A 69,668-nucleotide genomic window follows, 5' to 3' on the forward strand; every position below is an offset into this window, starting at 1 on the left:
TCTGCCCACTTATCGTTTTGGACATCCACGTTAACTTGTGGGGAAGGGACCTCATGAGTCAGGTCAAGACGACCTTAGTCTGGGATGGATAGCCCACACAACAGATCACCGAGACCACCATTCGAAGTGACGGCTGCTGCCCAGAAGAAGAACAGATGGCGGCCAGTCACATTGAGGTCTCCACCTCCCAACCCTGACTATGTTCCCCATTTCAGCCCCCGAGCGCCTGCTCGGGAGCCCCTTTTCTCTCCTTTCTCCTTTCTCTAGGTTTTCAACCAGCAAAGGCGGGAGGGCCAATTGGCTGACTGGCCCTCCCCCCTGGATTAAAATCCTGGGCCCATCCTGGTACCACAGCACTGCCAGGACAGGCCCCAGGTTAAAAAGGGGCTGCCGCCATCTGCACCTACTCACAACCTGTTTGGGTTGTGGTTGCCCGGTGCATGGCAACTTATTCAGCGCACTGCCAACTTTCTTAGTACCACATGCAAGGCCAGGCTTAGCCGAAACCGCCCTTAAAGGTGAGGTGGTTTTGGTAACCTCCCCAAGATACTCAGATGCGATCCGAAACTCCGAACACCATGTTTGCCTTAACCCTTGTGATCACGGTAAGTACATCCACCCCAAGATGGAGCTTTTCCCAGGCTCTTGCCCCAAAGACCAACCCCCAGGTGCGTGATTGTCCTGCTTTTCCGACGCATCCCCTTCTCTGAGCGCACCCCCAAAGTCCCTTTGTCCTGCAAATTAAGTATGCATACCCACAATTCCTTGATGGTCCGCTCGTCCCCGCTCTGACACATTCTTATGACGTTTTGAAGCCAACTCTCCATAGGAGTTTGCCTGCCCTTCGTGCCTCCTGCCCATGCCCAAACAAATTAAAGAAAGGGGAATAGGTGGCCCCCTTGGGGCGGCCCCCCTTGCTGAACTCGCTTAAATTAAAACTGTCCCTCATGGAGAGGCACTCCAGGCAACCAGAGCCTCTCCCACACGCCCAGGTCCACTACCACCAGCACCAAGACCAAGCTTGGCGGGGCCCGGCCCCCTTCATAACCTGGGGAAGGGGGTATGCTTCAATCCTTCTCCCTACAGGTCCCCAGTGGATTCCAGTTTAGGCCGTATTACGTAGCCAGCCACATGGAATGGCACCAGAAGGAAACCAACCCAATCCCGGAGATGGAGCGAATCTCCCTGGAAGACCCTGCCCCACACGGCCTCGACGGAACCGCCGCCAGCGCCAGAACGGTCCGAGAACCTGGATGACCTGGGGGGCGATCAGGAAGGCAACAACAACCAGCCAAGCTTCGGGGCTGCTGCTGCACAGCAGGCGAGAGCTGCCCCGAGACACCCGAGGAGTCTCCTGCGCTGCACCATCTTGCGAATTATCTCACGGGTCGAGATTCCGCGGTCACCATCATCTGCACTGCTTTGCTACCTCCCTGCCCGGTGACGCACTCACGGTCACCCCTCTTGGAAGCTCAACCAGAAGGCCAGCTAACATCACTGGGGCGGTTCCTGCCGCTGCCAGCGTCTCATCCTTCTGCCTGGAGCCCAGTATCTGGGGTGGTGGGAAGTTTACTAAGCTCCCTGCTTGCTTCCCGTCTGCAAAGCCCCTGGAGACTTCCACCTGGAGAGTCTGGCCTACCAGAGCCCTTTCATGAGCGCCCTATACCGTCCATCAGGTACTCCATGAGCGCCGACTGGGGACCCATTGTTCAAACCCTCCCCGCTGGCTCTCTCTCTCTCATCACACAAGCGATGCGGCAACCACCGGTCCAACGCTTGCCCCAGCGCCGCATTTGCTGATGTGGCGGGACAAGAAGCTGGCCCCAGCCCAGCTCACCTGCGGCTTCAGGCCCAACTGGAACGCCATACGCACATGTAGAAGACATTCCCCCATATGTAGGAACATTCCTTCTCCCCAAAAAGGTTGGTTCTGGACGTGGGGAGAGAACCTAATCAACTACATTCCCGCTTCGCCTCTCCGCGCGGAACTCTCTGTTGTCTTAGCCCGATCTTACCATCGTCCTGCCTCCAGGCTCCTAAGCCGGGAGCCCAAGCCGCCCGTCACAGCTCCGGCTCTTTCTCTCGACCCTTCCTGCCGGAAGCGGCGCAGTTACTCTCTCCAAAGCTAAAAGTATGTTTCCCCTACGCGAAAAGCACCTCCCTGGTGGGAGTCCAGGACTTCGCCACCTACAATGGCGCTAAGACTTATTGGCGGCTGGCCTGTGCCCTTCGCGAGAGTCCATTAATTCCACCTCCACTGCTCCTAGGATGCTCTGGCCTCCGAGCAGCAGGAACTAGATTAAATCAAGCGACTTTAGATAATCAATGCAGCTATTGATTACTTGCTGTTACTGCATCACCAAGGTTGGTGAAAATGTACATAATATGTGTTGTTTTAATCTCTCTGATAATTCCAAATTTTGATTCATATGAAGAAGTCGCGTGAATTGGCAAGATGTTGCTAATCTAATCTGAAATATGATGTATTACCCCACTGGTGGTCGGCTCTTTGGAGTTGGCTGCCAGGGGGATGGTTAAGCGTTGTTGTACAATTCTTCGCTGTTCATTGGACTTTGATCATATGCCTCGTTGTCGGATCTTGCCTTGTTCAATGTGTATCTGCTTTCGCCTGTAACATTTGTAAGAAACCCTTTGACTGACTTTCCCACTCATTAAACCAACATAGTCCTCATGCTGCACAAGCAGCTCAGCCAGCTTGAGCGAGCCCCTGGGGAGGCAAGCGTCCCCCTAAATTGCCCCACAGCCCTACGGGGATGGGGCGGTATAATAAATCGAAATAAATAAATAAATAATAAATAAACTGATTCGGCTTCCTTCCTAAAACATAAGAAACAGGGAGATGTAGGGGTGAGCCCGCGAACCCAGCAGAACCGTAGAAGGAGCGCCTGGCATGCCGGTGCTGGCTACGGCCTTCTGGGCGCACACGCTCCCCCAACCCCCGCTCCCCCATGAGTCACGGGTCATGAACTACCTGACTCGCGGTCACCAGGTGTCCCATAAAGGGGCTCTTGCCCTCAGGTGAGGATTAGACCCAGACGCAGATGCTTCCTCCCGGACGTAGCAGCCCGATGAGATCATGAATCACATGATGATCTCCCGCTCTCCCGCTCTCCCGCCTGCCCGACCCCTTTACACGCCCCCAGTGAAACCCCTAATAAAAGGTGCGAGGGGCGAGCACACGGCAGAGTTGCCAGGATCCCCTGCGGGATCCCGGCTGGGCTTCCTGCTGCTGGCAAGCTCTCCACCAGGAATGAAATCTCCGCTGGGTCCTGCGTCTCCTTCGCTTGGGGCCTACCGTGGAAGGGCAAGACTACAGGGGGCAATCACCGAGAAAGCTCTACCACGTACCCCCACCCCTGAGCCTCAGCAGGGGGAGGTGCCACCCTGTGTGACCTTAGTGCCCTGGCAGGTACATATGGATACAGCTGCTCCTTCAGGTAGGTAGGGCCCAAGCTGTTTAGGGCTTTGTACATCAATTTCAATGCCACAAATTGGGTCCATGAGTGAACTGGGAGCCAGTGAAGTCTCTTAAGGACCAGCATGATGTGCATCGAGCCATATGTACCAAGGTGCAGCAGTGGCATAGTGGTTAAGAGTAGGTGCACTTTAGTCTGGAGAACTGGGTTTGATTCCCTGCTCTGCCACTTGAGCTGTGGGGGCTCATCTGAGGAATTCAGATGAACCTGCGTACTTCAACACTCACTAGCTGGGTGACCTTGGGCTAGTCACAGTTCTTCTGAGCTCTCTCAGCCCCACCTACCACAGGATGTGTGTGTGTGGAGGGGGAGAGAAACTATATTGTCAGCCCCTTTGACTCTCCGTACAGGAGAGAAAGGAGGGATATAAATCCAACTCCTCTTCCTCCTCCTCTTCCTCCTCCTCCTCCTCCTCCTTCTTCACAGCCTGGCTGCTGCTCTGCATGCTGCACCAAATCCAGCTTCCATACCATCTTCAAGGCATCCACACATAGAGTGCATTACAGTAGTCCAGTCAAGAGGTTATTAGAGCATGTAACCTTCTGGCCAGCAGAGGCATAGCTAGAAAAAATGGAGCCCAGTGCAAAGTCTGAGTTTTGCACCCACCCCCACCCCCACCCCCTCCCTTCGTGGGCAGCCGCCCAGAGGCGTAGCCGGGCCACACTTTGTCCGGTGCACACTCTTTGTTTTCCACCACAGAGAAATCAAGCCATCTGCCCATCTCAAGGAGTGCCCAGGTCTACTGCTTGGGAAGGCTTCTGAACCACACAAGTCTGCGTCCTGACATGGAGCCAGTGTAGTCAGGTAACTTGACTCAGGAAAATATTTTAGCTATTTTCCTGGGTAGTAACAACACCAAGGTGTGAGCCAGGTCTCATCTAACCAAGAATGCATTTTCTGTTTAAAACTGGGTGATATCCTTGCATCCCACCTTTGCATTAGAATCACTCATAATGAAAACCTCCGCAGAAGGATACGCCTCCCTTGCTCTAGCTAAAATATCATCTAACCTCATGCACAACTCTTATCATCTGTCCCTGGCGAGGGCAGGTAAACATTTATACATAAGATGTAACCTGTGGCTAGTTGTTGAGGAGTCCCCTTCAGCATTTCAGCAACAAAAGCCATCAGGCCACCCCAGGGTCTCCCCCACTGAGTGGTCCTTGTGGCTGGCTTGATAAATTGTCGACAGTCCAAAAGGGCAACTTGCGCAACATCAGCGCACCCAGGTTCCTGAATACAAAGAATATCAAACTGACTGGGAAGGGACATAAAACAATCGTCTGCCAACTCCTTGGAGCACCATCCCGCCACATGCCAAGAAACAGCTCTTCGGGCGCCTTTCTCAGTTTCCAGTGAGGCACTGTTTTGACCAGGGGAGACTGCATAATCTAACATGGATTGTGAAACGGAGGGCTCTCCTTCTGGTGGCATTCGCTGGTTATTAACTTTAGCAGATCCACAGAGACTGGTAGATTCATCTAGGTCGGGGTAGGGAACCTTTAACACTCAAAGAGCCATTTGGACCCGTTTTCCATGGAAAAAGAAAACACTTGGAGCCGCAAATAATTTTTGACATTTAAAATAAAGATAACACTATATATAGGGGTTTTTTTTTACCTTTTACTCCGCTCATTCTGAGAAGTGAATGGATGAGTCTGCCCTGCTGCCTGCAGGGCAGGCAAGGATGGGGCCAGCGGCTCAGCTTCGCCAGCCGCTGGGAAAGCGCCTGCCCTGCTCGAACAGGGCAGGCGAGAGGGGAAGCCCGCGGCGCGGCCCAGCCGGCCACGGGCCATTGGTGCGCCCACCCTGCTACCTGCAGGGCGGGCAAGGATGGGGCCGGCAGCTTGACTCGTGGAGCCGCAGTGCAAGGGCAGAAGAGCCGCATGCGGCTCTCGAGCCGCAGGTTCCCTACCCCTGATCTAGGTTCAGCCCTATAGGAGAGCCATGCTGAGGTCCTTTGCAATCTGTTGGATTTTGTGGCTTAACGTCAGTCTTTACGCTCTCCTGCTCGCTCATGTTTTGTAAAAGGAAAATCCTCATTCACTGTAATCTATTCCTAACTGCCATTTGTTCCTGAGATGGAAGTTCCTTAAAAGTCTCTAATGCTTCTTCCGCCTCTGCAGGCCAGGGAATTAAATCATCATGCAAAGCAGTTGAATGCGCATCTTTCACTTTCTCCTGTATTCTCATCAGCTCTCACCCCCTCTAATCTGTTTATTGCTGCCAATTGTTCAGCTAAGGGCAACTCTTTAAAGGATGCCAAATTGTCGTCTTCTAGTTCTGCCGGCCACAGGGATGGGCTTTCTTGGAGGAAGGATGGAAACATTTCACTGGGCTTAACCTGTGTATCATCAATAGGAGCCGGAATTAGGCACTCTGTGGAAGACCCTCCTTCCCTTGTTGCAGAGGCGGAGCACTCACAGGGACATGTGGGTGCGTGCCAGCTGGTCACATGGGGGCCAGAGAATCTCCCCCCACGCCCCTCCTCTTGGGTCTGCCATGCCAGTCTGCTCCTTCTAATCTCCTAATCTGCTCGCTGTCACCCTCCCCAACCCAGGGGAACGTGGGCTGTTTTGACCAAAGTGAAGGCTGCGCTGTCTCTGGACCGTGGGACTGGAGGAGTCAGCATGATGTAAGAGCAGGTGCACTCTAATCTAGAGAACCGGGTTTGATTCCCCACTCTGCCACTTGAGCTGTGGGGTTTATCTAGTGAACCAGATTAGCTTGTGCAGGTAGGTGACCTTGAGTGAGTCACAGTTCTTTGGAGCTCTCTCAGTCCCATCCACCTCACAGGGCATTTCTTGGGAGGGGGGGAGTAAGGGAAAGGAGTTTGTGAGCCCCTTTGAATCTCCTTGCAAGAGAGAAAGGGGGGATATGAATCCAAACTCTCCTCCTCCTTCTTCTTCCTTGGGGACTGGTGTTCAGGGCGGGTGTTGTGTGATGTGGTGGGGCAAGATGTGGGGTGCACTGGAAGGTGTTTTGGTGCTTAACTGTTAGTTCTGGCAACAGAAGTCTAAGTACTTTCCCCTGATGCTGTTGCATAATGAAGAAATCATCTGGATGCAGAGTCTTGCAGTCCAGGGCAGCCCAGGGGCAGGACAAAAGGCTGCGCATCTTCAAGGCAGAAAAGCAGCGGGATCATAATAGGTGTTTTGTTTCATACAATTCCTGACAGGTCTTCATTAGAATACAAATCCATTTTACGGCTGACTATTGTTTGGAGTTCCGCGGGGGGCGGGGGGCGGGGGCCCTAATGCTTCCAGTGCTTCTTTGGTCCTCTACGGGCGGACTTCTTCGGCCATTCTGGCGCCGACTGACCCCCACGTGGCTGCGGCGGGCCCCTCAATGCCCGGCTTAGCGCAGGTGCCGCCGGAGCCCGCGGCTGGCGCCACTTACTGGGAAACGCGGGCAGCGGGCAGGGCGTGCGCGCGGGGGCGCTCTGCGGGGAAAAGAGGAGCCAGCCGGCGAGGGAACGAGCGCGGCCGGCCGCCCCGCGCCCCGGCGAAGGCCAGCGGGACCCCGGCCTCTCCTGCGGCCCCTCCCTCCCCCCCTCCCTCCCTCCCCGCGCGGGCTGGGCGGGCTGGGCCGGCCTCCCTCCGCCTTTGTCTGCAGCATCCCCGCGGCCGGCTTTGTCTGCCCGGGGCCGCCGCCCGTGCGCGGCGACGATGGCTGCGGGGCCATGAGCCGGCGGCGGCCGAGGCGCAGCGAGCGGGCCGTCCCGCATGGCCGCGGCGGCGGCGGCCGGCAGGGGCGATGGGGCAGGTGCTGGCGTTCGCCCACTGCAGTACGTATCCGCGCGCGGGCGGGCTGGGCTGGGCTGGGCTGCGGCGGAGAGAGGTGGGGGTGGCGGAGCGCTCAGGGCCGGCTGGACTTGCCCCAGCCAGCCTCCCTCTTGGGCCCCAAGGCAGCCTCCGCACGGCCGCCCAGCAAGGCCCAGGTCCCCGGGTGGACCCCAGCTGCCCTGCTGGACCAGCGGCCTCGGCTGGGCTCTCCTGGCCCCGGGGCTTGGGAAGGAGGGCCGCGTCGCAGCCGGGCAGGCAGAAGGGGCCGGGGTCGGTTCTCCAGAGTGCCCTGATGAGGCGGGAAACCCTGGAGAGCGGCTGCCGGGCTGAGTAGACCCTGCTGAGCTTGACGGGCCGAGAGTCTGGTTCCGGCAGTGGCAGCTTCATGGCCAGGCGGCCAGGCAGCAGCTGCACGACGGGGGTGGGGGGTGGGGGGGATTCAGCCCTGTAAAATGTCCGCCATTCTCCCACCTCACAAATGCAGAAGAAGAAGAGTTTGGATTTATCCCCCACCCCCCACCCCCGGTCAGGAGACTCAAGGTGGCTTCCAAGCTCCTTTCCCTTCCTCTCCCCACAACATTGTGAGATAGGCAGGGCTGAGAGAGTACTGAGAGAACTGTGGCTCACCCAAGGTCACCCAGCAGGAATGTAGGAGTGCAGAAACACATCTGGTTCACCAGATAAGCCTCTGCTACTCAGGTGGAGGAGTGGGAATTAAATCCAGTTCTCCAGATTAGAATTAGAAGGAAACAGACCCCTTCCCTTCCGCAGTCCTCTGCCACTCCCCTGCCTCCTGTACCCTCAGGGCAGCATACAGTTATGGGTGCTGCAGGCCAGACACCTTCCTGGCAGACTCCTGGTCCTCCAGAGCTCCCAACTGGCTAGTGGCGCCAGCACACCCCCCCCCCCCCCGCCAACTGGCAGTGAGGAGCAGGCCGCAGGTGTGCTGGCCACTGTAAGTGGCACCCAGATCCGGGCTGGGCGACATGGCCCCTTCCGCGCTCCAGCGGGCAGCTCCTGGGCCAGTTTGCCGGGCTGAACCTCCCTCTCGCTCTCTGCAGCAATTGGCCACTGGAGGGCACCAGGGAAGGCCAAGAGCCACCCTGCCTGCCTGCCTGCCTGCCTTGCCTGCCTGCCTACAGGTGCTGGTTGCATGCAGCGGCTGGATTTTGAACAGACCAGGGAATCAAAAGGCTTGGGGTGTTTCTGGCATTTGGGGTTCTCTCTTTGGTGGAGACCTGGAGGCACTGAGGGTGGGGGGGGTGCATTTCTCCCCACCCCCATCAAAGCAACAGAAGTGAAGCATCTTTTTTGGAGCGTTGGTGAATCTGTCACCTGCACGGCCGTTTCAGTTTTTCTGGGGAGGTTCTTGGAAACTGTGAGGTGACCCCTTTGGCTGTGAGGGCTGCCAGGGCTTGACAGGACCAGTGGGGAATCTGCGTAGGGCTCCCTGTTTTATGGGAATGAAAGAAATGTAAAGTGTTTGTTCATACAAAGTGAAGGGAGTTGGGAGAGAGAGTGGGAGCATCTCTGTGAGCGACCTCAGAGGGCACCCTCATAAAACTCAGCGCACCAGGAAGTTTCCCACCGGGCAGACTGGAATTGCTTGGTCCTCCACCCAGGCACAGCCCTGCCTCACCGTTTGTCAGCCATGTCTACCTGGTGTGTGTGTGTGTGTGTGTGTATACGTAGGGCGGGGGCAGTGTCTGGGCAGCATTTTTTCAAGACCTAACTCACACCTGGTGAAAACCTCACCCCGCATCGTGTGAGTGGTTTCCTAAGGAAAAGAAGCTCAGCGTGCCCACTGCACCTGTGCGTGATGGGAGCAGGGGTAGATCCCAGGCCCAGAGTGGCTGATGCCAGTCCAGGCAGAAGAGAAAGGCAGCATTGTCAGAATGTCTGCCCCACCCCGCCCCACCCCCTGCGTGTTTCTCACATAAAACAGATTTGGATGCATTTCTCATCTGGAGAAGCTATTTTGAGGTGTAGCTACAGGTTGCTCCTGGATGTCCTTTAGTGCTGGGGGAGGCTTGGTATCAAACCATAAAGTTGCCTGCCTGCAGGGATTGGGTTGCCAGCTCTGGGTTGGGAAATACCTGGAGATATAGGGGTGGAGTTTAGGGAGGGGAGGGTTTGGAGAGACAGCCTCTGGTCAGGACAGCCTTTGCATTAGGAACTCTTAAATGGCAGAGTGAGTGGGTGTGGCTATGGATTCTCTAAGAGGTTTTTTTTCCCCTTTGCAGAAGAGTCTCCTTCGACAGCCTCCACCACTCCTGATTCTACAGAGGGTGAGTCCCCCAAGCTACCATGAGCAGTCTAGCCCCCACCCCCCACCCCAGAGGATTAACCCTCTTCCAGTAGCAGGTTTACAAACCTAGGAGTGGTTTACAGGTTTACAAACCTAGGAGTGGATGCCAGCCCCTTTTCTTGCCATTGGAGGGAGGGCACTTTGACCCCCTCCTCATTATGCTGCCCCAAGGAGACACTGGGGTGTCTTGGCTGGAGCCCCAACCCTGCTAACAGCTGGCAAGTTTATGTGCTTGTCAAGGCCCAGGCCTGGCTTCAGGAGTTCTCTGTTGGGACAGCAGCTGCCGAACCAGCATTTGAAAATCCGCACAGCCATTAAATGTCCCATGTCCAGTTAGAAGCCTTTTTGGGCAAAAGCCACACCCAGTTCTTAAACACACTTGATGGGCACCAGAAAAGGTGTTGGTGGGCACTGCCACAGGCCCCTTGACACAGCCCAGGGCACAGGGGGAGGCGCTCCTGAGATGATGTCTTCCGCCCGCAGTCTTGACCTTTGCGCTTTCTTGCTCCCGACTGTATCCCAGGCGGCAACGATGAATCCGATTTTCCTGAGTTGCAGACAGCACGGGAGTTCTCTGAGGATGAAGAAGAGGCCTCCGTCGAATGGGGAACGCCACGGGAGCTGACTTTTTCCTACATCACAATTGCGGGGGGCCTTGGTATCAACCCCACGACGGGAGAGAATGGCTCTCGAAGCAGGCGTGATTCCCAGACCCGCCAGACACGGGCTGTGCTGCCCCACACGGAAACCTGTGAGACGTTTGTACCAGCTCTGGGGGACAGTTTGGAGAACATTCCCAGCCTCTGCCCGTCCCCTGAAGGAGAGGGGGCATCACCTCCTGGGCACTGCCAGGGACTGGACCCATTCTCCACCTGGGATGTTGATACGGGCTATGGCAATGAAGCAGCAGCAGCAGAGAAAGGCAGGGGAGTGGATTTGTCCCCCCAGCACAGCTCCACAGCAGCAGCAGCAGCAGCAGAAGGGGCACGAGGCAGCACGTTGTCGTCTTCAGGTACAGAGCAAGCAGAGGGCATCTCCGTCAGCACTCTTAAAAATCTGATCTGTTGATTATTTATTTATTTATTCACATTAATTTAACTTCTTTGTTCTTCCATTTCTTCCCAGTGGGGGCCAAAAAGGCACTGAACTTTGCGCTCGTCGTCTCCTCCATTTTATCCTCACAACAGTCCTGTGAGTTAGGTTAGGCTGAGAATGTGTCACTGGCCCAGGTGGGGATTCAAACCCAGGTCTCCAACACTTTGACCACTACACCTCCTGGCTCTCATTATTTATAGTCCACCTTTCTCACTGGGACTCCAGTTGAATTATGTAGAGTGAGCCAGTGCAGTTAACAGGATGAGATGTTCAGTAAATTGTGCATTAGGGTGTCTGTTGTAGAATAAGAATGGAAGGAAAGCATCAGCATTCCACGTGACTCACGGAATGATGCAGGGTCTTACTTCCAGCAGGCTGTGCACAGTACAGGCCACGGCTCCTGGTCATTTATCTGAGTAACTTTCTTGAATCACTTTGGGCAGTGCAAACAGGGCAGTTCTTATACACTGAGGTTCTCCTGGGATTCCAGAGGGAATATAAGAGAGACTCCACAGGTCACATTCATAGCTGCCCTCCTGTGAGCATTTGTCTGTCCTAAATGCCTCTTATGCAGAATGCTCAGCAGATCCATGGTGCTTTCATTGTTCGAAGCGCTTTACACACATTATCTTCTTGTAATCCTTACAATGACCCTGCAAGGTCAGCCAGTATCCTTATCTCCCTGTTGCAGGTGGGGGCTGAGAGAGAGGAACTTGTCCAAAGTTAGAGTGACTGCGAGGGGGCCAAGGTACAGCATCTGCTTGGCATGCGGAAGGCCCCTCGTTAAATCCCCAACATTTCCACTTCAAAGTATCAGGTGATGTGAAAACCTCTGTTTGAAACTCTGCGGAGCGTCTGGCCTTAGAGGAACGAAGAGTCTGATACAGTCTAAGGCAGTTGTTACAGTACAGTACAGTCTAAGTTCATTTGTTACAAGGGCCAGATCTGACATAAACGTGCCTTGGCCAGGCTGGGCCGCGTGTGTGTGTGCGTGTGTGTGTGTTGGGGCCACGTGTTTGACACCCCTGGTCTTTGGCGCCTTGATGAAGTGACTTGATGATGTGACCCAGACCTGAATCCACACTCTGCTGTGTCAGATTGCTGGGTGCCTTCGGCCAATCATGCATCCCTAGACTAACGTGCTTCACAGGGTTGTTGTGAGGAGAAGATTGAGAGGAGAACAATGTCAGGTGTTTTGCCTAATGGGGGAGAAAGAGAATATAACTTAAATAAATAGTATAAGTATTAGCTGAAGCATTTCAGAGATTTCTGATTGGGTGTTTTGCAGTCTTTCTTCAAGGGGATTTTATCAGGCCTGATTCACATGGGCAACACGCTGGGAGGGGCGAGGAGGGGAGACGGCCAGCACTGCTGGGAGGGCGGCTGCATGTTTTGGAGCGCCCCCCTGGTGAGCGGTTCTCCGTTGTGGGGAAATCAGCTGGCCATGTAAAGCCCCCACCTTCCTGCTCAATGTGCTAATTTTATACTTGTGGGGAGCTTTTATGTGGGGGAGCATTAGGTCGGTAACCCCCTTCCTCCCACAGTCCATTCAATTCTCCCCCCTCATCCTCCTGCCTGAGAGAGCAGAACTGGGGTGGTGATTGGGGGGCATCAAAACTATTTTAGAAGATGAGACCCAGGACCCAAAACGACAGTTGTGACCTTGCCCTTGAGGACTAGAAATGTCATTCCAGACGCCTCCCCAGAGGAGCTCCCACCACCAGACGCCTTAATGCCCCCGCCTGCCGAAGTCGCTCCCTTCGAGGCTTCCACCATGCAGCCCCCGACGTGGACCTCGATGGAGTTATGCCAACATCTAGTGCTGGAGGAAGGGATGGAGGAGGAGGAGGAGGAGGAGGAAGCTGGCCAGGAAGCAGTCACAGAAGAGCACCAGGCTGAGCCAAACCAACTAGAGAACACTCTGGAAATTGGTTAGCACCTGCTGCAAGTCCTCTGCAGACATTCCTGGATTGATGGAAAGAGCTCGCGGTGGGAGGTGGGGTGGGAGGGAGGGAGGATCTAAAATGGGGTGCCTTGGTTGCCAAAGGTCTGGAAGAAACAAAGGCCCTGTCCCTTTAACAGGGTCTTAATGAGATGTTAATGAAGCCCCTGCTCTGTCTGACTTTTAATCTCTGTCCCACAATCCTCAACAGGTGGAATTCCCTGCCGAGGAATATGGTAATGGACATAGGCTTAGTTGGCTTTAAAAGGGGATGAGGTCACCAGCCGTGGCACCATCAGTGGTCACCAACCGTGGCAACTAAAGGGAACCTCCGCATTCAGAGGCAGTCAACATCTGAGCCAGTGCCAGGAGGCAGTACTGGGGAAGGCCTTGGCCTCCCAAGAACCTGGTTGGCCACAGTGTGAGACAAGATGCTGGACTAGACTTCTGATCCAGCAAGGCACTTCCGATGTCTTGCTTCTTTGTCTTAGAGAAAAATGAAGCTTCCCTAAATTCTGTGGAGAGGCCAAGTGCGCCTGACTCCCTCCCTCCCTGGTTTCTGACATGGTGCCCTCCCTTTCCCAGGCAGGAAATGCCCGAGTTTTCCTTTTCTTCTCTTGGCTGCATTGTGCTGGCCTAGCAGGGCCTGTTTCACCCAGGAATTGTCCCACTCACAGCCCCTGGCAAGGGGCCCAGAGCAGAATCACAGCCCCGCTGAGTCAGCGGGTAAAAATAGCCATGATGCTGAGAACAGCACAAAGCAGAGCACAGAGTTGCTTGCGCCTCCCTCCCACAGATTCCTCCCCAACCCCACCCCCGCCCCCCCCCCCCCACACACACACCAGGCCCGGCTTGGTCAGAGCACCTGGGTAGGAACTCTTTTCTCAGATAGAGGCTGTCACATAGAGGATGGAGTGGAGATCTTTTCCGCTGCTCCTGAAGGTCAGACCAGAACCAACAGGTTGACATGAAATTGAAAACGTTTTCAACTAAACATTAGGAACAGTTAGAGCTTGTTCCTGGAGGGGGGAGGGGGGGCTGACCTTCTTTGGAGCTGAATATCCCAGCCTGGCCTGATCTCCTCAGATCTCAGAAACTAAGCAGGGGCGGCCCTGACAAGTCAGTTTCCACGCTTCTTCCCCACATAAAACCACGGCTGGAGTGGAACTCAGTGGTTCCATGGTTATTTTAAGACACGTTTTGCTTGACCCAAATGCAGCTGTAGAGCCCACCATTTCAGAGGGGGAGAAGGTTGAGTTGCCATCTCTAAGTTGGGAAATGCTTGGAGGTGAATCCTGAGGAGGGTGAGGTCGAAGAAGGGCCGGGGCTTCCCTGGGGTGGAATGCCATCGAGTCCACCTTCCAAAGGAGCCCTTTTCTACAGGTCTCTGTTGCCTGGAAATCAGTTGTGATAGCAGAGGCTCTCCAGCCACCTCCTGGAGATTGGCAACCTTAAGAGAATAGCAGGGACTGGAGAGGGGCTTTCTGACACCAACGTAAGTCCAACCCCAGACTGTCCCTGCTGGGAAGTACATGTAGAAGAAGAAGAAGAGTTTGGATTGATATCCCCCGTTTCTCTCCTGCAGGAGACTCAAAGGGGCTGACAATCTCCTTGCCCTTCCCCCCCTCACAACAAACACCCTGTGAGGTGGGTGGGGCTGAGAGAGCGCCGAGAAGCTGTACCCAGTGTTGGATGCTTAGGGGTTGAGAAACCCTCCCTCTCCCCAGTGGCTGCATTTGAGAAAGAAAGTGAGGTCTATGATTATCAAAGGCTTTCATGGCTGGAAACACAAGGGTGTTGTGGGGTTTCCAGGCTGCATGGCCATGTTCCAGTAGCATTTTCTCCTGACATTTTGCCTGCATGTGATGCCAGCCACAGATGCAGGTGAAACGTCAGCAGAAAATGCAGATGGGACATGGCCATACAGCCTGGAAACCCCACAACACCCAAAGTAATGTCTCTTATGATTATATTTGAACTGCACAGAATATGGAGTTCCACGGGCAGACTTCCTCGCGCTAAAAAGTGGCTGGTGGCCATATTCCCTTGGCAGCAGAGCACACATCCAAATAAATGTCCTGCAGTGAAAGGAAAGCCAACTGATCCTGGGAATTCCCCCCCCCCCCCCCCCCCGCCCACCATTGTGATGCTGTTGGCACTCCCAGGTTCCTTTTACTAACCCACTGCCCCAGCATTGGTTTGATCAGGGACTACTAACAACTGCCATTGTATTCAAGAAGATTTTGCTCACTTTCTGTTTAATGAATTCTATGGTTCAGGCTCTCTGGGTTATACTTGTTTGGTGCAGAAGAGGGCAGCCGACATTTTAAAATGGATAAAAGCCAGGAAGCAAATCCCAGATCTCCTGGAAGGGCAGCTCAAGTGGATGTTTGGGGTGGCGATGTCTGAAGCTGCCACATAAGAAGGAGCCTGCTGGATCAGACCAGAATCCATCTAGTCCAGCACTCTGCTACTCGCAGTGGCCCACCAGGTGCCTTTGGGAGCTCACGGGCAGGATGTGAAAGCAATGGCCTTCTGCTGCTGCTGCTCCTGAGCACCTGGTCTGCTAAGGCATTTGCAATCTGAGATCAAGATTGGTAGCCATAAATCGACTTCTCCTCCATAAATCTGTCCAAGCCCCTTTTAAAGCTATTCAGGTTAGTGGCCATCACCACCTCCTGTGGCAGCATATTCCAAACACCAATCACACGTTGCGTGAAGAAGTGTTTCCTTTTACTAGTCCTAATTCTTCCCCCCAGCATTTTCAATGAATGCCCCCTGGTTCTAGTATTGTGAGAAAGAGAGAAAAATATCTCTTTGTTAACATTTTCTACCCCATGCATAATTTTATAGACTTCAATCATATCCCCCTCAGACGTCTCCTCTCCAAACTAAAGAGTCCCAAACGCTGCAGCCTCTCCTCATAAGGAAGGTCCCTCCAGTCCCTCAATCATCCTTGTTGCCCTTCTCTGCACTTTTTCTATCTCCTCAATATCCTTTTTGAGATGCGGCGACCAGAACTGAACACAGTACTCCAAGTGCGGTCGCACCACTGCTTTATATAAGGGCATGACAATCTTTGCCGTTTTATTCTCAATTGCCATGTGTGATCCAAAAAGGGCTCCAGAACTGCTTGCTTGTAAAGGCTTGTACAGCCTCTCCTAGCATGACCCCCAGTGCCCAAATAAATGCCTGCCTGGGGTAAATTTTTAAAATGGAAAAGTGTGAGACTTGCTGGATGACCCCTGGCTTCAGACTGAGAGCCCCGCTGACTGGTCCCAGGGCTATGTGCAGAATCTGTCATTATTCAGCAGCAGTAATAAAGAGAGCACACGCTGCACATGCTCAGGAAACATTTGCTTTATTATTTCTGTCATAGACTGTAAGTATCAGGCTGGTTACAAAACAGCTAATCCCAAAATAAGTTAAAGACCATCTTTCATCTGACTTGCATAAGTTGTCTGAAAAAGTGCTGCAGAGGTTGTGAATTTCAACAACAACAACAACCTTTATTTGGCATTTAAAAATAGGTTCTAGAACGTTGCCAGACATTTTTGAAATACAAATCAAGAGTACATTCAAAACGCAGACAGGAAGACTGTATATAGCAGTATACATTACTTAGAAAGTTCTGTCACTTGTAAAAGAAATTTTGCTACTTTTTCCAAGAGCACGACATCTGTGTTGTTTAACAGAAGCTCTACAACAGGACAGTCAGAGTCACTTTCAGATTTGTCTAGGGCCAGCCTGGGAGAGAAATTCCTAATGCCCACATATCTCGGACAGTCAAGAATAATATGAGCAAGAGTCTCCACTTGATTTTTACAGTGTGGACAAACCCGATCCTGGAGAGGGATGGATAAGTAACGACCCTTTGTAATGGCCGATGGGAAGGTATTGGATCTGGCCAGGTTGTGAATTTCACAGGACTCTGCATTTGGTGAAGACTCCTGTGAAACTCAAAAAGTGATGGCTTCCTTCACCCAACTGTTGCTGGTCTTTCAGAAAGTTCTCCCATGTTGGCAGTGGGTTCTGCTAACCAAACTCCACCCAAACTCCACGTGCCTTGAGCTGATCCTCAAACAACAGAGATGATTTCACTTGGGGGAAATGGCTGCTTTGAAGGGTGGACTCTGCAGCCCCAGTGAAGTCCCTGCCTCCCCCAAGGCTCCAGGAATTTCCCAATTCAGAGTTGGCAACCCTGTGAGGCTCCCTTCAGCTGTACCCTTTGCCCATCCTGAAGCTCTTGGCTTCTTCCATATCAGACGAGGAGGACGGATCCACCTTCCCTTTCTGTGTTGCAATCAAGGCTGGGAAACTGTTGCCTCGTTGTCTGTAGCAACTGTTGCCGCAGGCAGCCCCCTCCCTCTGAGGGCCCCTCCCCAGTTGGCAAAACCTCCCGGTGCCAGAGCCGAGACAAGATGGGGATTCTGTGATGGGAGACAGCAGCTGGGATTTGTCAGCTATAAATAGCTTTCTCTCCCCCCCCCCCAGCTCTTCCTCCCCCCCCCAAGGCTCCGCACCCTTCCTTTGGCCAGACACCCGCCTGCAGTGAGGCTCCTGCAGAACCCTTAAGGTGTCAGTCGTCGGAGCTGCCAGGAAAGGGGGGTCACCATGGCGAGCAGAGGTGGGGCTCCTTTTTTCTCCTTTTGATCCTTCTCCCCGTGGGTGTGGCTGGGGCAGGGGGGGCAGTGGAGCTGGAAGAAAGTTAGTTTTGCGGGGGTGGGAATCCTAGGTTGTCCTGGGGACTGAAGGCTATGGAAGGCCTTGAACTGGGCTACTTGCATGGGGGGGGGGGGGACAGTGGAAAGTTGTGTGGAAACAGAAATGGAGAGCAGGATGTTTGGGCCTCTTTCTTTGTTGGGGGGGGGCAGCGAGGCCAAGTACGGGACTGGAAGTGGGAGATGTGTGTGGCGGTAACTGATTACCCTCCCCCCCCAACCAGCCTGTGCCCCACCCTGAGGGCTTTTGCCTCCATGGATTTGTTGCAGTGCCCTACTTGGCATTTGCCCCTGTCAATTATGGGGCCCGTGGGGGGTGGGGGTGTCAGACTTCTAACAGCTGCACAGAGTCCAGCCCCCACCTTCTCCCATTCAGCCCCCTCCTCTATCCCAGCAGTGGCGGCCAGGCGGCTTGCGAGGTCTTTGCAAAGTGGAGAGGCCTCAGCTTAGATGGGGAAAAGGAGAGTCAGGGGTGGGGGCTGAGAGACCTGGGTTCAGAACTTCTCCTAAAGCTCAGCTGCGGATTTCTGCAGGCCTTCAAACAGCTCTGGGGGATGATGTCCTGCCATGCCAAATCTTTGCCGTGGAACCGGGGAAGGACATCATGCCTCTGAGCATGTACTTTTCCTTCACCGCCAAGCGCCCACAAATAGCCATAGCTGGGACTAGTTTCAGAGGGTAGCTGTTTTGGTCTCTAGCAGAACAGCCAGATTAAGGTCGATGAGCCCCTTTGAGGCCAATGTGATGGGAGTGGAGGGTGGGGGGGTCTGAGCCTTTAGTCAGACGCCTGACGAAGGCAGCTCTGATTCTCTAGCGCTTGCAACCCAAAAACCTCGCTGTTCTCTAAATTGCTGCCGGACTCAAACCTCATTCTTCTCCTTTGAAGATTAATTTTTAAAAGGAGAGACAAACTCTGTAGAGGAGAGACGGGTTTTATAAGATGACATAGTGAGAGAACTATGCTAATAAAAGGCATTGAATTGAATTGATATAGTGGGAGACAGAGGCAGACTGGGAGAGCTGAGTTTAAGTCCAGCAGCACCTTAGAGACCCAATAAGATTGTTAGGGGGAGAAGCTTTTGAGAGCCGAAGGTCCCTTCGTCAGACACCTGCACTCGAGTCTGCCTCGGATTAGGTGGCAGCGGCTGCATCTGAGGAAGGACTGTGCCCTGCAGTTTTGTGGGCAGGATGTTCTTGTAGCTCCACAGCACTCTGGGATGCTGACCAAAGGTCACCCCCTGGCAGGCAGGCAGGCAGGCAGGCAGGGCCCGTCGGTGTGGAGGGGCTCTGAGATCTCCCTCTCAGTTGGTCACGGGACCTGGACCTCCAGCCCCGACTGGAGGAACCTGGCAAGAGGCCAGGGAGTTGACTTGGTGGTGCTGGGAGGTGATGGCGGCAAGGATTGCTTCCCTGCAGGGGTGGTGTTCACCTGCGCTGCTGAAGGTCTGCTTGGGGTGGCAGAATGAGGGCAACAACTGGGATGCTGTAGAGTTGGGGCTTGAAGAGGAAGGGCACAGCTTGATTTGGGGGGGGGGGTCTTCCTTGCACGCCAGGCTGCCCTCCAAGGTCACATCCCAGGATCAGGAAGACTTTCCCAGCCATTGCCTGGCCTTGGTGTTTTGTTTTCTCCTCCTCAGCACTGGATTGGCTTGTTTTAACGAAGGCGGCCTGGGCTGGGAATAGCAACGGCCCCAGCGGCATCCCACTCTTCTGCCAATGCAGAGCTTGGGCTGTGGTAGTCGTTGCCAAAAGGCCATGGATAAGCATTACAGACAGTGCAGAACAAAGTCTTGTCTGTGTCAATACTTTGATGAGGGAGGAGACACTCTACATATGCTCAGGACTCCATACCTGTTATATTTTCATGGCTGAGACCCCAAGAAAGCACTGCTTCTGGCATGAGCACAGGGTCTCTCTCTCCATGTGCTCTTTTCCCACAAAGAAAACATGTTAAGAGGATGGACGTAGACAGCCGTGATTCTGGAAGGTGTTGTTGCTTTTGCTTCCATATAGATGGCATTAAATTAAGGTTGCCAACTTCCAGGTGGAGCCCAATCTCCTAGTAATACAGTGGATTTTGGAATTACAGGGAACTCTCTCCTGAAGAAAATGGCTGCTTTGGGGGTTGGACTCTACGACTAGGGCCTCCTGCTCAACTTCCTTCCCATCCTCAACATCCCCTCCCCCACTTAATAGTTGCATCTTCCGGAATTTTCCATCCCACCATTGGAAACCACATCATAGGCCCACAGGACACACAAACACCCCAAACCAGAAACTGGTGACCTCCGTGAAGGAAGGGCATTCCTTATATTCTCAGTGACACGTCTTGCCAGTTGCGGGGAGAGACAGGGAAAGGAGCTTGTCAGCCACCTTGAGTTTCCTTGCAGGAGAGAAAGATGGGATATAAATCCAAACTCTTCTTGTTCCATCTTATTTGTGAAATTTTACAGAGCTTTTTCTCTGTCAGCAAGACGATAGTAGTTACAGAACTGAGGCTCAGCATGTCCTGTTTGGGGGTGAGAGGCTCTGTCTCTGAGCATGTGCAGAGAACTTTCCCAGGAAGTAGAAGAAGAAGAAGAAGAGTTTGGATTTATATCCCCCCTTTCTCTCCTGAGGGAACTCAAAGGGGCTTACAATCTCCTTGCTCTTCCCCCCTCACAACAAACACCCTGTGAGGTAGGTGGGGCTGAGAGAGCTAAGAGAAGCTGTGACTAGCCCAAGGTCACCCAGCTGGCGTGTGTGGGAGTGCACAGGCTGATCTGAATTCCCCAGATAAGCCTCCACAGCTCAGGCGGCAGAGCTGGGAATCAAACCCGGTTCCTCCAGATTAGATACACGAGCTCTTAACCTCCTATGCCACTGCTGCCAAAAAAAGCACCTTTTGGCAAAGGCACACTACGCCTGCACCGCCATACAGAGGAGGTAGAGACAGAACGGGGTGGGGGGAAGAGACGGGACAGAGAGAAAGGGGAGAAGAACAGGAGGGCAGCAGAACGGGGGAAGGGAGAGAAAGGGAAAATAGACAGGGAGAAGGAAAGACAGTTTGGGGGTAAGGAGAGAAAAAAGGGAAAGTGGGAAGACAGGACTTTGGCGGGGGGGGGGGGAATATCACCCACGGGCCACCCCGGCTGCCCTAAAGGCCTCTGGTAGCTTTAAAATTGAACTCTACTTCTAGGAGTGGCCCTGAGCCTGGCTGTGGCCCTGAGCCTAGGAGTGGCCCTGAGCCTGGCTGGAAGGAGGCTGGGCGCGCGGGGGGGGGGGGGGACACCGGCCTGGGAAGGCACCTTCCTTGCCTTTATCCCTCACCCAGGTTTCCTCTGGCTGCCACTCTTCTAGAAGCAAGTAATGCCTAATTTTAAAGCCACATTGCATACATTTTCCAGATTTTGGGAAGCAGTATTCCAGCTGAAGGCTGCTGCATTTTGTGTAGGTGGGGGTGGGGAGCTGGGATTAAACTGGTGGTGCTGGAAAGTGTCAAGTTGCAACCAATTGATAGTTGTCCAGTAGGGTCTTCAAGAGATCAGCAGAGGTCGTTTGCCTTTGCCTGCCTCTGCGTACCAACCCTGAACTTTTCTGGTGGTCTCCCGTCCAAGGACTTGCCAGGGCTGTCCCTGCTTAGCTTTCGAGATCAAACGAGACTGGGCCATCCAGATTGTGGCGGGATTAAGTTAGAAAATATGCCCTGACGCACATATTGTCAGGGCAAGAACATTTACATGGTAGATTTTGGTTCAAGGATCATGGGATGGCCTAGGCCCGTGGTGGCGAACCTTTGGCACTCCAGATGTTCATGGACTACAAATCCCATCAGCCCCTGCCAGCATGGCCAATTGGCCATGCTGGCAGAAACTGATGGGAAATGTAGTCCATAACATCTGGAGTGCCAAAGGTTCACCACCACTGGCCTAGGCTGTCAGTCAGAATCACCTGGTAGTGTAGTGACCACATGAACTAGAACGGGTCTGCAACCTGCGGCTCTCCAGATGTTCATGGACTATAATTTCCATGGCCAATTGGCCATGCTGGCAGGGGCTGATGGGATTTGTAGTCCATGAACATCTGGAGAGCTGCAGGTTGCAGACCCCTGAACTAGAAACTTGACAGGTCCTCTCTGGGAAGCACGGGATCCTGTGGAGTCTGACCCCCACCCCCCCGTGTTTGTCTCGCAATGTCTGACTGCAGTGGCGGACTTGGTCTACTGGCGCGACACCCGCAAGTCAACGTTCGTCTTCACCAGCCTGATGGTGGCACTGCTGTGCCTGCTGCACTTCAGCATCGTCAGTGTGGTCTCCTACCTCTCCCTGGCGGTCCTCACAGTCACCATCTCTCTCAGGGTTTACAGCAAAGTGTTGCATGCCATCCATCGGGGAGAGGGCACCAACCCCTTCCAGTGAGTAGGCCAGCGCCGGCGCGTGGTGTTTCAGGGCCCAGGGAGGGGGGTGGCGCGATCTGTGGTGTGGCCTAGTTGGCGGTCCCCTTGGCCTGCTGGTCTTCCGCCTCTCTCATTCCCCTCTTGTCTCCTCCCACCTCCGGCAGGGCTCAGCTGGATGCCGACCTGGGGCTGTCAAAAGAGCAGCTGGAACGCCTGACAGAGCGCGTTGTCTTCTACGCCACCTCAGGCACTCGATCTGTGCAGCGCCTTTTCCTGGTGGACGACTTGGTGGAGTCCATTAAGGTGAGAGCTCTGTTTAGGCTAGGGGTCCCCCACATGGGGTCTGTAGTCATCATGGTGCCCCCCCCCAGCACCTCTTCTGGTGCCCTTCAGGCGTCTTCAGAAAGCTGGCCACACCAGATGGGGCTTTTTTACATTGACCAGTTTGCAGTGCAGATTTTAATCAATGTTACTTTGGCAGCAGCTGCCACCACCACAGCACAAGGGTCTTCGCTGGGTGACTGAAGGGAAGCTCCTACAGTGGCCATTCTGTGAGTGCCCGTTGCACTGTGACCCCCAGGGGGTCAAAATGGGTGAGAAGCCCTGGTTTAGACCGTGGGGGGGGGGGGCTGACAGGTTGTGTATCGAAATCTGTTTCTGCCATTGCTGAGAGCAGGGGTGTCCAACTCTAGCACTTCAGATGTCCATGGACTACAATTCCCATCTGCCCCTGCTGGCATGGCTGATTGGCTGGCTTAGAGAATACAAGATTCAGCTGGATCTGATCAAGCAGGCTGTCATGTCCACCAGGGACGTAGGTATAGATTTTTTATGGGGGGGTTCGGGGGTGGGGCCACACCCCACCCGCCCCTAGCGCATGGCCACGCCTCCCTAAGCCCCACCCCTGGCCTAACGCTTATAAAAGCAGCTCTCCCAGGTCAGGGATGGCAGACTCCCCCGCCCTGCCCTGCCCCTCCCCTCCGGGCAGAGGCATAGAGGGAAAATGGAGCCTGGTGCAAAATCTGAGTTTTGCCCCCTTGCTCCCCCGGGCAGCCGCTGTGATGCTGGAATTCACCCCCAAACAGCATCACTTTCAATGGTGTTTAAACTAGAGAGCCCAAATTCTCCTTTTAAATCCACCTTAAAGGGAGAATCTGGGGTCCCTAGTTAAACAACATTGAAAGTGATGCTGTTTTGGGGTGGATTATCCCCCACCCTGGAACAGCATCACTTTCAATGTGGCGTAGTGGTTAAGAGCAGGTGCATTATAATCTGGAGGAACTGGGTTTCCCTGCTCTGCCACTTGAACTGTGAAGACTTATCTGGGGAATTCAGATTAGCCTGTGCACTCCCACGCAGGCCAGCTGGGTGGCCTTGGGCTAGTCACAGCTTTTGGGAGCTCTCTCAGCCCCACCCACCTCACAGGGTGTTTGTTGTGAGGGAGCAAGGGCAAGGAGCTTGTAAGCCCCTGTCAGTCTCCTACAGGAGAGAAAGAGAGGATATAAATCCAAACTCTTCTTCTTCGTCTACACTGAAGACCTCAGATTCTCCCTTTAAATCCATGCCGAAGAGGGTGGATTTAAAACGAGAATCTGGAAAAATTTGGGGGGTGCCTGCTGTCAGAGGTGCAATTGTTAAGCTAGAAGAACCAAACTTTCAGGGTATCTTTAGGAGTCTCTCCTAATGATACCACCCAGGTTTGGTGAAGTTTGGTTCAGGGGGTCCAAAGTTATGGACCCTCAAAGGTGTAGCCCCCATCTTCTATTAGCTCCCATTGAAAACAGTGTGGGATGGGACACTCCCTTTGGGAGTCCATAGCTTTGGACCCCCTGGACCAAACTTCACAAAACCTGGGTGGCAACAGTAAGAGACTCTCCTGATAAAACATCCCAGGTTTGGTGAAGTTTGGTTCAGGGGGTCCAAAGTTATGGACCCTCAAAGGTGTAGCCCCCATCTTCTATTAGCTCCCAAACCCGGGTAGTATCATCAGGAGAGTCCCCCAAACAATCCCTGAAAGTTTGGTGCTGCTAGCCCAAACAATGCGCCCCCTGCAGGCCAAAAACCAAAAAAGCACTAATACGTTTTTAAAACCCACAAACGGGTGGACGGAGCTTCGGACATGAATGGGGGGGTTCAAACCCGAGACCCCCCCTACCTACGTGCATGATGTCCACCATCCTGGTCCCAACCCTCTCAGAGACCTCCCTGCTGTGTCCCAGGTGGGCAGGAAAAGCAGCCCTGGACCGCTTTGTCCGGAGAGGGGTTGTGGCTCAGTGGCTGAGGCTCCGCTGGCCATGCAGACGGTCCCCGGCTCAGCCCTCCTGGGCATCCCAAGTTAAAAGGACCAGGTGAGGTGAAAGGCCTTTCTCTGCCTGAGAACCTGGAGAGCAGCTGCCGGTCAGAGTAGGGAGCGCTGACCAGGATGGACAGAGTGCCTGATCCAGCCTCTCAGGGTCGTTCTAGTGCAGTCTGGTTGACTCTGACTTGCCGCAGCTCTCCAGCAAAGAAGGGCTTTCTCCTTCGACTGCAGCCACCTTTGGCCCGCGAGTCGAGGGCTCCAGCCACGAACAGAAGGAAACGGTGACATTAAGCAGTGACAAGCGAGACTTGGCCTTCAGCTTGAATGGGTTTGGGAAAGTGTGCGATCAGTGCAAGGAAGTGGCTCTCAAGGGCACTTGGCTGCGATAGCTCAATGAAGCTTCCGTGATCAGAAGCAGAGCAGCCTACCTGGGTGCTATCACCTTCCAGAGTCCTCTGACTGGCCAGAGCTAGAAAGGGGTGCTGGAGTGGGTGGGCTTCTTGGGTCTGATCCATCAAGGCAACCGTCACATTTAAGATTTATGTGCTTTATGTACCCACCACCCTTTCTGCCCCCCCCCCCGCCCCATGTGTCTCAAGTAGCACATGGGGAAGGCGGGGCGGGGGCTGCCCAGCCATTTCTCCTTCCAGGCATTGGAGAGATCCAGACCTTCTCAGCGTCAGCCTGGCAAACAAAGCCTGCGTGACCTGGGGCCGGGCTGTTTGGTGGGCTCTCTTCTCCCCTGTGTTATGTTAGAAGTTGCTTTGAGTTCCACAAGGGAAAAAGGTGGCCAAGAAACGTTTTAAATAAGTAAGCACACCACAGAAACATCAGGGCGCCCCCTAATCAGAGCAGGGGTCTTGCACTCGCAACAACTGCGGCCTCATCCCATCCCCGCACTGTTTGGTTTCCGCATCCAGTGACAAACCTGCCTCGTCCTACCCAGAGACCCAACGGGACTTTTGTGCGCTGGCTGAACCGGGACCTGTGTTCAGGTCTTTGGCCTGTAGTTTGGGCTGCACTGGAGTCTCAGGTGCCACCAGGGGCCCGGTTCTCTTTCTGGCCTGCTCATTCCGTGTCTGTGGCAGATGCTGGCAACGGGGCAAACAGGCAGAGAAGTTTTCTGGTTGGAGGCTGGCTGGCTGGCTGGCTACCAGGAGGGGGCCGATTAGATTCCAGCCCCAGGCTCTGCACTCCAGTTGCTCTCAATATTTTCTGGGTTTAGTCAGTGGCGTACCAGGCCTAAAGGGCGCCCGGGGGCATGGCCGCCTCCCCGCACCCCCTCCTCCCCCCAGCCTGGCTCCCCGCTCCCCACTTATGGGAGCCAGCAGGGAGGCTGGGGGCGGACAGGGCTCGGGGGTGGCTCAGATGGGCGCCACGGCAGCAGGCCAACTCCTGGGCCACCTGCCGCCAAGCTCCACCTCCCTCCCCTCCCTCAGGCCAACTCCTGCAAGGCCTGGGGTGGGCAGGAGCCAGCCTGCAGGGAGGTGGGGGGAGGCGGCATGCACCCAGCGACCTGGGATTAGCAGTACACCACTGAGTTTGGTCTTAAGTAAAAAGAAGGACCCAAGGGCCAGCAAGCCTCTGACTTCCTTTCTTTCTCCTCCTCCTCCAGTTTGCTTTCTTGTTCTACATCCTCACGTATGTGGGAGCCGTGTTCAACGGGATGACCTTGCTTATTCTGGGTAAGGGGTTTGTGTGGTGTGTCTGCCTTTGGCCACGATCCTCCTGGAAATTACACCACAGTTACCACTACTTTCTTCCAGCACACCTGAGATTTTTAGTCGCCACATGATGAGCAGCCATTCAGAAGCCCAAATACCCAAGTTTTATTTGTTTATTGGAACGTTTGTATCCTGTCTTTCCTGATGGTTCAAGTCAGATTTACACTGATAGTTTAAGAATTAGGACTAATAAAAGGAAACACTTTTTCACGCAAAGTGTGATTGGTGTTTGGAATATGCTGCCACAGGAGGTGGTGATGGCCACTAACCTGGATAGCTTTAAAAAGGGCTTGGACAGATTTGTGGAGGAGAAGTCGATCTATGGCTACCAATCTTGATCCTCCTTGATTGGGAGCAGCAGCAGGCCATTGCTTTCACATCCTGCATGTGAGCTCCCAACAGCATCTAGTGGGCCACTGCAAGTAGCAGAGTGCTGGATGGACTCTGGTCTGATCCAGCAGGCTTGTTCTTATGTTCTTAAAACATTTTCTGTTAAAAACCAATGGTAAAACAGCAAACCTCAAATCTCCCCACCACATAAACATAAGAGGCACCTTAAAGACTGGCCCATTTATTGTGGCAGAGGGTTCCAAGGGTCAGAGCTCATGAAGGGACAGAGCAAGTTCGGGGGGATGAAAGCTTCAGTCACAAGAAACTGGCACCACCAGACCCCTGACCCCCCAGAACGAAGAAGCAGAACGCAGCATACAAACTGTTGTGCCGGAAAAGGTTGAGTCTGTTGAATTCCTGCAGTTCTAGGGATGCCAGCTCTCCTGGGAATTTTTGTTTTACACTGGCTGGCCAGCGTGGTGTCGTGGTTAAGAGCAGGTGCACTCTAATCTGGAGAACCCGGTTTGATTCCCCATTCTGCCACTTGAGCTGCGGAGGCTTATCTGGTGAACTGGATTAGCTTGTGCACTTCCACACACCCCAGCTGGGTGACCCTGGGCTAGTCACAGTTCTTTGGAGCTCTCTCAGCCCCACCCACCTCACAGGGTGTTTGTTGTGAGGGGGCGGGAAGAGAAAGGAGATTGTAAGCCCCCTTGAGTCTCCTACAGGAGAGAAAGGGGGGATATAAATCCAACTCTTATTATTTCCTCAGATGCCTCTTACAATACGCACTGTGGGTGAGAACTGGCCGACTGCTGCTTTCGCCAGGCTGCTTCAAACCAGCAGCCTCGAGAGCTCACGCACTCATCCTGAACATCTCTGATCAACTCTAAAGCACAAAACCAGGGGCAGGCAGTGCCTCCAGTTCAGCCGCCACATGATTAGACATGTGTGTGCACCCGGGGGGGTGGGATGTGTGTGTGCAGATGTAAAAAATTTTTGGCATTGACCCCCCCCCCCTTTCTCTGTCTTTTCCCAGGAGTTATAAGTGCATTTACCTTCCCTCTACTGTACAGGCAACATCAGGTGGGTCTTTTGAAAGAGGTGTGCAGAATTCATAGAATCATAGAAGAGCCCACAGGGTCCATCAAGCCCAACTCCCTGCAGGAACATACAATCAAAGCACCTGGCGTGGCTGGGCTTTCCTCAAGGCAGAATGTGGTTCCTGAACAAGAAAGCGGGAGGCGGGAGCTGGTCTCTTGTCACCAAGGGAAGAGGAAGAGAGAGTCCCATCCCCGGGGGAGCCCTGGTGTTGCTTTGGAAGCATCCAGCCACAACATGCATTGTGACCTGCAAGGGTCAGGGGCTCAAAGCTGAAGGTGGAGTTGGCCGGGCCCTGTGGCATCCCCTCGAATCTAGCTCTGCTCCAGTTCCCAGAGCAGTCTCATACTCAGGTGACAGGTGCGCAGAGGAAAGCGCTTGTTTGTGCCGTGCTCTGAAGAATGACAGAGGGGCTGTTCCAAGCCAACCAACACGTTCCCCCGTCTTCTTCCTTTCAGGCACAGATCGACCAGTACGTAGGTCTGGTGAGGAACCAGTTGAGTAACCTCCGAGCAAAGTAAGTGCATGAGTCCTTCTGCCTCTTCCCACCACTTCCCTCCGATTCCACTTTATCTGCTCCAGTGAGGTTCCCGCCTGATATTACATTTGTGGGTCCGAGCAGCTTGTTCAGTGCGGAATTCCTCGTGCTTCCTCTGCAACCTCAGTGAGTTTCCTTTAGGATAGTGTCTGTCAGGCCAACAAAGTCCCAGCACAACTGTTTTTCTGCAGAGGTAGGAACTCCTGCAGGTGTTCACAAACCAGCATGTAGCCAGACTTCCTTGCACGGCAGCACTGCCAGGCCTGCAAGCTGAGCTTCCAGATGAGCGAGGAAACCAGAAATTCCCTTCTCAGCAGCAGCTATTAATGCCCTCCCAATTCCCACAGTTCTGTGTGTATGTCCCTGTCAACTGGTTAATGACAGAAATGCCATATAACAGCCTTAAATAATAACCTCTTTCAGGTAGACTTAATCTCACTTCAGCCCCCTTGCCTTGATCCAGTTTTAGCATGTGTGAGTGAGAGAGAGGGACAGAGAGAAATCCCCCCCCCCCAAATGAAATCAGCATGAGAGAATGATTGTACAGATCCCACCCAGTGACATTTTGCTACTTTGGAGGAAAAGCCAGCTACTGCTACGGGACATGGTGGGGTGGGGGTGGGGTGGGGCACCCAGATATTTTCATCATTTAAAAACAAGGTCACCCCCCCTCTCTCATACCACACATAAAAAAGGCTGTTCTCCCCCCCCCCCATTGGAAAGGGGAATCAACTCAATTTGAGTCCAGTAGCGCATCAGAGACCAACAACGTTTTCAAGAGTCTAAGCTGCCTCCTTCAGTGTGCCTCCTGGGATAGGGCCCCCCTACTCCACCCCCTCCCCCGGCCATGAGCAGCAGTCCAAAAGCTGAGTCCGCGTTGCCCACGCTTGGCTCCAGCCTCCGCACTGCGGTTTTAGCAAAAGGAATGAAGGTGCTCACCTTGTGACTTCTTTGCTGCTGCTGCCGCCGTGCTCACGCTTCTGCTGGGATGGGTGAGGTTCAGTGGAGGCTGCAGTCGGCAGAATGCACGACTGTTCTGGAGGGTGTGAATGGAGTGGGCCAGAGGGCAGATTCTGTTTCAGAGCGGGTTGGGTCCTGCGTTCTGTTCTCCCCCCTCCAAAGGAGCCTTTTGTGGCTGGTGGAATGGAGCCACAGGACCTGACCCTCATACTGGGAAAGGACAGTGAAACTGAAGGCCGTCTGTGTCCTTTGCCCCCGTGGCTGTTTTAAATAACTGCAGCCCACCTTGCTGACCCATCCTTGCACAGAACAGTTCACATTTTTAAGAATCATGAAGAAGATGAACAAAGTTCTGCCCAGCAGTTATTCCAGCTGTTCCCAGTGTTATCCCTCTGGGACCCATGGTGCCAACCAGAGGCTTTGAGGTAGTGGGTGGGGCTTGTGTGAAGCAGGGCCTCTGATTGGCCATTGGAGAGTAGACTGGCCATGTAGATTGCTGTAAATGTTGCTTTGGCAGCACAAGGATCTTCACTGGGTGACTGAAGGTGAGCTGCAGCAACCGTTTTGTGGGTTCTCCGCCTCCTGCAGCAGCCATCTTGTGCAAGCGATTTTGTGTCAGAATCCCAAAGGTGCCTGCAGGCTCAAAAAAGGTTGGGAGTCCTGAGCTACAGTCCTTTGCACATCATGCTTCACTTTTCTCTCTCTTTTTCCTAGGATGTTGGCCAAGCTCCCGACAGCCAAAGCAAAAGCTGAATGAACGGCGCCCTCCTCTCTGTCTCCCCACCCCCCACGTACACACTGTTTACTCTCAGCCCTGCTCCTTTCGCACATTTGCATCCCATGCCTGCCTCAACAAGAGACGCCCCCCCCCCCCCGAACCAGACCTCTGAGCTGCCCTGCCATCAGGTGGACAGAGCTCCCCCATCCCTGCCCCCAGCCCAAGTTAGGCTTGGTCTCTTGCATTGTATCCACCTCTGACTGCCAGGGGAGAGCAGAAGGGAGAGCTGCACAGTGGGGGGGGGGGGTGCAGCAAACAGCAGGCCCCCTCTTGCTTCTCTCTGCTAAATGCCAGTGGTGATGTCATCCATGGCCTGCTGAGGGGTAGCACCTCTGCCTGAAACTGACCAGGTGGCCTTTGGGGGCTGGTTTTGTCTGGCCCAGCTTTGTATTGGGTGGGTCCTTCCCAAGCAGCCCCACCCCCCAGGCCTCGGCTCAATGGCTGGGAGCCCAGGATGGGAGGCAGCTGACGGACCGCCTCCCCCTGCTCTTCCAAGATCAGTCCTGACCACCCTTTCCTGGGAGCTCTGCTTCCTCACCTGTAAACTGGAGGCTGAACACTCATTCCGCCTCTCCGATCTGGCTGCCCCCCCCCCCCACATGCTCAGCGAGGCTCAGCTGGCACCATAGCCAAGCCTGTAGGCCCAGGAGTGACCCTGGCCAGACTGACACTTGGAAACTGGTTGCAAAAGACAAAGCATCGTGGCTTACAGGGCGGAGTGGAGAACCATGTCACACACACGCCCCCCCCCCCCCCGAATATCCAAGGCTTAGCATCTGGGCCCTTCCCCGGCTGGATCTTCTTACTGAGGGAGTACTGAAGATTCCAACACACACACACACGGCTTATGGACCCAGCAGGGACAGCTGATGAGGTCTTCACAGAGTTTCACAGCATAGCCAGGATCCCTTTTGCCACTGCAGGTACTCAGAGAGGAAGGGAATGGTCAGGCCAGGCTCTCCCCACACTGGGTATCCAGGCAGGAGAGACCCAGGAATTGGCAGCCTCACACTGGCCAAGGAGCTCTCCTGCAACAAGCACGTTTGCCTGCCCCTCCCTTTGCCTTCAGTGGCCCTCTGCCCGGGAAATGCCTTCCCACATCTCCAAAGAGAAGTGGCTGTGGGATGGGGCCTCTTTCAAAACCGTCCACGTGCCACAGAAGAGCCTGGGGTGGGGTGAAGCTGCAAGACCGGGTCTCAAAGGAGCACTGAGGCCCAGTGGGCCACCTGCCCTGTCCCCTAGAGCAAGAGGGAAAGTGGTAATTCCCATAAAAATATTAAATTTTAGTACATGTTTTAAAAAAATGGTCAATTGTCTTTGTGGTTTATTTTATATACACCCACAAAACATTATTACACTTGGCCTTGGATTAAATTAGCAACAGCTGGATTTGGGGGCCAGGAAAATATGGCTCAGGAGAGGAATCTTGCCCGACGATCTATAAGGGGGGAGCCCCCCACGCGGCACATAGTCAAGGAGGAGGACCCGCCGTCCTCCATGACCGAGTGCTTCAGGCCACTCAGGGCCCCCCTGCTCCTCTCCTGCTGGCCGTTGTCCCTATGAGACAGAGTGCCTTAAACAACCCGTCTACCAAAATGCTGCAGATTCTGCCCTGCACCTGCTCTCAGGCAAGCAGAAACCTGCCGCCTCGAAGATGCCAGGATCCATCAGAGACTGCTGGGTGCAAAGCTGGGCCTCCACGACACGTAACCACAGCATTCCTCTGGCTGGCTCACCCTCTTCCATCCCACCCTCCAGCAGGGTGCCAGGCAGAGAATGGTCCTTTCCCCCCTCCTAACCCCACTTGCAGCCCTAGAGCTTGAACAGCAACAGCACAGATCCAAGCTGGGACCTTCTGCATGCACACAGACCTGTCCCCGCACACCAGTCCAGCCACGCCCGTGCCTCATTTCCCAGGAATATTGCCTGTCTCTGCACATCCTTCCCCATTCAGAGGGGATAAAAGATATTGCCTTCTTTTCTTGGCTGTTCCACGAAATGGTTTGCCGTTGTATTCAGAAAAGCGTGGCAGTGCTGGGACTCCTGGGTCTAGAGGCAAAAAGGCCTGCTGCTCTGGGGAATCCTCTGTGGGAGGGCCCTCATCGCAGGGGCAGGGGGCTCAGCTGCTCTACCCCCTTGGCAATATGCATGGCAGGTGTGGACACCAGCACAGCACACATTGCCTCAATTCCCCCCTTCAGCCAAAGATTCTTGATTTGTTAAAAGTAGCACATCCCCATCATATAGGAGCAGCACACAAGAGATGTCTGAGCACTTTCTCAAAAGCACAGATGAAATGTTCAAAAAGCAGAGGGAGGAACCAGGGACTGGGAGACAGAAGCGGGTTGGGGCAGCACATGACTTCTGCCCCAAACTTGCTGAATGGCCCCAACCCCAAACTCTGAGCAAAAACCACTTGCTTGTTCTGAGAGTCCACCTGCCCTGCTCTGGACAGCGGGATGGAGACACCTCCAGTTCCCTGGTTTTGAAAAGATTAGAGAAGATCCGGGAAGACAGGACTGTGCAGCAAAGGTGGGCAAGCAGCAGGCCATTACTGACCTATGGGTGACAAGGTAGACTCCGTTGACAGAGTGGTGGTTCGTCATGGCCTTCCCCAGTCATCCACACTTCACCCCAAGCACGCTGGGTACTCATTTTGTTGACCCTGAAAGGATGGAAGGCTGAGTCAACCTTGAGTCTGTTGGTTTTCTCTCTGGCAAGAGATGCCTTGGCATTGCAAGCAGAGTGCGCGGAGGCAAAGCACAGTGGAGCATTCCCCGGCAGGCCATCTGCATCCACCCCATCTAGCCAGACAGATTAGAATAGAGAACCTCTTTCGCCACTTTTCTGTCCTGAATGGAGTTCACTAAACAATACTCTTCTTATTAGTTTAGAACCAAGGAATGACTCCGACTTTTCTTTATGCCCGTGCACACACACGCGCCTGGGAATGCTCCGCTGTGCTTTGCCTCCGCACACTCTGCTTGCAATGCCAAGGTATCTCTTGCCAGAGAGAAAACCAACAGTCAGCTACCTGAAACCGACTTCCATGGGAACCAAATTTGGGTCATGAGCAAAGCGCTGATTGCAATCCTGCAACTGACCACTGTGAGCCACAGGGCTCCTTTCAGTGTAGTTGCCTAAATAGAAACCCCAGCCACAGCAGCATACTCCACATGTACAGTATGATGGATTCCCAACAGGAAGGGGACAGTTACCATCATACCTTGTGTTTGGCTTGGTTGTTGCAGGAGTGCCAGGCTAGACCTGATCTTGGTAGAACCAACCAGCTGCCGCAGATGCAAGAGATTCAAAGGTGGCCACCACCACCACCCCATACTGATAGCAGAGGGCGCTCCAACATCAAGAATTGGGCGATATTCTGTAGGTTTTGTGCACACAATTCCTTTACAGACCCTGACTACGGTCCAGCATTGTCCCTTCCCACCCACTCCCCACTCTCTATGCAAAGAGGCAGGCTGGGCTCTGGTGCAGAGAAAGTCAGGCAGATCTTCGACATTCTTCGAGATCTTTTATTGCACCTTTAATGCATCTTAATTGACTTTTTTAAACATGAGCTTGAAAAAATAGATCTTATATTCCTAAATAAAAAGTGCATTTTTCAAAGCGGACTTTATTTGCCATTTCGCTAACCAGTTATGCGCAGGACAGGCAGGCTCCAGCCGAGCGCCAGGCAGCCTCCCTCTTCCACTCTGCTGGCCTGCCTCGCTCAATAAAACACAGCACAAAAAAATTACAATGGGTGGGGGGAGATAATAATAATAATAATATTAATAATAAAAAATTAAAATATATTCCCCCATCCCCAGCAAGTGTATAATAAGCAAAATTTAAAAAATAAAATGCCAGTTAAAATAAAACGATATAGATTTTTAAAAAATTAAAAACTGAAACATAAAAAAAAGGCTTGGTCACAAGAAGAGTTCTGGAAACATTCAGGACAGCGTCATGGTGAGCTCAAGAGATTCGAAAAGCAACAGGGCAGTTTTCCCCCGGGTCCATAACCACGCTCGGGTGATGGGTTAGCAAGAGGCAGCCAAGGTTGCTAAGCGGAAAGCAGCTGTTGCACAAGAACAAGTAGAAGAGAACACAGTAGCTGCTGCAACTGGAACATGAAGAGCAGGCAGAGACCCTCCTGGAAAAGAGGGGGGATGGGTGTGTCCATGCAGGGGCACAGGGTAGCTCTGGATGTTCAACTATGCGGGCCTCTGGGCTGAAGGAGGGAGAGGACAGCTTCACAGAAGAAATGCTTGGGAGGGTGTTAAATGTGTATCCAGGTTAAGGCAGGCAGAGTGGGGAGGCTGCAAAGCCTGGTGAGTAGAAGAAGAAGAAGAGTTTGGATTTATATCCCCCCTTTCTCTCCTGTAGGAGACTCAAAGGGGCTTACAATCTCCTTGCCCTTCCCCTCCCCCCCACAACAAACACCCTTTGAGGTGGGTGGGGCTGAGAGAGCTCCGAGAAGCTGTGACTAGCCCAAGGTCACCCAGCTGGTGTATGTGGGAGTGCACAGGCTAATCTGAATTCCCCAGATAAGCCTCCACAGCTCAGGTGGCAGAGCGGGGAATCAAACCCGGTTCCTCCAGATTAGATACACGAGCTCTTAACCTCCTACGCCACTGCTGCTCCTGTAGAAGTGCTGGAAAGAGGGAGGGGGCCTCAACGGGGTCTTGCCCTCAAAGACTGCCAGTCTGGGCTTGGTGGAAAGTGCCACCAAAGCAAAGCTGACTTATGGAGATCCCACAGGGGTGCTGGAGTCATTTGCCATTGCCTGCCTCTGCCTGGGCTGAGGGCATCCTGAGAGAACAGTGACTGCCCTGAGACCCCCCGGCAGGCTCCATGTGGAAGAGGGGGAAACAAATCCAGTTCACCAGAGAAGAATCCGCTGCTCTCAACCACCACACCCCACCAGCCAGCCTAGAAAGGGGGGAGAGGGCTCCAGCCCTGAGCAGTATCTGGATAGCTCTGTGCAAGGCCAGTTCAGGGCCCCTTGAACACAGAAGAGGCAAAGACAGGGGAAGCCACCATCCAATAGCAAACACGGGGAGCAGAGAGGGGGGAAGTGAGGCCAGCACTAGCAAAGGGCAGGAGCGCACCGTAAGCCTCTAAATATCAAGAACGGAGTCTGTACAGGAAAGAGGTACATTCACAGTATATCACCAAGGCCCCCCAAGCCCCTCCCCATGAGCCAAGCCAGTCTCTGACACACCTCATCACTCCCAGACAAAACCGAACAAAGTAAGGTGCCCCAGACAGGAAGAGGAGTCATTCCAGGGAAGGAGGAAGAGAAGGGCTATCCCATAATGGAAAAAGGAGAGGAGCAGATGGCCAGACCCTCTGAATAGAAAAAGGATCCCAATCTTCAGTGCAACAAAACCAGGGAGTGTTAAACCTCTGGAGGGTTTCACTTCAGGTTGGTAACATCCTGGGCTGATTATGTAAATTGGGGATTTTATAAGCTAGAATCATTTTATTTTAAACAAATAAACCAGTTAAAATTAATTTCAACTCTCCTTGAGATAAGGACCCACCTGCCTGTTACGGGGTGGGTCCCACTGAAGGTGAGCGATATTGACTTCCAAAGTAAACATGCATAAGATTAAGCTAGTTAGCTGCTCAAATTCTGCCTCAAATCAAAGTGCTTTTAAGTATCCAGTTTTATGTATTTGGAAGGTTTAACTGCTTTCGCTGTGGGAGACGCTTTCATGCCCATGGAAGCCCACCCATTACTTTCTACTGCCCTTTCTTGATCCCGGGTGAGAGACAATGCACTGAAACCCGGTCCTTGTAACCTAGATTAAAGGTTCAGGTGCCTGCTTCGTAAGCAGACAAAATGGAAAGTGCCCGAGCTGAAATTCACCAGGCGAGTCAATGCAGTGAAATTTAGGTGGCTTTTTTTTGTATTGGGGTGGGGAGGAGGGGGAAGAGGAATTCACGCTCCTTTTCCTGGCTGACAGGACACTTTGTTTGTTCGGCTTCTTACAAATGTAGAAAGAAATAGGAAAACATCACAGTCCTAATTTAAACCAGTTTCCTTTCAGAAAGTCAAGACCTGCCCCCCCTCCCCCCCCGCTCCAAAATCCCAGAGATCCAGCCAGGCTCAGCATTCTCCAAGGGGCGGAATTTGACTTGTGCTCCAAAATGTGTCGCTGTTCCTCTTGCCAAGGTCAAATTGCAGGAATTGAAAACAGACAAGATTCTCCGCCATGTGTTGCATCCTCCAAAGTTCAACAACAAAATGTCACACGTTCCAGATGTTGGCAGGTGATTGTTGGGGTTTTTTGGTGGGGTTCTTTTTTCCAGTGTTACATTTGACGGTCCAAGGTGTAGGCTGAGTGGTGGGGAGGGGGGAGCAGAATTCCATCTCTCCCTGCTCTCGCTCACAAGCAAGTTTGCACATGTGGGTTTATTAGTTAGAGAGCGTGCAAGATTCGAGCGTTTGATGGGTTTGTTTGTTTTTAGTTTCACAAGGCAAGGAGCGAGGGAGAGTTCAGGGAGTCGGAGGAGTGGTCGCTGCTGCTGTTCCGCTGGTGAGTGGCTCCACAGGAGGCTCCCTCTGGGTAGGTGAAGACAAACGAAGATGTATATGAAGGGTTAGCCGGGTACGGGTCGGTCAGCTGTTCACCATGTGTAAAGTAAGAACTAGAAAACGCTACCTCCGCCGGGCCCAGGGCTTGCACTCCACTGAGGGTCTGCTGGTAGTGGAGAGGCACAGACGAGTAGGCCGTTGGCCCAAAGGGATCCTCTTTTACCGCCATTGTCAGAGAGCCCACCTCAGTTGAGGTGCTGGGCTGGCCACTCAGCTCAGGTATGTCCTCATATGGAATTTTGCAGCTGGGCTTGTGAGCTATGAGGACGAATTCCAGCCGCTCTCTTTCCTTCTGCAGCTCCGCTATCTCAGACTCCAGCTCGGCCTTCTCTTCCTCCAGCTGGTCTGTCTCCTAGGGAAGAGGGACAGCGTGGAGTCAATGGAGGGCCAAGCCAGGAAGCAACGGGCAGGACGGGACCCAGAGGGCACGCACCACTAGCTGGGCCCAGGCGCCTGGCAGACCTTGAGGCCTACAGTAGGGTTGGCTGGGCACAAGCCCCCACCACTGGGCCACTTCAATATCCAGCAACTGGCATGCCCGCTGGGCAATGCCTCAGCCTGCCCACTCTTCTCTGGCAGTGGTGGAGGAAACTCCTGTCAAGATGCATCTAACTTATGGTGCTCCACAGGGGTTTCATGGCAAGAGATGTTCAAAGGAAATGGTCTCCCACCAGGGCCCACCCTGCTTAGCCTCCAGGATGAGCTCGGGCTAGCCGGGGCCAGCCAGGTCAGGGCTCAATTCACCAAGCAACTGCACATTCATTGATAAGATCTCGGACTCCTCTCCAGGCAGGCTTGCCCCATTTTTCACCCAAGCCAGACTCAAACAAGAGAGCGAGTGAATGCAACCGCCTGCCAGGCACCAGTCTGTGGAACATGCTAACCTCTTTCTTTTCCTTCAAAATGGCAGCTGGATGACCAGAAATACCCCAGCCATGAAAGACTGGCTTTAGGCTGCTCACTCAATGGCACACATACCTCTATCGAGTTGGAACGGTGGAGCATCAAACTATTTTGCAATGAACAAGAACAAACAGGAGGAATGTCTAAGTGGGGGTGAAAACAGCCGGAATGGGGAGTCTTGCTGGCCAGCAGCCAATCATCTAGGCAGGACGGGGACCCTCACTTGAAACAAGGTGTCGGGTGAGGGCGAGAATTTTATTCCTCTGAAGTGGCTTAGAACGATTTAAAGAAATAGAAACGGTGTTACAAGATGCAAAAAACAGGGTTAAGGTCCAAGGAATTATCCCTTTAGGCATACCAACAAAGCTGATCGTGACCAGATAAAACAGCTGGTTCAAAACATTCTCTTTGACTCAAGTTTTTAATCTTTGGCTTTATAAGCCTGTAGTATTAAGCTTTGCTGGGTTTGGGGGAGGAGGGGTACCAGAGGGGGGCAAATGAGGAGCCAGCTAAACCAGAGGGATGGCTTCAAGGAAGAAAATACAGATACCTAACAGTGGCTGCCAGCTATAAAATGGTCCAAAATTTACTGAATTTCAACCATTTCTCCTAGCATTGAGCAGGATGGAGTCCAGGCTCATATATATATGCCATGACTTGGCAAGAGGGAGGGGAAGTACAGCTCATAAGAGCAGCCCCAGAGAGCAACATCTCAGACTGACCAGAAAGTCACAATCTAGACATGTGTCTACTTACTGCTTGCAGTCGATCTGTCAGTTCTCTGCGGCGATTCCGGCATTTAGCTGCCGCCAGCTTGTTCCTCTCACGGCGGACCCGTCGCTTTTCCTCTTCTTCTGGTGTTAACTGCCAAGATAAGAGAGAGGTGGTCAGAAAAGGGAGGTCAAGAAATTCCCTTTCCGAAGCAAAGACTTCTTTCCCCAAGGGAAATGGGCCGGCAGCTGCGGTTCCCCCTGGGAAAGTCAGAAGGATTCTTCTCTGTGTGGGGGGGGGGACCCATTTCAGTCTCTGCACTCAACTCAAGGATCTACTTCCTGGTCTACAGGAGATGGATTCCCAATGTTTGCTACATGTCCTAAAGCAGCAGCAGAAGAGTTGGATTTATATCCCCCCTTTCTCTCCTGTAAGGAGACTCAGAGGGGCTTCTAAACTCCTTTCCCTCCCCACCCCCCACAACAAACACCCTGGGAAGTGGGTGGGGCTGAGAGAGCTCCGAAGAACTATGACTAGCCCAAGGTCACCCAGCTGGCACGTGTTGGAGTGCACAGGCTAATCTGAATCCCCCAGCTAAGCCTCCACAGCTCAAGCAGGCAGAGTGGGGAATCAAAGCTGGTTCCTCCTGATTATAGAGTGCACCTGCTCTTAACCACTACACCACTGCTGCTCCTAAAGATGCTGCCCCCCTCTCTAATGAAGTGAACATGGCCAGTCACTTCACTTAGAAGCCGCACATAGCTACGTTTGAGAGCTTCCAGCAGAGACAACTAGCTTGGGGAAGTCAGGAGCCACTTGCTGCACTGAACCAGCCAAGCCATAACGGCTGCTTTGGCGAAGCTATGCCTCTCCAGTTGTCACCAGGGGGAGCACAGCAAGGTAAGAAACACATGCACCCCACCCTTTCGTTGAGGCATTCCCACCTCAGTTACAGCAATTACACTTCAGGAATAGAATAACATTTCTTGCATGCTGGGGTGGAGGGAAGTGAGGTTGTCTCAGAGAGCAGGGTTGGAAATAGGATGCAAAATTATTGGAGTTAGTAACCTCGTTGCCGACTCCCCAGAGGTAGTTCCACAGGAGAAGGAAGGCCCTACAATCCTCCCAGCTCACCGTTTCCTCCCGTGTCCTTCGAGCCTGGGCCCTGATGGAACGCTGTGGGGCAGCAGCAGCAGCTATGGGGGCTGTCGGAGGCCCGCTGGCATAAGTACTCATGCCTGGAGCAGAGTAGCTGGTGCCAGGCAGATCATAGGGGTCCACTGGAGGGGGCTGCTGCTGCGGAGGCATTTGCTGGCCTGGAGGCTGCTGAGACTGAGCCATGGAGGAGATCAGGGTGGGTTGCACCAACCACTGGAGGTCTTGGCTAGTCGATATGGCTGTCACTGTTGGCACAAACGCTCCAGGCATTTCCCCAAGGCCGCTGCACTCCTGACAATGGACAAAAGACAACAAGCTCAGAGACTGGGCAAGATGGCTGCCCCAAAGGATTCAGTTTTGCAGGGCTGAGAAACAATAAAGCAAGTGTATTGTCAAAGGCTTTCATGGCCGGAACCATAGAATCATAGAGCTGGAAGAGACCACAAGGGCCATCAAGTCCAATGCAGGATCACACAATCAAAGCACTCCCGACAGATGTTCTTCCAGCCTCCAGAGAAGGGAGACTTTACCACCCAGTGAATTCCACCGTCGAACAGCCCTGGTGGTCACAAAGTTCTTCCTAATGTTTAGGTGGAATCGCTTTTCCTGCACCTTGAACCCATTACTCTGTATCCTGGTCTCTGAGGCAGCAGAAAACAAGCTTGCTCCCTCTTTGACATGACGTCCCTATCTAAAGCTATCCAAAACATAGCTATCAGGTCCCCCACTTTACCTTCGCTACTCCAGACTAAACATTCCCAGCTCCCCAAGTCTCTCTTCAGAGGACATGGACTCCAGACCTTTTCCCATTCAGAAATCCTCTGAAGAGATCCTCTGAAGATGCCAGCCACAGATGCAGGCGAAACATCAGGAGAAAATGCTACTGGAACACGGCCATACAGCCTGGAATCCCCACAACACCCCAATAAAGCCAGTTTTTGTAATCTCAGGGATGGGGGGTCCTGCTTCATTACTGAGGGATTCATCAGTAGCCTTTCAGCCACCGCATTCTCAGGACTACAGCCAACACTGGACACCCAGAAGAAGACAGTTGTGGGGAAGGTTGGGAGGATTCAGATCTGTTTGGCTGCAGCTCCAGTTGGTGCAAAGGCAGTATTCAAATCAGGAATGTGCTGAGAATGAAAGTGTCCGAAGGAGATCTTTGTCATAGCTGAAAGCCTCAGCTGTATCTTAGTCAACAGCCCTTATCCTCAGTGGCCCGCACCTAGAATTGCTGCTCTGTCAAAAAACACATTTTATCAGGGCTGAGTTGCCACTGGTCTATGCAGCAAGATAACCAGAACGCCCTTCCCTTTCATAGGTTTGTCCTACGCAGCAAACCAAATAATCTAGGACACCTGTGAGCTTGCAATAATTCATATGCCTGTCACACCAGCAGATCTCAACTCCGTTTTCTCAGGATTATCCCAAGTTATCTCTAAGGCATCCACTCGCCTCAACAAACACTACAGCCAAGGGCCAGGAATTGACAGTTTTCATACTAAGGTGTTGTGGGTTTTCCAGGTTGTATGGCTGTGTTCCGGTAGCATTTTCTCCTGACGTTTCACCTGCATCTGGCATCTGAAGAGATCCTCTAAAGATGCAAGCCACAGATGCAGGCGAAACATCAGGAGAAAATGCTACCGGAACACGGCCATACCACCCAGGAAACCCACAACATCCTAGTGATTCCGGCCGTGAAAGCCTTCAACAATTCAAATTCTCATACTATTCCTTAGTCCAAACTGCCATCTAGATGAGAGAAGATTAATTGCCTGCAAGGAGGGAGAGGATCCATGTCACCAGTACCTGATCCATATACTTTTTAAAGCCAGGGGTCTGCCACAAACCCTCCAGCAGTTTCCAAGGCATCTCTCTCCCTACTGATGACAGACAGCAAGGCGCAGTACCTGCCCTGCTGGCTTGATGGAAGGGGAAAGGACTGATTGAGGTCCCTAGGGTCATTTTTGGGGCAATGTCCTCATTGCAACACAAAGCCTCTGAAAGACACCAGTGTTCTGGAGACAGGGTCGGTTGGTCCTGAAAGCCCCCAAGTCTGTCAGGAACCAACTGTGTTGACCCAATTTACGAGAATCAAAAGGACCCCCCCCCCCCAGTACAGACACAGGTGCGGTACACAGAAAGAGCTGCTGCTGCCCACTAGCGCTAAACCCGTGGTTGCTGGGGGGGGGGGGGGGCAGGGCCAGGGGAGATTTTAAGAGAAGGTGAGCAACAATAAGCCTCGCCTGAAAATTTGCAGCTCCGTCCCCCCCCCCCCCCGAAAAAGGGCTTAAATGGGGGTGACTTCGCAGTTTGGGGTGATGTGTCCAGGCAACTGGGACTGCTTGAATCCTGAGCACCTGTATACCCCTTTCCGTTCCTAGGTCTGCAAAACCTGAAAGGCGCAGGCAAGAAGGAAGCGCCGAGGGAGGCGGGGGCACCACCCCAACCCCTGCAAGCCAGGTAGTCAACGGGGGAGCGGCTCCTTCCACAGCTGGCATCACACACAGCTGGGGGCGCCCCAGGGGCTTCTCATGCACCCCCCCCCCCGGCCACTCGTCTCCGTTTCATGTAGCAGGGACCAGAACGACACGAGGTGATGCTTCCCTCGAGGATGCACGCACCGGGTTTGCAAGGCAGGGGAGCTGTAGGTGGCTGCTTGGTGCTTTGGAGGGGCAACCCTACTCGGACCCCCCCGCAGGAGACTTAGGGGATGGAGGCTGCCTCATAGACCCCCTGCACAGGAAGGGGCAGCCCACATCCCATAATGGTCCCCGGACCGCGCTGAGAGGCGGACGGGGCGCATCCCCCCCCGCCGCTTTATTTTTAACCGCGCGCGCCTTTGCAGCCTTTCGGGAGGAAAGTGGCAGCGCAGGAGGCGGCTGCGGGGCGTGGTCACGTCATGAGCGGTTCGGCCAATGAGCGCGCGCCTCCCCGCGGCCCCGCCCGCTAGCAACGGGGGCGGGCCGGCGTTCCAAAATAGCCCGCGCGCGCTTGGGGCGGAGGACGACGCTCCGTACGTGCCTCGCGTCAGCACGGAGCGTTCCAGGACGTCATGCGTTACGCATGACCCCGCCCCCCTTCCCCCGCGCGCCCTCTTCCTCAGCCTCTCCCCGCGCCCTCCTTGTGCGCATGCGCGTCTACCTATCCCAGGGAAAAGTGGGTGCAGGACAAGAGTTGCGGACCGGCGGGAGAACTTTGCGGGGCGAGCGCAACAGCGGATCGCTCGCAGCGCAGCTGCAGCATGAATGAGATTCAGGTTAACTAAACTCCCTCGAAGCTTCGCGGCCCGGGCGGGGCTGCAAAGCGGCGTAGGGCCCCGGCCGACGGCGGAGCAAGCAGGTGGCGGGGCCCCGGGACCCTTCCCCACCTTCCTTACCTGCGAGGAGGCGGCGCCGGCGGCCGTGGGGCTGCCGAAGGAGTCCACCGAGGAGAGGTACTGGGACTCGGCCGACGGGGACGAGCTGCACCGCGAGGCGGAGTCGTAGTCTCCGGGGAAGCCCTGATACATCTCCCCGGGGGGCGCAAGCGGGAGGCCGCGGCCGCGCGGGGGGCGCCGAGAAGCCAAGGCGAGTGCCGAGCCGAGGCGCGCACCGCTCCTGCCTGCGGGGAAATCGCCGCCGGACCCCGCCGTCCACCGCCGCCTTTCAGCACCGCATCTTGCCGCGGGGCCGTCCCCGCCGAAGTCTCCTCGCTTCGCGCCCCGCGCCCCCCGCCCGCGTCTTGCCCCCCGCACAAGTCCCGCAATCCACTGCTGCTGCGGCGGCCCGCTCCGTCTCCGACGCTCTCGCTCGCCCGGCCCAAATCTTATGAATGAACCACGCTCGGCGGCAGCTTATTTATACAAGAGGGGCCCGCCCCCTGCGTGACGTCTCCAGGAAAGGCCCCGGCAGGGCTCCCGACTCCGGCCTCCCGCGCTCGCCCCGCGGCATCCCCGCGCCCCAGACTCGGCCCGCACGACCCGCGCCGACCGACCGACCTCCCCCCCAAAAATGAGCCCCGCGGTCGACCGGCAAGGGTGTCTTTTTCAGCTGGGAAAGCCGGGGATCCCTCGCTCCGCCCCTCCGGAGTTCCTGTGACGCAATTCGCCATATATGGGCTTGTCTCGGCTGTGTTTGTTTGGTATCCTAGCAATGACGTAAGAGGGAATCCCTTTCTCAGCCTAGCCAGCGCTGCGGCTGCTGAAGCGCCTCCTGGTCGCCGCTTCGGTGGCGGGTATTAATAGAAACTTTTACTACAATGCTAGAAATGGCTCGAAAGCTGCAGGCGCGCGGCGGAGCCGGCTGGGAAGGAGACCACAGCCACGGCTGTGCTCCAGGGCTGATCGCCGGGTCTCCGGAACGAGCGGAGACTGGAACCCCGTGCCACACTTCGGATGCTTTATAAACAACACAGAACAGTCGCGGGAGGAGGGGAGATGCTGTTATTTCCTTCATTTATATCCCTTTCATAGTCTCCTGGTGAGGTAGGTTTGTGAGAGAGTATGCTACTGACCCAAGTTCTCCCAGCAAGGAAGCTTCCATGGTAGATTCATACCTGATTCTCTCAGGTCCTAGTCTGACAGTAACCACTCCTCACGCTGACTGGTTCACAGGTTATTGGCCACCATATCTACATGGATCCTGCACATCTCCAGGCAGGATATCTCTGACTGCCAGGGACAAGAGCTGCTGCCAGGGACAAGAGCAATCTGGCCAGTGCAGGACTTCTGTGAATTTTTTAAAATCCACCTTTGGCCTCATCCTGCAAGGCTGTTTATAATGGATTCATCTATAGGCTGCCTTTTAGCTGTTTTTGTTTTTTCGTTACTCCATTGAATTGACTTAAGCATATATTAGTCAAATGCAAATTAGAGGCATTTGAAAAGAGGAAACGGGACAGAGTGAAAGAAAGCCAAGATATCTAACAAAAGCTGTTTTCCACTGGCAGAAGGAAAGTTCATCTGATGTTCTGTCCATCCAGTATAGCTCCACTATAGCAAAACTTTAAAAGCACACTGTTTTGTTGGTTTCTGCCCTGGCTAATTAAAGTTAACCCCAATAGTTAATCAGCTCAAGTTTCATTAAAGCATGCAGCCACAACCTTCTTCCATTCCTGCAAAGAACAGGGCTTGAAGAATGCCTGTGCCTGTGATTCATAAGTCACATTTGGGTTTTTTTTTCATTCTTAACCCCCCCCCCCCCACATTCCAGTTTTATGATACATTTGCAGACTGACCCCCATTATTGTTTAGCTGCCTCACTTGTTATGACCCAAAAAGAATATATTATGAACAGAACGGGGCTGGACTTTGAGGGCACCCAGTAACCCCATCCTCCAATTCCCAGATGTATTGCATTAAAAAAGAAAAGAAAAGGCAGAATCCTTTGGCGAGGCTGAACCTCACAGAGATGCCTTTCCCCACGCTACTTTATTTGACTTCTCTGTGACTGATCTGAGTGTGAGAAGTTAACACACACCCTCTCTTTGTGGTTGGCCTGCTGCTGTTAATCTCTGAAGAACAAGGGCACTTTCAATGTTGAGTAAGCTGCCAGACTCCCTTTCAGGAGTTTCCTGGGCCCTCATCCCCACAGGGAGATATTTGAACTTGTGTTGGTAGAAGTTGGGGCCCGATGGAATCCTGCTTGGGATATAAAAGCCCCAGAGACTGGACATGTTCCCCAGATAAGCTACAATGACTGCGGTCAAAAACTGAAGCTCCATCTTTGTTGACAGCACATGTTAGGGCTTGAAGATTTCCCCACACCTCTGCTCCAGGAAGCAGAGAGAGGGGGTTCCAAAGTGAAGACCTGAGCAAGGAAAATCCCAGCTAGGATTCTGGTTCTGCTAGATATGTGGAGGAATTAAAGTGCTGGCCAAGTGTGGTGTCGTGGTTAAGAGCAGGTGGATTCTAATCTGGAGAACCAGGTTTGATTCCCCACTCCTCTACCTAAGTGGCAGAGGCTTATCTGGTGAATCAGATGTGTTTCCGTACTCCTACATTCCTGCTGGGTGACCTTGGACTAGTCACAGTCCTCTCAGAACTTTCTCAGCCCCACCTACCTCACAAGGTGTATGTTGTGGTGAGAGAACGGGAAAGGAACTTGTAAACCACCTTGAGTCTCCTTACAGGAGAGAAAGGTGGGGTATAAATCCAAACTCTTCTTTTTCTTCTGGGGAAAGAGCTTGAAAACAACGGCCTGATGATTTTACCAAAAGAGAAGGCCTGTCTGGTTCAAAAGCTTGCATAGTTCTGCATCAATATCAAGTAACTTGCTAACAACAGCAGGAATTAATTGAAGCCATTATTTGGAAAGATAATGGTCAAACTCTCAGATATGCATGGCAGTAATTGAAAAGAAATTTTAGTCAAGGACTGTGGCCGTTCTAAACCTGTGCAGCCTTAAACACGTGCTTAAAACACATGATCAAGAACACTGGAAATTGCATTCAAGTTGAATAAAATGAATCCATTTTATTTTTCTTGCTGCAGGAGTGGGATGGGGGATAGCTCTAAGAAAGGACCACGTGATTTTGCCTGATCATTAGCTGTCTGGTCAAGAGAGGCTTTTCAGATCAAATTTTGAACATTCAGCCCTTGTATCTCTTCCTCCCCTCCCCCTTTCAATTAATGATCTGGTACAAATACAAGGGGCGACTTCTCTATACCCAGGAAAGGAACTAAGCAATCCTCAGAAACTGGCTATTGTGAGTTTGCTGGGCTGTGTGGCCATGGTCTGGTAGTTTTTGCTGCTACCATTTCACCTGAATCTATGGCTGGCATCTCCAGGGACATGTCACAGTAAGATGTTTCTCTCTGGTGGTTTCTGCACAGCCCAAATGTAATGGGCTGAGGAAGCTATTTATCCCATTTTGCGAAAGAACTTTGCACAGGGCTCTTCCCCAAAATGGGTCCAGCCCCTTATATTGCCCTAAACCTGGGTTTTTTTTAAAAAATTTTTTGCTAAACTAACTATCTTTCTGGGAAAAGCAAAGGAGCCAGACTGTTTGCAGTCATTGTATTGTCGAAGGCTTTCACGGCCGGACTCAACTGGTTGTTGTGGGTTTTCCGGGCTATGTGGCCGTGGTCTGGTAGATCTTGTTCCTAACATTTTGCCTGCATCTGTGGCTGGCATCTTCAGAGGTGTATCACAGAGAGAAGTGTGCTACACACTGAAGTCTGTTACACAGTGTGTTTGCAGTCACTTTGTGGAAGGGGGAAATCTCCAGTGTGAAGGCGAACAGGGGAAACTGGGTTCATTATGTATTTATTTATTTATTTGGATTTATATCCCTCCCTATCCCCGTTGGGGGCTCAGGGCAGGTTAGAATATAAAACTAGTATTAGACACATAAAACCCTATTACTAAAGCATCAATCCAATATTGCACCATTAAAGCAATACCATTTAAAACAAGAAAACCAGCATTCAGTACAAAACAATTGATAGATGTTACACACTATTATTAGTATGTAATGTGCTCTGTAGAAACCACCTGTGTGCCACAGTGTTTCTATCTGTCAGCCATAGATACAGGAGAAATTTTGCAGCAAAAACTGTTACACAGCCCAGAAAACCCACAACAGCCAGTTGATTCTGGCCATAAAAGCCTTTTATAATTCAATCCTGAGAAACGTACTTGTATGTATCAAGTTGCTTAGAAAAGTGGGGAAGTTTTAATCTGGATGGCAAAAAGCAGGAAGTGCAGTGACAGAGTCAAGATGAACAAACATTCCAGCGTCAGCCTCTGTGCAAAAAGGAAAGCGGCCACTGTAGAAGATCCATCCACTCCTCCAATCTGGGCACTGACCCTCCACAGCCTTTGGGAAGGATTCAGCAGGTATGTCAGGTAAGGCTGAGCCACCCCTTCAACACTAATGTTTTTTAATTCCCTACCCAGTGAAGTGCTGACACAGAGGCCATGAAGAGAATTTCGATGCCCTGAGGGTATGGGAGTGGAGGGAGCGATGTGTGTGTGTGTTTTTATGTTTGTGTCGTAATCTCTGCCAATGTTTTTTCCTTAGGCAAAGCTATCTGATCAACTCCAGATGTATTAGAGCATCCAGGAGTCTCCCCAGACTTTCACTGCTTATGAGAAGGTCATTGAGCTTCCAGCTGGGATTCTCTTTTAATATCTGTCAGGAAACTCCATCAAAGAGGCTTCTCTGGTTCCTCCCTCTCCTTAGTCCCACACTTCTCTGGTCTGTCACAGTTCTTACAGTAGACTAGAAAGCTGATTCAATGTGTGCCATTTGAATGTCCTTCTCAGTTTGGGGGTTCCTTATTACCCAACTTCATGCACGGAGCAGCACAGGTGACCTGCCACCCGTGGTTCAGTGGTAGACACACCTGCTTGGCCTGCAGAAGATCCCAGGCTCAGTCCCCAGCAGTTCAGAGGACCAGGCAGGCAGCAGGTGGTTTGAAAGACCTGGGAAAGTCGCTGCCACTCTGAGCAGACAATATAGACCTTCATAGACTGATGGTGCAATTCAGTATCACGCAGCTTTGTCAATCTTTTTTCAAAGTGCTGGGTAGTGGGGTACAACTTCCAAATGAATTCAAAGGGCAGGAAGGCCAAACTACAGGGCAAAGCCGGGGTCATTTACACAGTAGCCAAATGCACTTGGTTTGGGGGGTGGGGTCATTGCTGGCCATATTATCCTGGTGGGTACTTTTCCTTGGAGCCGCTCTTGTAAGCCATGATCCCTCAGCACCTTTTTGTGGTGTGCAATGGATCAGCCTCTCCAGATTGTTTCCTTATCTGCTCAAGGGGACTACCAGAATAATGGTATGCAGTTAAAATACTTCTGTGGGCACATTGGCAAGCTTCTGCCCAGGCCTCCAGCCGGGGGCAAGGGCTCAGGTGTAATGACTGCCCACAACCCACCAGCTTTGCCTGCCCCTCACTTTGCTCTCAGAGCGGACTGCACTCCACACTGCCGGCTATTTTCAGCCATTTGCCTGCCACAAATGGAACCTGGACTGTGCTGCTTCTGCAGTGCATTGAGGCCCATCTGGCAGGCAGCTGTGGATTCCCAGGAGCTCAAAAGGAATAGCGGGGGGGGGGGGGTGCTACGAGCAGGAGAAGAGCTAGTTTCACATCCTTTGTTGCTTCTAATTAATTGCTTGTGTGCACAACAGGAATTATTTTAGCTGAACAGCTGCTTTATTTGTGGGGAAGGAAATTGAAGGGCACCAACCTGGAGGGGAGAAAACTGTGGGTCTGTAGTCCTATGTGCATTGTGCTTGTGAGAGAGTACTAAGCATGCATTGGTTGCTGTAATGCTCTTCCTTGCATTTTAGCACAACGAGGCCAGGTTGGTTTCCAATCTGATCTGTGGGAGAAAAGTCTCTAAGCCCTGAAACCAGAGAAGCAATAACAGAGAACAGCAAGTGACTCCGAGCATGTATAGAGTGCCTGAGAAATTATGGTCTGCTACGCCAGACATCTGTGATTAGCAGACAGGATCTTCAAATCTGAGGCTTGACCAAGGTGAGCTTGGGGCTAAATGCTTCTTGGGCATAGAGTGCATTCTAACTAACATTTTAGAAACTGAGTGCCATTGACTTGAGTAGTTTGAATGTGTTCATATTATATAGGTTGTGCATTGTGTTAGACAACTATGTCATCTTTAAAAAATCAACGCTGATGTTGTAATTAAAGGAAAGAAAGGAACTCGGCAGCACCACTGGATTCTTTGTTGGTATTTCCAGTTTCTGTCTGAGACACTGATTGTAGTGGTGCCTGTTCCCAGAGGTAAAGGACCTTCCCAACTGGGTGGGTATTTGCATTCCTTGTGGCCTGGCTCATAACCGCAGAGGGTAGCCTGCCGAAGGATTTCTGGCAACTGTCTCGGGTGGATCTCGCATGGGATAGTGGCTGGCTGGCGAGACACACAAAAAGACAATTTTGCCCAGGCCCCAACGATGGCCTCCACCGGTCTGCCCCCTGCAATCAGATGGGACCGTGCTGTGCCAGGCTATTCTAAGCAGCAAGCCTCCCCTCTATATGCCCCACCCCCACCCTGATCTGTGTATTGCTGCCAGCTCACCTGTGCCTGAAGATTGCCCTTGCCACTTGTGGTACACACCCAGTTGGAATGGGATTCCCCTTTCCCTTTTCCCATAATGAGCCCCAAATGTGTTCTGAATACCCAGTTCTGGAAATATATGTGCAAAGAACAGAGAGGAAAATGACATGGGAGCTCCTATGGGTTTTGTAGCTGTAGTTGGTACCAAATATCTGGCCAGTGCGGATTTGAAATAATGCCTTCCCCACATCCAATAAAATATCAACATTTGGGAATATTTAAAGTCAGCACACCCCAGTGATGCTGTGGGATCCCACTACTGAGCAGCCAAAATGGAGACTACAATTCTTGTTTCCATGCTGTTCTGAACCCCAGAACTGCCCGGGCCCCTGCCTGGTGGAACGCCCTGCCTCCAGCCATCAGGGCCCTGTGGGCCCTTGGACAGTTCTGCCTGGCCTGTAAAACAGAGTTGTTCCACCGGGCTTTGAGGGGGGCTGGTTGCTGAATGCTTCCCACGCCATCCCCCCACATACTATCATCACTGGCCACCATGTGCTGTGCCTGCCATCTAATGTTAGGTTTTTTGGTTTTGTTGATGTGGTATTTAAATTAATTTTGTTTTAATTATTAGATTGTGATTATTTTAATCAATTTATCTTCTGTACACCGGCCAGAACCCTTCGGGGGTGAGCAGTATAGCAAGTTGAACTAATAAATAAATAAATTAAATAATTAGGAATATGTCACCAACCCTGGCCCTCCCACACAAGAGGCTGCACATGCCCACATGTTCTCCTTCAGGGGATTTGCATTGTGTCCCTCTATTTCAAACACCACACAGTGGCTCCCAGCTTCATTTTGCGAGAGCCAGTCGTAATTTTGCACACTTGACTATTGCCAAGTAAGTCTCTAATAGACATATTTTCTGTAAGTAAAAGTGTACAAGTACCAGGTCATTGTTGACCCATGGGGTGATGTCACATCACCACGTTTGCTAGGCAAACCAGGTCATTACTGTACCAGGTCATTACTAGTGAGGTCATTATTTGGTGAGAGCCAGTCTTAATTTTGCACACTTGACTATTGCCAGGTAAGTCTCATGACCCATGGGGTGATGACACATCACAACATGTACTAGGCAAACTGTGTTTATGGGATGGTTTGTCATTGCCTTCTCCAGCCATCTACACTTTATCCCCAGCAAGCTGGGTACTCATTCTATTGACTTTGAAAGGATGGAAGGAGGAGTCAAACTTGAGCACGCAATTTGTAGCCCGGTCCTCTTAGATCAAATGTCACAGGATGTCGAGGAGTGTTTTTGGGAGGCTAATATTGAGGTCTGTTGGCATGAAATCAGACCTTAAATCTGCCTTTTGGTCTTCTGGTACTTGGAGGAAAGTGAATGGCATTGGTTGAAGAGATGATATAGAAATCAGATGTGACCAGCAGTGCCCAAGTTCTGAAGCAGAAGAGGAGAAACCTGTGTCATTCGTACAGGACAGCTCACAACATCAGTACTCAGCAGTCACCATCTTGCATGGCTTCCTAACCGTTATGCTTTGTATTATGAGATATTTTCAGAGAGGAGCCATGACGGTTGGCAGCAAAACAGTAAGATTCAACTCCTGGAGCACCTTAAGGACCAACAAGTTTTGGGGGGGTGTTTTGCTTTTGAGAGCTTTGGTTGGTCTCTAGCGTGGAACAAGCCTCTAATGGTAGTCATGGAGATAGGATGAAATTTGCTGAGTGAGATAGGATGAAATTTGGATAGGATGAAATTTGCTGAGTGAGATGACACCTTCATTTTCGGTTCTTTCTGGTGTTATGAGGATTTTTGTTTTGGATATCCAATTAGGGTTCAATCATAACCAATTCCTCCCAAATGTACTTCTTCTAGCAAACATTTGAGTTCCCAGCAGTTACTCCAGCTAGTTGTGGCAGGTGCCAGTCCTGACCTGGTGCACTTCTGAGCAGTGCATGGATTGGAAATCATGTTCTGTCTTGGGGTTGCTCTGAGGCAGTTGTGGTGAACCTATGGCACAGGTGCCAGAGGTGGCACTCAGTGGGCACGTGCAAATAAAACCATTTTTTCTTAACTAAAACCTCAGTATTTTATTTATTTATTTATTTATTTATTTATACTTTCAGCTTTTATACCGCCCCGTCCCCGATTTATTTATTATTCAGGTTAAATTGCGGTGTTGGCACGTTGCGATAAATAAGTGGGTTTTGGGTTGCAATTTGGGCACTCGGTCTCAAAAAGGTTCACCATCACTGCTCTGAGGTCTATGCCCAGTGATTTCTTAGCCTTGGTTCCTTAGCTAGGACCTACTTGCATAGTTGTGAAAACAGAATGAAATGAGTGGTGTAAAAGGTAGCTGTACTGTCCCAAGAAAAATCCCACCCCTAAGCACACTAAAAGTCTTAATACTGTTGCTTAAAACATACATGCACACACTTTAAAAGTGATCTAGCTGCACAAAGAACTTGAAAATGTGCACAGTGTTGTGCTACTTTGGCTGGTCTCCACAAAAATATTGAATGGATTTTGTTTTAAGATTTTGCAAATTGAAAATGTGACATTCCTTATAATGCTGGACATAGGTCCTAGGTAGGAGGAAAATCCCTCTTCCCTGTCCACCATTCTCCGCTGGAGAGGAAGGTGCTGGGGGGGGGGGGGGGGGGCTTCTCCACCCCACCATGCAATTGGCACACTGTGGGCGGAAGCATTTTAAAGTGCAGACTTTGCTATTCATGCTTGTTGCTGATTCACCTGGTAATGAGTGAATGGATGGAGGGAGGGATGGATGGATGGATGAATGGATGAATTTTGTCTTGTGGTGTGTGTGGTGCGGGAAGCCTGTGGTTTCAGAGGGCTCTTCTTGAGTCTGAGGTGGTCAGTGATTCAGATCGGGGATCTGGGGATGGATGGGCTGGGCAGAACGGGCGGGGGAGGATCCCCGATGCGTCTGACACAGCACTTTGATGTCACTGGCCAAGAACACGGCGGCGGCCGTTCCCTGGTGCTGAGTCACGCTTGCGGGGTGGCAGCGAGCTTGGCAGCGAGCTGACACACATTTGCCTCTTAATGCATTCTGGCTGCCCAATCCAATGAGCAGAGCACTGTGGGGGGGGGGGAGGGGAGTGGTCCTTTTAACAGGTGTGCAGCAGAGGGGCGGTTTCTGTCTCCAGACTCCAGCTCACAGAAAGCAATTCTATATAAGTAACTATTATATTATTTTCCCATGGGCTGCCCACCGCGCCTCTCAGCGCCCCCCCCCCCCTTTCCAACAGTCGTGCTCGTGGGGGCAGGCTGTGCTTCGCCAGGAAGGGCAGGCTGCAACCCGGGCCTGCTCCAGCCAGGACATCTGTCTTTGGAGCACTTGTTCGCCCCCTGAGGATGCGGGCCACAGTCAGCGTTCCGGGTCAGGCCCAGGTCGGATCAGCGCATCGGCCCGTTCCCTCTGCTGTGCTGCGTCTGAGCATGGAGTTGGAAGATGGACACGGGAAGCGGGGGGAGTAATCGGACGCGAGTATCGAAACGTTTATAATACTAACTAGAGGTTATTTTGCTTTGGGAAGGAAGGGACCCCTCCAAGTAGATGAGTGAGAACAGGAGGGGCCCGGGGCAGTCCCCAAAAGCGGGGGGTTGGGGGTTGGGCAGCAACCCAAGCTGGGGGTCGTGGAGGAAGATCAAGCAGAGAAGGGATGCAGCGCCTCGAGGGGCCGGGGGGTGGGGTTTAGAGGCAGCAAAGGGCGAGACAGACGTCCGGGCGGGGGGAGCCCGGAACACCGGAGCGGGTTCGGAATCGTGGGGGCTACAGGGCGACCCCGGTAGCCTGCCGGAAAGGGGGCGTCCGGGGGGGGGGGCCCGTCCGGACTGGTGCGGGTCTCGCGGGCTTCGGCCCTGACCACGTGTCTGCCCGCCCTGCTGAGAACAAACAACCCGCCCGTCGCCCGGGAAACCGCGTTCCATTCCCGCGCACGTCATCGCGCCGACTGTTCGCTTTGTTGACGTTGCCCGGCAACGGCGCCGGTGCCTTGACGACGGCGGGGAGGGGGCGGAGCTTGTTGCAGGCGGCAGCCGAGGCCTCCCCGCGGCGCGTCAGTCGGTCGGTGAAGCGCGGCGCGTCCGCGGGGCTGGCGCGTGCACGCGAATGGCTGGAGGGGGGGTCGGAAGAGATCGGCCAGTCGATCCTCTCTGGTGCTCCGGCGCGCCCGGCAGCAGCCCCCTCCCTTGGCTCAATGGGCAGCAGGAGCGGCGGGGAGGGGGAGGAAGCTGCGGGTTGAGCCGAGGGGCCCTCACGTGGGCGGGGCTTGAGCCCAGCAGGGCCCCGCATTGGCTGGGCAAATTAAAAGCGGTGTTAGGGGCACCCTTGGAGTGATGGACAGCTTGGCTTCCTGGCGTGTTGGGGGTGGCTGCACCTCCTGCCCCGTCCCCCCGTCCCCCCCCGCTCTGTGCCGGCGTTCCCCAGATGCCCTCAGGCGCAGACAGGTGGGGGACCCTCGCCTGGGGAAGCGGCAGGTCTGATCCCTGCCTCTGGGGAGGGGCTGCAGTTGAATATGCTGCAGGAAGTCAGCGAGTTTGTTTAAAACATTTTCACCATTTCCACCCCACTTTACTCCACTTGCAAAACAAATTTGCCCAAATAGGGGAAGGACAGCGTGGCATAGTGGTTAAGAGCAGGTGCACTCTAATCTGGAGGACCGGGTTTGATTCCCCACTCTGCCCCTTGAGCTGTGGAGGCTTATCTGGTGAACTAGATTAACTTGTGCACTACAGCACACACCAACTGAGCGACCTTGGGCTAGTCACAGTTCTTCAGCTCTCTCTCAGCCCCACCCACCTCATGGGGGTGGTGGGGAAGGAGATCGTAAGCCCCTTTGAGTCTCCTAACAGGAGAGAAAGCGGGGATATAAATCCAGCTGTTCTTCTTTTGTGACAAAGAAGAATACTCCAAATCATGGGTAGGTTCTGCATCCACAGGAGATGGCATCTCTGGTTCACTCCTGTTGTCAAGTCTGGTTGAAATGCCTGGAAGCAAAGGAGAAAATAACGTTTAGCTAGCAGCATACCTTTACAAAAGGGTGCCCCTCCCTAGACCCCAGCTGAATTCTCTCTGGGTCCCCTGCCCTACAAAGAAAACACTACAAACTGAGCAGTCCACTAGGGGTGGGGACAAGGCCAGGGAGAGTGGGCCTTGTATCTGCCCCCAGAGGGTTGTTAGCCTCAGCCCTGTTCGGCCAGAGGAAACTGTGATTTTTAAAGGCACTATTCCTTTAAAATTCAGCTTATAGTACTTTCCTCCATGTGAGTGGTGCCACTGCGGGCAGAGACAAGACCAGGAAGGGTGCGCTGGCCTGGCCTATGCTGAGGGGGAGAGGGAGGGGTGGGCTGGTGGCCAAAATCTGCCCCCCACATGACTCAGGCGAATGGCACCTGGGTTGTTTGCCCCCCCTTCCCCCCCCCCCCCCAGATATGCCATTGCATTTAGCCCAGATTTTATGCTGTATAACTGCCAGGCTCTCTCCCTTTCTGGCTAGTAGAGTAGACTTTATTTACAGTCAATGAGCTGTATGTTACAAATATGTTACAAATATGTTACAACTCAAATATGTTACAAATCTCCAATTTAGTAAAAATATCTACAACAAAACAAGAATGCAGATCTCTGTCCTGTATTCCAGCACTATCCAGCTATACATTGTAAACATACCAAACTGCATAAAAAACAAAACAAAAGCATCTAAGGAGGATGCCATATTCAGATCATTTTTTCTTTTTCATAATGAATAGACAGAATTTTGCTACCCATTTAGTAATGTTCTCCTTATCTTGTAATAGTTTTTCACAACAAACTTTATCAGAACAGTATGTCATCTTATGTAGCAGATGTGACAGGCATTTTTTCCTTGCCTCCTCGTAAAGGGGACATTTTAATAACATATGCTCTATAGTTTCTACAGAATTCAGAGAGCAAGAACATAACCTTGCAGCATAAGTTATCTTTTGATATTTCCCTTTTAAGACAGCAGAAGGTAAATGTGCACTTCTTGCAAGAGTAAAAGCTCTCCTTAGATCTTTGTTATCTAGATGTTAAATAAGGAGCAGGGGCAGTGATATGTTTCTGTGTAGAGTATAGAGGAAAATCTGAATATATTGCCAGATCACACTGTTGTGATACATCTTTGATTCTTTGGGTAAGTTCACTTTTATAATGATCCCAATTTTTTATCATATGGATGTTATATGGAAGGCTGCATTTATTAAGGCACTTCTCCATATCTTGAGCCCACCTAGGTTTATAAGAATCTTTTGTTAGAAAAGGCCAGAGACCATTTGAATCAGTGTGTAACTTTATCCATTTATATGCCTTTGTTATTATTATCTTATCCTTCAGGCTCATTACTCCTGTTTCAAGCCTAATAAACGTATTTGGGACTCCTGGAGGAAGCTGAAGGATTGCTCTTAAAAATTTGGACTGTAGCCTTTCTAGCTCTTTTGGGAGGGCGCTTTCCACATGCCATCACTTTTGTTTTATTTATGTTAATTGTGAGATCTTCTTTTTCACAGTAAGTTGAGAATGCAGCTAATGCCCTCCGCATCCCAACTGGAGTTCTCGATACTAGAGCAGCATCATCTGCGTATAATAAAATCGGGAGGGATCGTGTATTTAATTTTATTTATTTATTTATTTATTTATTTATTAAACTTTTATACCGCCCCATCCTCTAGGGGCTCTGGGCGGTGTACAGCATAAAACAATGGTAAAACAAGTCACTAAAATCTTTAAAACAGCGGTAACAAACATTAATAGTAATCCATAAAATAGCTTAAAACTCATAAAACAGCAAAAAACCATAATACATAATAAAAGGCTTCCGACCCCAATTTAAAACCTACCCCCATGGGGGGGGGATGGCAGGACCCCTCAATATGAGGGGACCCTGATGTAACTGCCCTAGGGGCAGGGCAGTAAGGGGGCACCACATCAGTAGCTGGACACACTCAAAGGCCCGGTGGAGACAACACAGTCTTACAGGCCCTCACGGAACTCACTTTGGGAGTCCCTGGGACCCGGTTGCTGGAGGAAGGGTGTTCCCACCAGGCCGGAGCCAGTGCCGTACAAAAGGTCCTGGCCAGCGTGGAGGCCAAGCGCCGCATCATAGAGGGGCCGGGGGCCACCAGTAAGTTAGCCTCTGCAGAGCGCAGAGGCCGAGTTGGAACATGTAGGGTGATCACGGTCCAGAAGGTCCTGAGGTCCCCAGGCGGCAAAGCCTTAAAGGTCAAAACCCACGCCCAGAAGATGATTGAGAATTCAGCAGGGCAATGCAGCTGTAACACAGGCTGGATGTATGTTCTCTGAAGGCGCCTCCTGTGAGCAGAAGCGTGCTGCATGTTGGACCAGTTTAACTTCCGAATCAAGCGCCAAGGGAAGGCGGCGTGCAGCGAGTTACAATGAGTCCAGCCTGGAGGTTTGACCCGTTGCATGGATCACAGTGGCCAGATCCGCCTGGGAGAGGAAGGGAGCCAACGCCCGAGACTGAAGATGGAAAAATGCAGTCGGGTTGTATGGGCCACCTGGGTCTCCATTGAAGACGATCAGGTGGTTTAGTTCTCTGCGAACAACAGAGGGTCGGCGCCAATGAGACCCCCCTCCCACACGGCTTGTTCAATCCTCTTTCCTCGGTCTAGCCAGAGGATCTCGTCTTCGATGGATTCGGGTTGGCCTGCTGCGGCCAGCAGCTACCGCCTCCAAACAATGCTGGAGAGCACTTGGAAGCGGCAACGCTCCCCTATTAACAGAATGAGCTGAGTGTCATCCCAGCATATTGATGACAGATCAGCCCAAAGCTCCGCACCAACTGAGCAGAGTAATTACATATAGATGTTAAATATGGCCCGGGGATAGCGGCTCCCTGCGGTACTCCCGCACTGAAGCCGGGCACCTCGGGAAGCTTCATCACTTTTGCAAATAGGACCGGTGAGAACCGTCGCGGGGACAGGTGGCAGAGGGCGGTGCGGTTAAAGGTGCGTGATGAGCTATTATCGGCCTTCGGTAAGATCTGGCAAACCAGCGCCGATCGCCCGGTCGGGGTTTGCATACGAAGGCGTGTCTGTGGTAGAGCAAAGGCGGTCTCGTCCCCATGCCCAGCGAGCGGACTGGAAGGGGTCGAAAAGCCAATCGTCATCAGAGCCTGAAGCTGCTCAACACCACTCTCAATTACCTTCCCAGAAGCGAAAGATTGAGGCGAGTGGTGGCCGATCACCTGGATCTAACGATGAATTAGCACTTCAAGGAGTGGGGCGGACCACTGCCTCCTTCAACCCATCGGAAGACCCTTACTCAAGGGAGCCAAAGTGATGATGTTCAACAGATGGGAGATTAGTAGCTCCATACGACGAAGCTTTGCGGCCGGATGTGAGTCTACAGTTTTCATATGTGCTATTATACCATTTATATAGAAATTAAATAAAGCTGGAGATAGAGCTGACTCCTCTATAGGTCCATATTCGGTCAGTAAGGTATCCTTGTGTGTTGCAGCTTGAACTCTCAAGGCAGATTACTCATATGGAGAGAGCGGATTAGGGGTATAATCTTCTATCTATGTTGGTCGCCTGCAATTTCTGCCATAATTTCCCCTAGAAGTGAATCAAAGGGCGGTGGAGATAAATAAAGGTAGTATATAATGATGTTTTCATACCAGTTGCATATTTTCCAATTAGAGGTTGCAGTGTTAGCGATATGTTCTAATCCCTATTGATCTAAAACTTTCCTAAAGCCTGCCTGCTCTGGAAGCGATCGTAATGTCTTCATCCTTAGTCATTGTTCAAACTTGCTTCTGCTAGATGTCTTTGCATACAATTTAGCATATGACGTTCAGAAGACTAATGGGTCTATAAGTTTCACGGGTCATTTTACTTACTTTCTGCGCATAAATGGAGACAACAACTGCTGTGTTCCGCGACTTGGGGTACAACCTGCTTTGTCTATATATGTAAATAAGGTTGCCAGGAAAGGAGCCCACCCGTTTATATTCTCTTTCAGTACTTCAGGCGGGATTCCATCTAATCCTGGGGCTTTCCTAAATTTAAGGCGGTTTATGCAAGATTTTATTTTTTGTGTTATAACAGGTGGCCATTGATTTAGAGAGGCTAATTCTGGTTTAAAAGTCTCCTGTTTATCACCTTCATAAAGCCCCTGAAAAAAAGATACCCATTTGTCAGGGGAAATACAGGTGTCCCAGACTGATGGGGTTCCTTGTTTACAGGCTGCAATCATCTTCCAAAACTGGCTAGAATTCCTTTGGGTAGTCGCACGTATAAGGTCTTGCCAAGATTTCTTAATGTATTGCTTTTTCTTCTTTAGTATAATCTCCTTATAAGTTTTTTTCCATGTTAATAATAGTGCATGGGCCCTTACTTTATTTTCGTAATTGCACATAGTTGTATATGAGAAAGCAGCAATAAGATCTTTTTTTGCTTTTACACACTCACTATCAAACCAAGGTTTCGAATATCTAGGTGTCTGAGCCATTGTGTTATTATTTGTTATTGTAAGAACTGATCTTAACTTCTTTATAAGATTATTGTACATTTCTAAAGGCTCTTGGATAGGGGCATTACCATTCATTTGTTGTATCAGTTCTCCCCCTACTTCACTAGAGAGAACTTCTTTTATCTTAAGATCCAGTGTTGGGACCAACGAATTCTTTTACCTAAGGTTTCTAATTGAGGGGTATAGCAAGCTGTCAGATGAACATATATTTTAATCTGTTAAAAAAGTGGTAAACGATCACCTTCCATATATGGCAAAACACAAAATTTTTGGACTTTTGTAATCAAGGAATTACAAACAAACATATTGTCAAGTGTACTAGTCCTTTTACCTGTTACAAAAGTATATTCTCCTGGGACGTCCCCATCTACAGTCCCATTTAAAATATGTAGGGCTCTCCTAAGTGCTAGTTTATTAAAAAAAGATTCCTTCATAATTCACTTTTAGATCTTTGGATGTGCGATTTTGAGATAGCATACCCTGGTCTTTTCCCTACTGTAAGCTACGGTTTTAAATTTAAATAATAGGAAATCATCATTAGGGCCCATACGTGCGTTCATGTCCCCAGCTATTAGAATTTGAGCTTGGGGATGTTCTAAAGTAATTTGGAGGAAGTAATTATCAAAATCCTGCCAGTTATTTTCAATAGCTGTTTTCTTACCCTTTGGGGGGAAATATTATCAGACTACACTGATCTCACGTAAGAAATAGCAAAATTAGAGAGTGGAGCTTTAGCCACAGCTCTAACTTTCAGTGTAGTGGAAACTAATATTCCCAGTCCTCCCTTTAATCTCCCTGGTCCTTTCCCCGGGATTGCCTTGACATTAAAACCATAATATCCATCCAATTCAAGTGGGGAGTCAGTCCAGGTTTCTTGCAGTATTATAATATCAAATTTGTGTTGGAGCAATAAACAGTTGTTATCTGTGGCAAAACATCTTTTCCAACCTGCAATGTTCCAAGATATAATTTCCAAAGGCTTATTTATCGTTTTCTCTGATTGTGGCTTAGTTAGTCACATACTAGGTGTCACCTGTACTTCTGGCATAATGGATTGAGTAGTATCGTCCTTAATGTGGAATTCACTTGGTCTTTTCTTGCTAGATATATCAGATCCATGATTTAAAGAAGGGGCATCTATAATTAAATCCAGTTGACCTGCATGATCAGTAAAGATGCACCCATTTGATCTCTTCTGGGTGACTGGGTGACTTCTTCGATGTTAGCTGAATATTGGAACCGTTTTCTTTTCTTTTCGCTTTAGTTGTATCCTTTTGGTCGCCAGAGGTGGAGGAATTTTGTTTCAGCTCCAACAATTCTTGAGTCCAAGATTTTCCATCATCCCATGCTGTAAAAGTGTTATCCAAAATTGTACTACAGTGCCAGTCCACGTCTATATCTTGTATAATTGGTTCATGCTGATTCTGCTCCTTGTAGGCTCTTTTCACTTTTAAAGGAGGGGAGTCCAATTTAATAAGATCTTCCTGTGGACTATGATCCATATTGCCCTTCTCTTTCCTCATAAATGTCACGGACACTGGCTTCTCTGTTGATTCTTGAGTTGTTAGTTGGTAGTCTGAAGGGGATCTTTTCCTTTTTGCACTTTGTGCTAGTGGTGGGTTAGGGTTGATCTGGGGACATTGTGATGGCTCATCTGGGCTAGGAGCTGGTCTAGATACCTTCAAGCTCCCTTCCAACTTTAAACTTTTATGACTTGAGTAAGCTCATGGAGGAGTTGGAAGGATCACATTGTGGGTTTCCCTCCTCTGATAAGAGCTGCTGGTGTAGCAGCTACAGCGTCTGACCAGGAGACCCAGGTTCCAATTGTTGGGTATATTGGTTAAAATAGCAGAATTTGGCCAGACATGGAAGCATGATATTGAGTGCCGTCAAAATCAGTCTTCCCAAGAAGTAAATTGCAAAAAGGTTAAACATACATTAATTCAAGTAAATTCTGTTCACATTCCTGTTGCAGTTGAAAGATAGAAATCCTAATCTAAAGAATACACTTCTCTGTACAAGTGGGCAGCTATTTCCGGTGTCATGTGAATGCAAGTGTGGAATATTCACTTCTACAGGAGCAGGTATCCCATGTCCCCGGGCGTGTGCCATTTGGTCACGTGCAGGGGGCGGGGGGCACCAGGTACCGACAAAGCCGGCCTCTCCTGCGGCGCAGTAACCCGGCTGGCGCCTAGCAGCTTCCTCCATGCCAGGGTGCTGCTTGCCAGCCAAGTTGTGTGCCACAGCTGCAGGCCAGCTCCTGCCCTGCCCAGGGAGGCCGGGGAGGGCAGGAGCTTGCCTGCGACCACGGTGCCCACCACCAAGCCCTGCCCTCCCCCAGCCTCCCTGCTGGCTGGCTGCCATAAGGGGGGCGGGGCGTGGGTAAGCGGTCATGCCCCGGGCGCCATTTTTGCCCAGTATGCCTCTGTACAGAAGACCCCTGTAGAAGCATCTGCAGATCCTTGTGGAAAGTGAGACAAAGAACAATGGCCACTGAGGGAGAAGGAGGAGGGGCCAGAGGGCAGCTCCCAGGTGCAGACAAAGAGGGGAACATCCCACCAAGAGATAACACTTGCACGTTTAGAGAGATATAAAAAAACCCAGTGTCCAGGCATGCTGAGTCGTTCTCACTCCAACACAAATTCCCACTCTCCCTTGGAAGCATTTTAGGAGTTCTTTGGGGAGTCACCTGTGCTCAGCCTGACCTACATCACAGAGTTCTTGTGAGGAAAAAAAGGAGAGGAGGACCATGTCTCTTGGAAGAAGAAGTGGGGTATAAAGGACTCCACAGTGCAGTCCTGCAGCTGCCTCCCAAGTGTATTCCAAGCCTGCGACCAAAGTTTCATGCTGCAGAGGAGGGCTGCCCTTTGCAGTCGAAGGAATCCTGGCAGTGACGGAGGGTCAAGCCTACCATAAGCCTTCCTTTTTCTGCAGAATGGGATTCCTCAGTCTGCCTGCTTCCTGGTCAGTGGCTGCATTTCTTGGATGGCTGCTTTGCCAGAGGCACCAGAGGCAGAGGCCAAACAAAGCCCTGGCTTCCGCATGCCCACCAAGAGATTGCTAGCTAATCTGGCTGGTGCAACCCCTCCCTCCCCCTCAGCCAACTCCAGATTGAGAAATGCCTGGAATGTATTGTCGAAGGCTTTCACGGCCGGATTCAACTGGTTCTGGTGTGACACAGTGTGAAACAGACTTTTCTCTGTGATACACCTCTGAAGATGGCAGCCACAGATGCAGGCGAAACATTAGGAACAAGATCCACCAGACCACGGCCACACAGCCCGGAAAACCCACCAGAACCAAATACCTGGAAGTTTGGGAATGGGGGCGGGGTAAGGGGAGCAGCCATTTCTTCCAGGTAACAGATTCTCTTTTGCCTAGAGATCAGTTGTAACAGCAGGAGATTTCCAGCCGTTACCTGTGGGCTGCCCAGGGGGGTTCTGCCGGCTGAGCTTTGTCCCAATCTTTGATGTGTTGTGACCCACCGTCCACCCTGTTTCATTTAGGATGATTGTCTGCCAATTCATCCACTTTGGAAATCACAGAGGCAGCTTTGGGGTCTGGCCAGAGCAAAAGGCATTGGTGTGGGTATCTTGAATACATGTGTGAAGTCGACAACTTTGAAAATATTTCTCCTTTCCTGAGAGATGTACTCTGTGGCTTGGGGCAGAGGCGTATGGGCAGGAAATGGTGCCCGGAGACAACTCCTTCTCTGGGTGCCCCCCCCCCCACCATGCATGTGGCCCCATCCCCCATCAGCCAGCTTTCAAAAGTTCTGGCTTGCCTGCACAGAGGCAGGGGGCAGGGCTTGGGGGCAAGGCCCCTGCCCCTGTGACCCGCCCCCTGGTCTGCAAGGGGGCCCTTCTTTTAGCTTCGGCTTGCCTGCACGGAAGGGGGCATGGGCTGCTGCCCCCACAGCCCCCTTGGCCTGCACGGAAGTCAGTGGTGTGGCCCCACCCCCCTTTGCCTCCGTGCCTTCAAAAGCTCCAGCTTTGGAGGCTGGAGGGTGCAGGGTGGGCCTTGGTGGGTGCAGCACACGCCATTTGGTCACATGATCAAAAGGCATGCACCCGGGGACATGGGTAACCCCATGTGCCTAGGCAGATACGTACTGCCTTGGGGTGATGTACATACATGATTTTTAGATTTACAGTCCTTACCAAACATGCTAGTTACTGATATAATTTGTATACCACAGACCTCTGAAGAGTAACATAAGCAGAGACAGCTGACCTCTGGCCCAAGAAGTGCACAATTTGAATTTTGACTTAAAGGAGCTAGAGGGAAAGGAAAAGCTAGTCCACAGGGAGCCAATGCAGGCCCCCATCCTGGACGGGGGGGAGAGGCTGGTGGGTTACGCCAAAGCCTTCTTTTTTCTGGCTTGAAGAATAAGGAAATAAACTTGACCTCCCAACTCTTTTGTTCCCATTGGTTTTGACTGACCTACAGGTGAGTTACACAGAATGACCACAAAGATGTCCAAGTGCTGTGGGGAGAGGAACTGGTGCAGAATTCTGGGGGGGGGGGGGGACACACCAACAGTTGCCATAAATCCAGGGGGAGTTTATCTGGGGAGGAATCCCCTGCAGGACCATGGAAGGCTGAGTCAATCCAAAGCTTCAGCTAACTCTTGAGGAGGGGTCAGCCAGACTCCCTGCCTTCACCCCCCCTCCCCACTTCAGGCGGCTGGGGCCTCTTCTAGTCACAGATGGTGGAAGTTCTGCTGTGGCAGGATAAATTTGCTGTCCCAATGCTAAGCTTTTAGTTGTAGGTTTCACTGTTATTTATTTACAGTTTGTGACCAAAACATAACAATCTCACATACAACAAAATATCAAAACAACAAAACTACAATAACATAAAGTACAGTTCTATGTCTCTCTCAAAGACAGATCATTGACTATCCCATTACTCTGCAGCCCTGACAGTTCCCACATAGAAAATCTATTTATGTAGATGTTCCCAAATCAATACAACAATAAGCAAACCAAATATTTACGCCTTTTAATTTCAAACAGGCAAAAATTGGCTACCTGTCTGGTAATAATTTCTTTCTCTTGTAGTAATAAGCAGGATTTGTCAGGGCAATGTAGCCTATCATTATAGACATGACAAACATTTCTTCCTCACCTCCTCATAATAGGGGAATAAAACAGTATATGGTCCATGGTCTCTACAGCATTCAAGGGGTAAGCACATAATCTCTCCTCATAGGGAGTCTTTTGATATCTCCCTCCTATTACTGCTGATGGTAAAAAGGTACACCTTGCGAGGGTAAAAGCTCTCCTTAAGTCTTTATTTTCCAAGTAGAATAGGTAGGGAGCTGGAGCTGTAATATATTCACAGGCTGAAGAAAGGGGAAATTTTGGAAAGCTCCAAATCATGTTGATGTGACATGACTTTGACCCTTTGAGTAAAGTCAGATTTAAAGTGGGCCTGTTTTTGTCACATATGTGCGCGAGGAGTGAAGCCACACTTGATGAGGCCCTGCTCAATGTCACTCCCTCATTTTGGCTGGTAGGAACCCTTCTGGCCCAGCTCCAAGACTCAAACCTTTCTCTTGGTTATTGTCTTTAAAATAGGGTTAACAGAGATTCTATAGTGTTTTAGCTTTACCTAGAATTCAAGGGAGTTTTAAAGTTTGTTTTTTAAGTCTGAAGCTGTGAAATAGAGGACTTAGCGTATTGTTTTAATACTGCTTGTCTAAGGAATGCAATTTGCCACTTACTGTGAAAATTAGTGGTGTGTGTTTTTTATGAGAGGGAGATAGCTTTGTTATCTGGTAGAATTGTAAGTAAATGAGAAAAAAGAAACACAGGAGAGAAGCCGAAACATAAAGCAATGAACATGACTTCCCATTGGCTAAACAGAAGAAAATTATGGACTTTTATCTTTCTCAAGAGGTTTCCCTCTCTAATCGCTTTGAGGGGCTAATAGAGAATGGTGATGGAGGAGAGATTAAGGCTTTCGGAGAACCAGCTGGTTTTAGTAAAATTAACTCCTCCGTCAATGAGACAGTGCCTAAAGGGTTTAATGGTGAGGAAAGGGAAAATAAATATATCAATGAAGCTCACAACAGCAACAGTAGAGTATATCAGTAAAGGCCTCAGTCAGTTCTCTAAATGATAAACTAGACTACATTGTCAGTAACGGAATACGGATGAGTCTGTCTTTAAAGGCACAGTTGCAGGTTCAGCGAAAGGGGGAGGGGGGGTTCAGCTGTGTGTCTATTGAAGATTCATATTTTGGGGTGTTAAAGCATGAATGAAACCATGTGAGTGATTTTGTGCATAGTTTTTGTGTCATTGTTGGTCTGTTTCATTCCAAACACAATGTTTTTTGCATGCAAAGATTGCTGAATGTATCACTGTGTGTGGTTTTGTATGTCAGCAGTTGTGTGAGTAATTCTGAGTGTGATTGTGGGGCTGCTTGTGTAAGTAAATAGGATTGCAGCAGCTGATGTGAAAGTAAAGATGTAGGATGCCATTGTGCACAGGAACGACAAGAGACGCAAGCTGGCTTGTTTGGTGTGTTGTGTTTTGTTATGTTATCTGGGTGAGTTTGTCAGGCAGGGAGTTAAAGCCTTTTGTGTGTGTGAAAGGGGGCTGTGGATGAGGGCAGGCCCTGTGAGCAGTGCCAAGGACAGCCCAGCCTAGTCCTTCTCTGTGGCTTCTGGCCCCAGTCCATGAGAACTTGGCTTGTAGCCTCAGTAAATAACAACAGGCAGAATTGGAAGCTGAAACATGTTGCTAAGAGACAGATGTTTTGCTACTGCAAAACTGGGGCCTCCGGGCCAGGATGTCAGATTGAGAAGGCCTGGGAATGGGGACAGGGGGCGACAGGACAAGCCGGTGAGACTGGGATACCCCCACTCCCCTCAAAATGTGATGGGACTGTCCCTTGTTCTGCAAGCACAGTGGGCTGGAAGGCAGGCCACATCGTTCTCCTTTCCATTTAAATCCACACGTCAGATCTGAGTCGGGAAACCAGAGAACAGTTTTTAATCCAGATTAATTAATGTCAGTTGTAAATTTGGGAATTACCTCCTTTGGAAGTTTTTGACATCTGCAGCTGAATTCCATTTGAGTGGGATTGTTATGGCGCCACAGTCCTTACTTTGTCCATCACTGTCCATCACTGTGCAGCAGACCCTGCTTGTTCCCATTTTACAGATGGACAAACTAAGGCCGAGAGCCAGCATTCCTGCAAGCAGCATGATTTGCCCCTGGTCAGACACTGTCCCGGCTGGGCTGCTCTGGTGTTGCAAGTTGTTGATTTGGCTTAATCAGCCATGCGTATTCCAAGGGGGGCGGGGGGGGGGCTGCCCAAATCTTAGCCACCTGTTTATGCTCATCCTGCCTTTTGTTCAGGTCTGCCAACTGCCCACACTCCCGCTGGGCGTGTTGCTGCTTTGGGTTAGCAGAGGTTCCAGAGACAACTCAGGGCGGGCGGGCAGGCGGAGCGCATTCCTGGGTGGGGCTGGCAGCTGGCCCTACCTGCTCTTCAGCATGTAACACCTGCTGCTTGCATAAACTGTATGTGCTGAAGACCCCGCCTCTTGTCTGCCTGGGAGACCCAGTTGGGTCGTGATGGAGCTTGCATGCGGGAGTTTGCCAGCAGGTTTAAAAAATACCCAGAGCATCTCCAGTGGCTGCCCCCACCCCCCCCCCCCCCCCCGGCCTGCTCTCCCGCTATGCCTCTGGTGCCCAGGCATTCCCCCAGTGCTCCCCAGGCCCCGCAGGAGTGTCCCCCAGCCCTTCCTTTGGCCTCCCTCTCCTCTCCTCTCCTCAGGCTGCCTTTCTTGAGCTTTTTCCCCAGCAGCCCCCATGTCCTGCCATCATCTCCTTGGCCCTGGGTGCGAGTCACAATTCCCTTCCCAGCCCCAGCAGCCTTCAGTGCCCCTAAAAGCAGTTCACACAGATAAGGCCAGCTGTGCTTTGGAGTGCCCCCCATGCCAGGAAAGAGAGGATGGTCACCATAGAATCTGTAATCTGGGCACCTAGTTGAAGAAGGGCTTGTGGGTAGAGATGGTTGCCAAACTTGGGGGCCGTGTGCCAGCAGAGCTCCGTGAGTTTCCAGAAGAACATGCAATCTTAAAGTTGGAAGGTGCCATAGAGGCCATCTAGTCCAACCCGCAGCTCAATGCAGGACCAGCCTGGAGCATCCCTGACAAGCGTTTGTTCAGCTGCCTGAAGGCTGCCAGAAGTTGCTTCCATCAGAAGAGCCCGGCTGCATCAGAGCAGCGAAGGTCCATCCAGTCCAGCATCCTGTCCTACATAACGGCCGACCACGGGGCATGGAGGCCCAGGCTGTCCTCTGATGTTGCCTCCTGGCATTGGGATTCAGAGGTTGACTGCCTCTGAATGTGGAGGTTCCCTTTAGTCTTCATGGCTGACAGTCACTGATGGACCTCCAACTCCATCCGTGTTTGTAGACATCACAGCATCCTCTGGCAGCAAATTCCATATTTTAATCACTTGCTATGTAAAGAAATATTTCCATTTGTCCATTCAGAATCCGGTGCTCATCAGCTTCTCAAGGATATTGGAAGTGGGACCTTCTGGCTCTGGGAGACGGAATCCTCTCCATCCCTGGAAATGAAGTATACTAATTAAATCTTCACTGCTTTGGGCAGTTAAAGCTGTTTTTCAGTTGTGGGGGGTGGGGGGTGGGGTGGAGGGCTCTGACTGGCAGCAGATCTCCTGGGTCTGTGGAAGACAAAGATAGTCCCCCACACCTGAGATCCCCTTGGAAATGGAACTGAACCCGGGACCTTTTGGCTGCAAGAAAACTCCCTCCCATGCAAGCCTGGCCCCCCAACATATCGTCACCTGGAGTTAGAATGAGCTGGCCCAGGATTGTTCAGCTGGGCAAAGAGCGGCTGGATTGGAGTTAAAGGCTACACTCTGTTTAGAGCAAGAGGAACTCCTTGCTGCTGCGTGGATTCTGATTTGGTTGACACGAAGCACTCAGAGCCAATATTAAAAAAGTATTGCATTTTATTGAGAGGTACACATTCCTCAACAATTAAAACAGCATTTGCAAAGAGAACATATGTCAGGACTACGACTCCCAATTCCCGCCGTACTGGCCCCAAAGAGGGAACACGTCAGCCAATGGGAGCCAAGGGCGGGAGAAAGGAGAAGAGGTGATTGGACCACCTCCACTACGAACCAACAATAAATGCTGGAACCGAGGAAGGAATACTCAGTTCCAGCACCCTGTAGCTAGGGCAAGCCAATTCAATAAAGTTCAACGAGTGGGTGGATTCCCACCATGTTTTGCCCCCATGACTAGTTCGAGCATTCCACCGGGCTCACCCGGGTAGGCCGGGGGGGGGGGGCTTGGAGGGAGCAGGATGTCAGGACTACGACTCCCGGCATGCACCAATTCCCCCCATACTGGCCCCAAAGCAGGAACACATCAGCCAATGGGAGCCAAGGTTGGGAGAAATGAGAAGAGGTGATTGGACCACCTCCACTATGAATCTACAATAAATGCTGGAATCGAGAAAGGAATCCTCAGTTCCAGCACCCTGTAGCTAGGGCGAGCCAATTCAACAAAGTTTTTATTTCAAGTAGACTTTGTCCGAGTGGTTTCAGCCTTACAATGTATAGTCAGCTGATATATATATCAGTATAGTCAGCTGATATATCAATACTATCAAAGTCAAGGCTGACCATAACTTAATAGCCTTAAAATGGTTAGTGATGGTAGCGTTAGCTTCGTTTCTTAAGAAGCAAGCAACAGCAAATAAATGTATCTGAAGCCTCAGTTTGTTACCTTACAAACCAAACCAAGTAACTCTTTTATATGTAGTCACAGTTTATCGGTTTCAGATTCCAAGTTCAAGCAGAACAGTAAACAACCTCTACTGACATAAATACATGCACGCACAGTCAACCCATATATTGTGAGGTCTGAGTCCAACTGAGTTCAACTGCCGCAGGTAGAATGTTCACTCTCTGGACATTTCTCCAGTGGTGGGATTCAAATAATTTAACAACTGGTTCCGGTGGTGGGAATTCAAATAATTTAACAACTGATTGTTTACAAGGATCATTTTAACAACCGATTCTGCCGAAGTGGTGTGAACCTGCTGAATCCCACCACTGCATTTTTCCCAGCGTGCAATCCTCATGTGCAAATTATTTCAAAGGATCCTTGGAATCAGCTACTGTTAGGCTTTTCTCCACACTCTGTCTCATCAAAAGAAAACAAAAACCAAAGTTGTAACTCCATCCGCCACATGCTGGATGGTTTTTGTTTCAGAATGCTCCCCTTGGGTCCTAGTGCCTGCCTCACAAGATTTTCAGGGAATGACTTGAGAAGTCCTTCCCCCAGTTTGCCACCTGCCTAATCTCCAAAGATGGGGTGACCCAAAAACAGTCCCTCTGAAGTGCTCAGGTGAGTTCCTAAACCCTTCCAGAATGTTGCTCCCAAACCATACAGGGCTTTGAAGGTCAAGACCCCCACCTTGACTTGTGCCCAGCATCCCGAATAGATGAGCTGAGTCTGGACGGATGTGTTCCCTACAATCCACTGTTGGTCTGTGTGGGATTCTGCCATTGTACACTGTACACTGCCATTGCCTGGGCTTTCACCAGGGTCATGTTTATACTGTTGTTACAGTTTTACTAAAGCTGTGATTTTGAAATGATGCCATGATATTTGGATCCTTTATTATTTATTTATTTACATTTATACTCTGCTTATACGCAAGATCTCTATGCGGCTATAACTTTAAAGCATCCCCATATGTATAATCATATCTTTAAAGCACTACAATATACAAATGTTAAAATCCCAATACCGCCCCCTCCCCCCAACCAGCAGCATCACAGAAGGGGCATCCACGGAGACTGACCAAATGTCTGACTGAGGAGGAAAGTCTTCGCTAGGCCCTTAAACCCATAAGGGGCAGACCTCTAAGGGGAGGTTATTCCAAAGCTTCAGGGCAATCACAGAGAAAGCTCTCCCATGCCCCCCACCCCTGATCCTGGCAGGGGGGTACCAAAAGGAGAGCCCCCCATGACCTCAGTGTGTGGGCAGGTAAGGGCACAGACGTTCTTTTTGATGGGCAGGGCCCAAGCCATTTAAAAACAAACACATAAACAACACCAGGGGCAGGGATCGTGACCCTTATGGGGTGTGTGCCAAACAAAATAAAAACGTATTCACTTGCTGGTGAAAGACACTGATAGAGGCAGACAATTTTCCCTGAAGAGAGAATTCTGTAGTTTTGGTGCCATGACTGAGAAGGCC

At 51.5% G+C, this 69,668-nt stretch overlaps 2 protein-coding genes across 7 annotated transcripts; one reads left to right on the forward strand and one right to left on the reverse strand.

Annotated features, from left to right (window-relative positions):
• Positions 1–6,930: 6,930 nt before the first annotated feature.
• Positions 6,931–30,757, forward strand: RTN2 (reticulon 2). Of its 3 annotated transcripts, XM_048499314.1 has the most exons (10): positions 6,934–7,284; positions 9,526–9,570; positions 10,114–10,602; positions 12,380–12,616; positions 21,534–21,741; positions 21,888–22,026; positions 25,638–25,707; positions 27,116–27,162; positions 27,636–27,694; positions 29,390–30,757. In XM_048499314.1, the coding sequence occupies exons 1-10, from the start codon at positions 7,254–7,256 to the stop codon at positions 29,430–29,432; spliced, it is 1,368 nt and encodes a 455-aa protein (XP_048355271.1). In that variant the 5' UTR covers positions 6,934–7,253; the 3' UTR covers positions 29,433–30,757. The 3 variants fall into 3 exon arrangements, with proteins under 3 accessions (XP_048355272.1, XP_048355271.1, XP_048355273.1); XM_048499315.1 differs by lacking the exon at positions 12,380–12,616 and having other exon boundaries at positions 6,931–7,284; XM_048499316.1 differs by lacking the exons at positions 6,934–7,284; positions 9,526–9,570; positions 10,114–10,602; positions 12,380–12,616 and adding an exon at positions 17,126–17,254.
• A 3,528-nt stretch (positions 30,758–34,285) lies between these two features.
• Positions 34,286–42,624, reverse strand: FOSB (FosB proto-oncogene, AP-1 transcription factor subunit). Of its 4 annotated transcripts, none has more exons than XM_048499345.1 (4): positions 42,212–42,624; positions 38,809–39,123; positions 37,720–37,827; positions 34,286–36,412 (listed from the first exon to the last, which is right to left on the reverse strand). In XM_048499345.1, the coding sequence occupies exons 1-4, from the start codon at positions 42,341–42,343 to the stop codon at positions 35,936–35,938; spliced, it is 1,032 nt and encodes a 343-aa protein (XP_048355302.1). In that variant the 5' UTR covers positions 42,344–42,624; the 3' UTR covers positions 34,286–35,935. The 4 variants fall into 4 exon arrangements, with proteins under 4 accessions (XP_048355302.1, XP_048355300.1, XP_048355301.1 ...); XM_048499343.1 differs by having other exon boundaries at positions 38,743–39,123; XM_048499344.1 differs by lacking the exon at positions 42,212–42,624 and adding an exon at positions 40,642–40,845.
• Positions 42,625–69,668: the final 27,044 nt, after the last annotated feature.

The sequence above is a fragment of the Sphaerodactylus townsendi genome, linkage group LG06 (genome assembly GCF_021028975.2).
Source record: "Sphaerodactylus townsendi isolate TG3544 linkage group LG06, MPM_Stown_v2.3, whole genome shotgun sequence".
In the NCBI taxonomy this organism is placed as follows: Eukaryota; Metazoa; Chordata; class Lepidosauria; order Squamata; family Sphaerodactylidae; genus Sphaerodactylus; species Sphaerodactylus townsendi.

What these genes read in the sequence shown, in the direction of transcription:
- RTN2 (XM_048499314.1), top strand. Translation starts at nt 7,254, where the DNA reads ATGGGGCAGGTGCTGGCGTTCGCCCACTGCA. An exon ending in AGAGAACACTCTGGAAATTG is followed by an intron (nt 12,617 to 21,533) that starts GTTAGCACCTGC and finishes GTCTGACTGCAG; the next exon opens with TGGCGGACTTGGTCTACTGG. An exon ending in GAGGGCACCAACCCCTTCCA is followed by an intron (nt 21,742 to 21,887) that starts GTGAGTAGGCCA and finishes CACCTCCGGCAG; the next exon opens with GGCTCAGCTGGATGCCGACC.
- FOSB (XM_048499342.1), bottom strand. Translation starts at nt 40,797, where the DNA reads ATGACCCTAGGGACCTCAATCAGTCCTTTCCCCTTCCATCAAGCCAGC. An exon ending in TTAAAAAGTATATGGATCAG is followed by an intron (nt 39,124 to 40,641) that starts GTACTGGTGACA and finishes GTCCATTGTCAG; the next exon opens with GAGTGCAGCGGCCTTGGGGA. An exon ending in TCTGGGGAGTCGGCAACGAG is followed by an intron (nt 37,828 to 38,742) that starts GTTACTAACTCC and finishes TTATCTTGGCAG; the next exon opens with TTAACACCAGAAGAAGAGGA.